Below are 72,089 nucleotides of genomic sequence, written 5' to 3'. Positions count from 1 at the left end.
GTGGCAGGGGAAAATGTAGTTAAGCAGCATAGAATGGTGGTTTGTAGGATGACGCTGGAAATAAAGGTAAGGAAGAGAGTGAGGGCAGAGCCAAGGATCAAATGGTGGAAGTTGAAAAAGACTGCAAGGTTGAGTTTAGGGAGGAGGTGAGACAGGCACTGGGTGGCAGTGAAGAGTTACCAGACAGCTGGCAAACTACAGCCGATGTAGTAAGGGTGACAGCAAGAAGGGTGCTTGGCATGACATCTGGAAAGAGGAAGGAGGAAAAGGAAACCTGGCGGTGGAATGAGGAAATACAGGATAGTATATAGAGGAAGAGGATGGCAGAGAAGAAGTGGCATAGTCAGAGAGATGCAGAAAGTAGATAAGAGTACAAGGAGATAAGGTGCACGGTGAAGAGAGGTGGTGAAGGCTAAAGAAAAGGCGTATGATGAGTTGTATGAGAGGTTGGACACTAAGGAAGGAGAAAAGGACCTGTGCCGATTGGCTAGACAGAGGAACCGAGCTGGGAAAGATGTGCAGCATGATAGGGTGATAAAGGATAAAGATGGAAACGTACTCACAAGAGAGGAGAGTGTGTTGAGCACATGAAAAGAGTACTTTGAGAGGCCGATGAATAAAGAGAACAAGAGAGAGAAGAGGTTGGAGGATGTGGAGATAGTGAATCAGGAATTGCAATGGATTAGCAAGGAGGAAGTAAGGACAGCTATGAAAAGAATGAAAAATGGAAAGGCCGTTGGTCCAGATGACATACCTATGGAAGCATGGAGGTGTTTAGGAGAGATGGCAGGGGAGTTTTTAACCAAATTGTTTAATGGAATCTTGGAAAGTGAGAGGATGCCTGAGGAGTGGAGAAGAAGTATACTAGTGCCGATATTTAAGAATAAGGGGGGTGTGCAGGACTGCAATAACTACAGGGGAATAAAATTGATGAGCCCCAGTAAGAAGTTATGGTAAAGAGTAGTGGAAGCTTGGTTAAGAAGTGAGGTGATGATTAGTGAGCAGCAGTATGGTTTCATGCCAAGAAAGAGCACCACAGATGCAATGTTTGCTCTGAGGATGTTGGTGGAGAAGTTTAGAGAAGGCCAGAAGGAGCTGCATTTGTATTGTATTGTATTGTATGAGGAAGTCGGGAGTGGCAGAGAAGTATGTAAGAGTTGTACAGGATATGAATAAGGGAAGTGTGACAGTGGTGAGGTCTGCAGTAGGAGTGACGGATGCATTCAAGTTGGAGGTGGGATTACATCAGTGTTCGTCTCTGAGCCCTTTATTATTTGCAATGGTGATGGACAAGTTGACAGACGAGATTAGACAGGAGTCCCCGTGGACTATGATGTTTGCTGATGACATTGTGATCTGTAGCGATAGTAGGGAGCAGGTTGAGGAGACACGAGAGAGGTGGAGAGGAGGAGAGGAATGAAGGTCAGTAGGAACAAGACAGAATACATGTGTGTAAATGAGAGGGAGGCCAGTGGAATGGTAAGGATGCAGGGAGTAGAGTTGGCGAAGGTGGATGAGTTTAAATACTTGGGATCAACAGTACAGAGTAATGGGGATTGTGGAAGAGAGGTGAAAAAGAGAGTGCAGGAAGGGTGGAATGGGTGGAGAAGAGTGTCAGGAGTTATTTGTGACAGATGGGTATCAGCAAAAGTAAAAAAGGGAAGGTCTACAGGACAGTAGAGAGACCAGCTATGTTATATGGGTTGGAGATGGTGGCACTGACCAGAAAGCAGGAGACAGAGCTGGAGGTAGCAGTGTTAAGATGCTAAGATTTTCACTGGGTGTGACGAGGATGGATAGGACTAGACATGAGTACATTAGAGGATCAGCTCAAGTTGGATGGTTGGGAGAGGCGACATTGCATTGGTTTGGACAGGTGCAGAGGAGAGATGCTGGGTATATTGGGAGAAAGATGCTAAGGATAGAGCTGCCAGGGAAGAGGAAGGCCTAAGCGAAGGTTTATGGATGTGGTGAGAGAGGACATGCAGATGATGGGTGTAACAGAGCAAGATGCAGAGGACAGAAAGATATGGAAGAAGATGATCCACTGTAGCAACCCCTAACAGGAGCAGCCGAAAAAGAAGAAGAAGAAGAAGAAGATGAATCAACATAAAACATTTGTGACAGCAACAGTAATGGTGGGGAGGGTGGGGGAACAGTAAACGGCTGCCAGGCTGTTTTCTGAAAAGCACATAAAACAATGGCTTTACACATAAATCAACATAAAACATCTTTTGCTGCTTCTGTGGGCATTCCTGGTGTGTGATCACCATTTCTGGCTACAGCAGTAGTGGTTGCACAGGGGCAGCATCAGCAGATGGAAAGCTGCAGCAGAGGTGACATTGTGATGCCGCTTGATTTGTACCTCGTCATTGTAAGTGAAGTGAACATTGCCATACGAACATCAGCTACACAAACGTGTTCAGCACCACGATCAGCTTCAGACTGATCAGCTGATGCCGGTATCTGTCTTTCATTTTTAATCTCGATTTCCAGATCACTTGCACCAAAATTGGAGCCCAAAAATTCAGAGCCCAGTTCAAAATAATATAATATATGCAAAACGTTGTCCACTGAGTTTGCGTATTCACTTAGCTCTCTCACCAGATGTTGATGCCTTTTTTGACATTGTCTGATCTTGGCTACTCACGCACATGCAGGGATCAGACATTACAAGTCAATAAGTTGAACATTCCTCCAGCAAAGAGAGTCTATCTTTAACGTAATGGCAAGTTTTTCAACATTTACAGCTGATTATCGCTCTTACCCCTCATGTCAACAAAAGTCGACATCTGCAATAAAATTTTAAAAAGCTAAGGGTGCACATTATATACTAATCAAAAGAATTAAAGGAACACTTTTTAATCAGAGTATAGCATAAAGTCAATGAAACTTATGGGATATTAATCTGGTCAGTTAAGTAGCAGAGGGGGTTGTTAATCAGTTTCAGCTGCTGCGGTGTTAATGAAATTAACAACAGATGCACTAGAGAGGCAACAATGAGATGACTCCCAAAACAGGAATGGCTTAACAGGTGGAGGCCACTGACATTTTTCCCTTCTCATCTTTTCTGACTGTTTCTTCACTAGTTTTGCATTTGGCTACAGTCAGTGTCACTACTGGTAGCATGAGGTGATACCTGGACCCTACAGAGGTTGCACAGGTAGTCCAACTTCTCCAGGGTGGCACATCAATACGTGTCATTGCCAGAAGGTTTGCTGCGTCTCCCTGCACAGTCTCAAGGGCATGGAGGAGATTCTAGGAGACAAGCAGTTACTCTAGGAGAGCTGGAGAGGGCCATAGAAGGTCCATAACCCATCAGCAGGACCAGTATCTGCTCCTTTGGGCAAGGAGGAACAGGATGAGCACTGCCAGAGCCCTACAAAATGACCTCCAGCAGGCCACTGGTGTGAATGTATCTGACCAAACAACCAGAAAGACTTCATGAGGGTGGCCCAAGGGCCCCATGTCCTCTAATGGGCCCTGAGCTCACTGCCCAGCAGCATGCAGCTCGATTGGCATTCGCCATAGAATACCAGAATTGGCAGATGCACCACTGGTGCCCTGTGCTTTTTACAGATGAGAGCAGGTTCACCCTGAGCACGTGACAGAAGTGAAAGGGTCTGGAGAAGCCATGGAGAACATTATGCTGCCTGTAACATCATTCAGCATGAGCAGTTTGGTGGTGGGTTAATGATTGTCTGGGGAGGCATATCCATGGAGGGTCACACAGACCGCTACAGGCTTGACAAAGGCACCTTGGCTGCCATTAGGTATCAGGATGAAATCCTTGGACCCATTGTCAGACCCTATGCTGGTACAGTGGCTCCTGGTGCACGACAATTCCTGGCCTCATGTGGTGAGAGTATGCAGGCAGTTCCTGGAGGATGAAGGAATTGATACCATTGACTGGCCACCACACTTTCCTGACCTAAATCCAATAGAACACCTCTGGGACATTATGTTTTGGTCCATCCAATGCCACCAGGTTGCACCTCAGACTGTCCAGGAGCTCAGTGATGCCCTGGTCCAGATCTGGGAGGAGATCCCCCACAACACCATCTGTTATCTCATTAGAAGCATGCACCGATGTTGTCAGGCATGTATACAAGAACACAGGGGCCATACAAAGTGCTGCGTACAATTTTGAGTTGCTGCAATTAAATTTTGGCAAAATGGACTAGCCTGCCACATAATTTTTTCACTCTGATTTTTGGGGCATCTTTGAATTCAGGGCTCTGTAGGTTGATCATTTTCATTTCCATCAAACGATGTGGCATCCTTTCGTTCCTAACACATTACCCAGTCTATATCAGTATAGATATCCAGGAGGATTTCTTTTTTCCCATTGAGATCTGATGTGTTTTCAAAGTGTTCCTTTAATTTTTTTGAGCAGTTTATATGAATTTCTTTTTTTACCAGAAACTTTTGGGCTAAATTAGCTTGCGCATCCTACAGTCAATCGAGGGACAAAATCCAGGAAAGTCCAAAATACTGCACATGGAATCTAAATTACCATTTTAGTCTTTCAACATGTGACTACCATAAGAACCACACAGTGACCAAATTTCTATAGAGATATCAGCTTTTACTAAACCAAAGATGTGTAAATGTATAATATTGAAAAATATTATAAAAAATGACAAAATATTATATCCTTTCCTAGTGGTATGGCAGTAATGCTGAGATGAAGAATGAAAAAACAACACTAAAGAAAGGATACATTTAGCTTCTTTAAATATCGCCTGACAATCACAATAATACAATTTAGAAGGAAAGCTTTTGGCAAAGCGTAAAGTTCTGCAATTCCTGCAGTTGGCTGTGGTCACTTCAAGAGCACAGGAGGCATGTTGCGTAGGTATGGGCAGGAGTGATTACTTCCATCCGCCTGTTGGTGACCTTTAATTCTGCAGTGCAATGCCAAGGCTTTTATACTTTTCTCCTGGTTCTTGCTTACAAAATAAGAACATGCACCTGCCAAACATGGGCTACTGCCTTTTGCTGGCATAAGTTAAATAGAAATAGCACCCAGTAACTGTGGACAATAAAGTAACCATCAGACCACAGGGTACACCTGATTTTTTAAAAGCCGGCCTGAGTTGTCTCCATTTGTCTCTTCCCATCTCTCTCATTCAGTTTGCTTACATGGCAGTCATGTTTTCTCTCTGCCAGTCTGCCTCAGCTGTGTTTATTCATGGTTGCAGTCACTCATTTTAAGCAAAATAAAAACTTACAGAATGCAGTGGAACACTGTGGCACACTGTAAACATACTTCGGCTGCACAATCCCAAAAGGTTTAATAAACACTGCCTTAGAATATACACACTGCTCTCACATCTTGTCCTCATGAAACTTTTCATTGCAATTAGATATACTTCAGAGAAAGATAAAAAAAAGACAGAGAAAACTTTCAGATAAGAAAAGAAGCTATTTGTGCAGAACCAGCTATCCTTGCCGTAGGGATTTTACCAAAGTGTCTCACACAGGTGGCACTCGCTCTGGAATGAAAACCAGGCAGTTCATCACTAAACGTAAGCAAACATCTTAAATGAATACTCTACCCAAAAATAGCACTTACATCATTAAATACAGTGGAACCTCAGCTCACGAACGTCTCAGTTCACGACCAAAAAGCTTGCCAAACATTTGCCTCGGTTCACAAAAGCACACTCGGTATATGAACAAGCCAGTTTCCCTTGCCTGCGTGAGCTGAGAGAGAGAGAGAGAGAGAGCAAGAGTGAGCGAGCACGTGCCTGCTGGGGAGGGGGAGGAGGAGATTGCTGCACTGTTTGCCTGCCTATCTGCAGCCAGTAAGTGCAAGCCAACCATCTCCCCAATTCCACGTGCCTGCTGGGGAGGGGGAGGAGGAGATTGCTGCACGTGTTTGCCTGCCTATCTGCAGGCTGTACGTGCAAGTGCACCATCCCCCACCACAGGCAGGCTGAGAGAGAAAGAGAGAGAGAAAGCGAGCCGCGTGGCTGCAAGAGCTCTCTGTTTATTGTTCTCCTTCCATTGGCTTCTAAGCAAGTGAAGTGTGGTGAGAAGAAAGTTTTGAAGAAGATTGAAATTGAAGTAAAGAAAGAAATTACAAGAGGTGGAAAAACTGTTTACCAGTTTACTCATTTACCAATCTGAGAACCCTCGTGCTTTCTAGCAGCACAATGTAAACAAAGCCAGACTGCCAGTAATGTGGGGGGCAGACACGAAGGGTTGGATCACAGGAACTTTGTTTTTGGAATAGCTGCATGAGGCTTTCACTCCCACCAGCTAAAAGCACCAGAAACCCAAGAAATCACAAGAGAGAAAACACCGGAAGGAAAACACTTCATGCCAGAACTCGACTCATGCAAGGTTAGTTTTCTTGGTGGTTTTTGTATTACGGATTTTTCAAAAGTTAATTTTTCAGTTCATAACGCGATTTGTTGCAATGCTACCTTTCTCTTTTTTCAGATGTTCACTTTTTTCCCTGTGCTTAAAACTCATGAAAGTGTTTACAAATTGAGTTTTTCATAGCGCGATTAGGTGCAATGTTACTTTTCTCTTTTTTCAAATGTTTCTTTTTTCCGCTGTGCTTAAAACTCATTTTAAAAACAGTGTTTACAGCAATCATGCTTTAAGTTTAATAGCGTGATCTCCTGCAATCTTACTTTTTTGGTTGCTTGTGAGTTGGTTTTTGCATGCACTTCGGATTTGTTCTAATGTTTCTTTTTTTTCTGCTGTGCTTAAAACTCATTTTAAAAAAAATGCTGCGCAAGCACGTGCTACAGAGAGATGAGAGAGCGCAGGCAGCTGACAGGGAAGGGATGGGGGGGGGGAATAGGGTGTGTGTGTGTGTGTGTGTGCGCGCATGCTACAGAGAGAGAGAGCGTGTGAGCCAGCCAGAGGGAGGGAGGGAGGGGCTTTGGTGGTGTGTGTGCTACAGAGAGAGAGAGAGAGAGAGAGAGGGAGGGAGGGAGAGAGCGCGAGCTAGCCAGCTTGTGTAGCTGAGCAGGGAGCCTGGGTGTTTTGTGTCAGTGTTATTAAATGTTTTTACATTAGTTTACTATTACACTGTGCATTCTATGGTGTAATTAACTACATTTGTGCTTAATCTTTACATATATTTACATATTTACATACAGTTTGAACGGTCTGGAACGGATTAATTGTATTTACATACAATCCTATGGGTGAAACTGCTTCGGTTCACGACCAACTCGGTTTACGACCAAAGTTCTGGAACGAATTATGGTTGTGAACCGAGGTTCCACTGTATTGCTTAGCACAAGTAGTTTGTTGTATTGCAAATGATATGAAAAACATCCATGGAAATGAATGGGAAAAAAAATCTCATTACTCGTGTTGTATAATCCACGTGTCACTTATCCAGTCGCATGTGCAAAACTGCTATTTTGCTAAAACATTGTTAAATATATTTAATTCTGGAATAACCGGATCACATTCTAAAGAGGAAGCTAAAGATTCATGTGATTGACTTTTTGTATTGAAGACCCACCTGTCCCCTTCATTCACTGGTCAAGAGACCTATCTTCAATTCAAAAACTGATCCCCATGAGGCTTCAGTTTCCTGTTTTTATTTTTGTCAGCCACCAATAAACACTGCATAGAGTAAGTAACATCTAAGAAATATCATTATGGGGCAGGATATTTATTTAAGTTTCCCCAATTTTAAATTTTACAAGTAGCCAATTTTGAACCTCCTACTGCTGTTCATAGCCATAATCCCAGATTCATATTAGGAGAGTGCCAACTACCAAGCTTATTCAATTGTGTGAGTTTAGTACAGCAACAACAACAACTGATTTCTTGTAAAGCCCAAAATCACACAAGGAATGTCACAATGGGCTTTAACAGGCCTTATTTTTTGACAGAAGACAAGAAAAAAACACCTAAAAAAAATTTGTAGGAGAAAAAAAAATGGAAGAAATCTTGCGAAGGTCAATTCAGTTTAGTATGGTTAATTAGTGTTCCATACAATACTTTTTCTAATAAATACGCAAAAATGTCTTTACACATACAACACATGTGCATTATCAATCTATCCATGAATTTTCCAAATTGATTAAATGTATTTTAATCATTAACTGAGCATTTAGGCACAAAGCAGGAACCAGATCTGGATGTCCATCAAATAGCACATTCACACACACACACACACATTTGTACAGGCCAATTTAGTGTCACCAATTAGATATATAGAGATAGATAGATAGATACTTTATTAATCCCAAGGGGAAATTCACATTAATCTAAACATCTGCAGTAGCTGCTTCTTCTGAAACTTTACATAACTGGGTGCTGAATGTGTTCTATTGCAAATCTGAACAAACACTTGTAAATGGATTGATTCTTACAAAATATGGTACATTTCCATTAATGTTCCAACTTTTCTATCCAGTTCAGGTTTAGAAGCAGCCTACTCTGCCAGCATTAATTGGAAGGTGGGAACCAACCTTTGATAGGGTGGGTGGCCATCACAGTCTAACACATGTTGAGCAGAGTGATTAACATGTCAAGTACTTAAAGGCACTTTTTTTGTGATCAAACAAAATTACTTGAAACTTCCTATCTTTGTAGTGTACTTCTCACTTATCTCCTGTAATTTTTATTGTTTTATTAATCATAGATATTTTCTTATTTTTCAATATTAGCTTTCTTCCAGATTTCCATGGACTTTAATTTAAGATTTAATGGACTTATCCATTAAGTTCATGAAATGTGATTCATCCATTTCTGTGGAAAATTTGGGATGAAGAGTCCTGTAAATACTTACTACTTAAATTAAAAAATGCCGTTTAATGTAGAAAAGTGAAAAGAGCTACACATGGACAAAAGGTGGACATCAATTATAACTAAACAATGTGCAGATGCTATTAAAATGTAAAAAAAAATATTAGCTTATATAATAAAGACCTGTGAATAGAAATTAAGGGGCAAGGAAACTCAGACTATATAATGCACTAGTGAGACCACAGCTGGAATACTTTGTGCAGTTCAGGACATCACAATACAAGAAAGATACAACAGCACTTGCAGCAGTGCAGAGGTGAACAACCACATGCATCATGGGACTTAAGGACAACTCAGAGAATTATACCTGTTTAGTGTCAAGCAGAGGAGACTGAGTGGGGACTTCATCCAGGTCTTCAAAATTCTCAAAGTCATTGATAAAGTAAACCCGGCAGAGCTCTTTCAACTTAACAGTAAATCGCATACTTGAGAACACCAATGGAAATTAAAGGGAAGTTGATTTAGGACTGAAATCGGGAAGAAGCTCTTTAAGTAAAGAGCTGAGGAAATCAGGAACAAACTACCCTGAAATGGAGATGAAGCAGAAACCTTAACAACCTTTCAGAAGTACCTGCATAGATAGATAGATAGAACTTTATTTGTCTCCTGGGGAAATTAGAAATTTTACAGAAGCTCTTAAAATAAAAAAATGCATAAATAGGCAGATAAGTATCTTAATTAAATAAACACACACACCATGGTCCAAATGCACACACGATTGACTATAAAGCAAGAAAATTAAAAACAAAGAAATTTGCTAACTTCTCAGCCCCAGTCCCAGTGAGGCATTGTATAGGTGTATTGATGTTGGTATAAAGGAGCCCTAGTCAAGTTTCTTCACACACTTCTGCTAAATAATTTGTTGTCTGAACGTCCTCAGTGTTAGTGTGTCACAAAGAGGATGTGCAGCTTTGTTCATAGTGGAACTCAGTTCTGTCTTCATTCTCTCCTCCACCGTTATCTCCTGGTGGTCCAGTACAGGGCCATCTTAATGTATAAGCACTGGCCGGGACCCCAGGAACATAAGGGCCCATAATGTTTCTGATCCCAGTGTATGTTCCTGTTTTGCTGTTAAAACAGGGGTCTGTTTTGATTTGGGAAAATGGTTCAAGGGGTTCTTTAGAGTAAGTGGGCAAAAATCAGAGAGAAGAGGTCCGATACTTCAATAAAATTTACTTATTCAATTATAACATTTAAATACATATAATGCAGTATAATGCAGTAGCGATAGATTATAGAAACAAATATATGCTTACAGTAATATATTTAAAGAAACAAACTTATGCTTACAGTAATAAGAACAAACTTATGCTTAAAGTAATAAAAACAAACTTATGCTTACAGTAATAAGAACAAACTTATGCTTACAGTATATCAAAAGAAACAAAGCTATCATCCTAGACCAGTAGACTGAGGGAGCCCGCATGTCAGTCTTGTTAGAGGATCAACTCGTGCCTGGTCCCAAATACCAAACAGGTGTGCACATTCCCCACGGTTGAGCTGCCAAAGAAACTGAGGGCGGAACCTTCCCTTATATACTAATTGAGTGTCCTTGCCCCAAAAGCGGCTTACGTGCAAGCAATGTATACAGAAGTGATCAGTTTCAGTACACACCCTTCCACGGGATACAGTATTGTTTTTTCTTCTACTTGGCCCTGACTGAAGCAAGTGCACGGTACTAGAAGACACAGCAATATGCTTACATGGGAAAAAAGCCTCTCGAAGTGAAAAACAACTCCTTACATAGCCTTGGCTGTATCTTTAGAACATTCCCGGCTGTTTTTCTCAAAACATTAGTCTTTGCAGCTGGCTTTGCGCTGGAGCGACCAACGCCCATCTGCACTCCTGATTCCCTTCCTCTGTTTATTTCACCTTTGCTTTTTACAGAGAAAAATTCTTCCATTACAGGGTCCCAGTGCACTACTTTGCCAGGGGCCTTAAATGGTGTTACGACAGCCCAGGGTGCAGAGGAAATATTATAACTGAGTCTACCTTCATAATCAGCAAGTTTCTTTGGTTGGCCTTTCTTGAAGTGATGTTGTGAGCCCAGAACACCTCACTGGCCATCACAGAGTTATAGAAGATGTGAAGGATGTCACTTCCCACATGAAAGGCACACAGCCTCCTAAGTGATTAGAGCCTTCTCTGCACCTGCCCTTCCTTCTCTAGTTCCTCTGCATTCCAAGATCAGTCTAACCTGTCATTAATATGGACCCCCAAGCATTTCTAGCAGTGGACCACCTCTACATCCACTTCCTGAATAGTGACCAGCCATAGAGGCTCTTTGGTGTGGCAAAAGTCAATCACCAGTTTCTTGGTTTATTTGATGTTAAGCTGCAGACAATTCCCAAAGTTCTCCCCCTTATTAGTACACCCCATAAATGCAGAATAATCTGAGAATTTCTGAAAGTGACATGACTCAGTGTTACATTTATAGTATGAGGTGTACAGAGTGATGTGAGATATTGGGACATCTTAGCTATCAGCTAAACAAATAGGCAACAAATTAACTGAATGGTCTTCTCCTGTCCGTAAAACTTCTTATGTTCTTATTAAGAAATCCCCTAACAACATTGTCCTAGTCAATTAAAAATCACTTAAATTAAACACTTAAGCTTTAAATAATAACTAGCAAAATACCCACGCTTCGCAGCGGCGAAGTACTGCATTAAAATTTTTATTAAGAAGAAAATTAAACCCTTTTAAACTGAGGGAAAATATGCCAATAATTATTTGTTAAGGATCTCTTTGTGTGCCACGTTGTCAGTTCGGCCCTCCGGTTGTAACATGACCAAGCTGTGCGCTGAGCTTACTCTTGAGCATGCAACTTACAGTTGGCCATGTGAACAGTAATCTTGTCTGAAATCTCATAGCTTGGATTGCTGCTGTCATAATCGGTTTGAGTTTCATGGTTTGTTTCAATTACGACAGTATTTGCAGGATTTGTTGTGTTGAAGTGACATTCGGCATTTGTCAAGCGTTGTAAGCACACAACCAGTTTCATCGATAAAATCACATCCAGCTTTTGAGAGTTTAAACATTCATAAACATCAAAGTGTCCACTACTGAAATCGTCACCTGTGAATCTAAGATGTTTAAGAGGCATTGGCGGTTGTCGAAAGGTGTAAAATATTTGGCTATTTCGGTGCACTTGAAAGCGACAACTGAACAATTCAGCGGCAGCCATCAACTCACATGCAGAACCATAGGTGAAGGGCTTAAGCATTTCACTCTTCTAGTGCTCCTGTGTAGTATAATTATCTCCTGTACCGTCATCAGTCCACACCTTGAACCTGTCCCAGTCATTCAATACATAAGACACAATGTTCCTCCGGATATCAAGAGTGAGCCTGATATGGCCGTGCAATATGTAACAAAGAGAATGGAAAAGGTAGGTGGTATCTCGGGCATGGAAACCACTCGGTAAGTGACAGTTCTTTGATCGATAGAATTTCTTGAAGATGGGCCCATAAGTAACAAAGACTGTTGAAAAGTTCAATATGGCGGCCGACAGTGGCATCATACCACCGAAATAAGTACGTACATTGGTTTCAGTTAGTGCAGGGAAGCCGCCAATCAAATTTCGAGAAGATGGGGCCATAAATAAGAAAGTTCAACATGGCGGACGTTGTTGACCGTTATGACCATTACGCGTAGAATTTCGAAATGAAACCTGCTTAACTTTTGTAAGTAAGGTGTAAGGAATGAGCCTTGCAAATTTCAGCCTTCTACCTATATGGGAAGTTGGAGAATCAGTGATGTTGGAAAATTCAATATGGCGGCTGACAGTGGCGTCATACAACCGAAATAAGTATGTACATCAGTTCTGGTTAGCGCAGGGAAGCCGTCTACCAAATTTCGTGAAGATGGGGCCGTAAATAAGAAAGTTCAACATGGCGGACGTTGTCGACCGTTATGACCGTTACGTGTAGAATTCCGAAATGAAACCTGATTAACTTTTGTAAGTAAGCTGTAAGGAATGGGCCTGCCAAATTTCAGCCTTCTACCTACACGGGAAGTTGGAGAATTAGTGACGTTTGTAAAATTCAATATGGCGGCCGACAATGGCGTCATACCACGAAATAAGTATCATACATCGGTTTTGGTTAGCGCAGGGAAGCCGCCTACCAAATTTCGTGAAGATGGGGCCATGAATAAGAAAGTTCAATATGGCGGACGTTGTCGACCGTTATGACCGTTACGTGTAGAATTTCGAAATGAAACCTGGTTAACTTTTGTAAGTAAGCTGTAAGGAATGAGCCTGCCAAATTTCAGCCTTCTACCTACACGGGAACTTGAAGAATTAGTGATAAGTGAGTCAGTGAGTGAGTGAGTCAGTCAGTGAGTCAGTGAGGGCTTTGCCTTTTATTAGTATAGATAATGATCAATTTACACCATACAACGTTAAAGAAAGCAAAAACATCTGGGCAAACAGCAGGACCAAATTAAACGTTTTCATTTTGTGCTATTTTTATACTATTATACAAGGATATAATAATAGTAATGTAATGATCTCACTAGTATGAGCCTTTTAATATTTTAGATATGGCTTCTGTTTAATAGATCTAAAAAAAAAACAAAATTCATTAAATACAAATGTTATGGAAAATAAAAATACAGTTTCAATCTAATGATGCAGTTTTTTAATTTATGTATGTATGTACAGTATGTATGTCTATATGTAAGTATGTATGTAGTTAGTTAGTTAGTTTTAACTTAATACAGCTTTAGGATTACATCAAACAAATAGTCTGGTACCACTGAATAATAAAGAGAGTTTCTGTTTTTAGTAAAAAAATTAATGTCATTTTGTATTTTTCTTTGATATGTTTTTACCTTGACAAGTGGCCAAAAGTACAATAAAAAAGTTTGTCATTTCCATGATGATGCCGGTCCTAATGTTATGATACTAGATGACCGGCATGGCGATCTACAAAGTAACCGAAAAAAGACGCAATGAAAAATGAAAAGAGAGTCGAATGCAGCACCACAAAAAGCCACTTGAAGACATAGCTGTAGCATGGATGGGACGCCAGACACTAGCGCATCGACACAAAATCGCATTAAGGTTTCGAAAAGTCGCTGCGAGGGGTGTTTTTAAAAACGCTCCTGTTACGTGATGATCTTAACCCATGAGTAAACGGGCGGAGCATCTGGAGGTCCACAGCTGCACTCTGCAGACACCAGTCGAATCAACTCTGCCTACTTGAAGCACATCTGCAGAGATGGGGGCCGATTTCTCGAACGCATTAACTTGGACTTTCTTGAAATGGGTGACGCCCGCGATTCTGCGTGAGGATCGGTGTGTGACGTCGCCGGTCCGGGACAGACAAGACATTCGCACAGATGAATCTGTACGGTTCTCATCGCTTCGGCTGCTCGACAAATGGAAATATGACGTTTTAATACAGTACTCGAAGTGGCGCAGTGGGTTCGCTTCCCGTGTCCTCCCTGCGCGGAGTTTGCATGTTCTCTCCGTGTCTGCGTGGATTTCCTCCGGGCACTCCGGTTTCCACCCACATTCCAAAAGCATGCAGGTTAGGTGCATTGGCGATTCTAAATTGTCATTAGTGTGCGCGCGCACTACAGTGGGCTGGAACCCTGCCCAGGGTTTGTTTCCTGCCTTGCGCCATATATCAGCTGGGATTGGCTCCAGCAGACCCCCGTGACCCTGTAGTTAGGATATAGCGGGTTGGATGATGAATGGATGAATACTCGACGTCTGCTAAAGACATTAAAGTATTCCTCAGCAGTGACAAGGCCACACCACAGAAGTTAATGAAAGGTAAAGAATTATTTAGAACGTATTTATAAAGTAAGGAGGAAACGGTACAGCGTTTTGTTAGTAAAACAGGACATTTACATTTCAACTCTGCTACAATTTAAAGCATACGGCAGTGCGCCCTTTTCTGTTCTTTCTGCAATACTATGAAATGCACTAAAGCAAAACCAAGCAAAGTGACACCTTTTATTGGTTAACTAAAAGGATTACAATATGCAAGCTTTTGAGGCAACTCAGACCCCTTCTTCAGGCAAGATGTAAACTATGATGAGATGCACTAGAAATGAGTCCTTCCTCAGTAGCCTCTCAGTTTCCACAGCTTGCGATGCCCTGATAAGCAAAGCACCATATTGCAGAATCCCATTTTACAGACAGACTGATACTTTAATTAATGAATGTAGTGTTAGTTCGATAAACTTTTTTTTTAATCCCAAGGAGGAATTCACATGCATATGTAGCAAAGTGTAATATGTCATTTTTTTTTTTTTTAGTTGTGAACTTTGCCAAAATCCATTAGTCTTGTAAATAGTTAGTAGTATACCAATCGTACAGTATGTTATAGTACCTGCATAGATTAATGTTAAACCTCACAACCTGCAGGCACCGCGTGTCTTGGCTCAGACGCCAGACACCCACTGGGTGCTGTTAGGAGTAGGTGGTGTTTTCAGCTCTCCCCAAGCTTTTCTGATTTTTATTGTATTTTATTTGTTGTGTATATTATTTGGGAATGTTCGAGTGTATATTAAGTCATGTGTATTATTCTCAAGCTCTTACATGTAGTTTTTGCATGTTTACTTTTGAAAATTAAGAAAAGGTTATTTATTCAGCGTGCATGTTAATGTAATTCGGCACTCTGTATAGAATGACCATATGTAGATTTAATTCTAGATCTTATTTTATTTATTTTGTATCAATAGTTTTGTTTACAATAATTTGTAATTGATTTGATTTATTATTTAATAGGCATGGGGAAGCTGTTTGTGTAATGCCCTGTTCTTTTTTTCCTTTTGTTTCTGGAAAGGTATGATACTTATTTTTTTTTTTTTTTTGTTAACAATATAGAAGATTATAAAGTGAGAATATTTTTATTGTGTAAGGCTATGCGAATTGAAAATAATTCTCTCTGGAAAATCTGAACAATATTTTGTAAATAGTTTTATACAAGGGATGTCCAGAAAGTTTCCGCACTTAAATAATTTCGTTGGAAACGGTGAAGGCGGGAGGAGGAGTAATTGGGTATTAAAAAGTTGGTATGATGCTGGGAAAATGTAGATAAGTGATGTAATTTCTTTTTGAAATTCTTAATAAGTAGAGTTAAAAAGAAAGTGCAGAAGCTTTTTGAATGTTCTTCGTATGTAATGTGTTAACTTAGCTATTAAAGAAGGAGAAGCACGGTGGATGCTGTTACGGAAAAATAAAAAAAAATTCTGTTTTGCCTCTACGTGCGTCTGACTTGACTGTCCTTGATACAACATAGAGGAAGCCAGATTCCAATCGGCTACACGTACAGCAGCATAAACATAAAAATCAAGGATACAAATTCAGGATAGATAATACAACAATTCGATCAATAAATAAATAAATAAACAAACATTTGAAAGTTTAATATGTGAATGTCCATTGTCCAGGGCAGGTGATGGAATGGTCTTTATGGATGATGCTGCAGTTGTGACCCACTGGGCTGGCTACTTTGAGCAGCTGTTTAAAGTTAATCCTCCGGATAGGATATTAGATATCTTTGGGTCGGCAGTTCTTGAAGCTGGTTGGCAGCAAGGCTGTCCTCCTGGCATTGCAAGCAATTTTTGCTCCTATTTGGGAGATGAGCATCATCCCATCTAACTGGAAAATGGAACGTGTCACCCCTATCTGGGAAGTGAATCTAGATTGCAGCAACTAAAGGCAGATAACACTGCTCTCTGTACCTGGTAAGCTCCTTGCTAGGGTCATTCTCAATAGGATTCCTGATTACTTGCTAACTACCAGTGACCAAAAAAGTTTGGTTTTATGCTAAAGAGGTCTACCATCAATCGCATCCTGGCACCAAGAGTTTCTTTGAGGCCTTTGTTGATTTTTGTAAAGCATTCAACTCGGATGATCAAGCTACTCTGTGAGACATCCTGATACTTCGCGGAATCCCCCACAGTTGTTATATATCCTGGCCAGCCTGTACACTGCAGTACAGGGTGGAGGCATAACCGCTACATTTTTCCCAGTTGATTCTGGGGTTCATCAAGGGTGTGTTCTTGCTCCTACTCTGTTTAGTGCTTGCATGGACTGGGTGTTGGGCAGGGTCATGGGGTGCAACGACTGTGTGGCATCTGTTGGTGAAGAAAGATTCACTGATCTTGACTTTGCTGACGATGCTATGATCTTTGCAGAGTCAATGGAGGCTCTGATCAGGGCTCTCAAGAGACTGAGTGAGGAGTTTGAGTGTCTGTGCTTACAAAAGTCCTGATAAAAACCAAGATCTAGGCCTTTAATGACCTCTTAGGCACAGTCATCAGCAGTGTGTCTGTTTGCGGAGAGAGTGTTGATCACATTGAGAGGTTTACTTACCTCAGCAGTGCCATTTATGTCTCTGGTGACTCTTCCTATGAAGTCAGTCGATGGATTGGGAGAGCATGGGGGATCATGAGGTCGCTGGAAAGGGGTGTGTGGCGCTCACAATATCTATGCAAAAGGACCAAGGTCCAAGTCTTTAGAGTCCTGGTTCTTCCTGTCTTGCTATATGGTTGTGAGACATGGATGCTATCCAGTAACCTGTGAGAAAGACTGGACTTCTTTGATAATATGTCTCTTCAAAGAATCCTTGAGTACCACTGGTACAGAGTCCTGAATTACCTGCATTGTGAGGGAGCGTCAGTTACGGCACTACAGTCATCAGTTGAGATTCCCCAAGGGTAATCCGGCTTTCAGTGGAATGCTCAAGGGGGAGCATTCTTCACCACATGTCTGTCAGTGTATTATCCGAAATGGGCCAAAAAAACAAAGGACAGGGGCTCATTTTATAAACTATTGAATTTACATACAATGTCAATCATTGCACACATTTTACTCAGGTTGGTTCATTGGTGCACGCAGCAGATAACTTAGGAAATAAAAGTCTGTTTTTGTTTTATTCTTGTGATTCCTATATCTTTAGGTTTAGCTGTTACCACTGAAATCTCTGTGTATATTACAACTGTCCAAACATTGAACGGAAGGTGATATTTATATTGATTTGCCAATAAAATATGTGAAATTCTGGGAGCAGTAGGTGTGTGCATGTGAGTTAAATTTCACATTCATTGGGATTTCTAAAGAGGAAGTCTGTGGAACTTGGCGTGCACACAGATTTATACATCTGAATTTTTTTTACTTATGCGCATTTCTACTTTTGTCCGTACACCATGTTTTAGTGTGATTTCTATGCACAGTGTTATAAATGAGGCCCCTGGTGTAGAACGAATTTACTTCGAGAGTAAATTTACTTTGCCATCAATAAACAGAGAAAACGATGGCAGAAACAACACACCACCAGAATCCTTGGGATGGAAAACCCCCAAATACACAAAAAAGTAACAAATATCAAGGATCCTGACAACTATTGCGATGGTTGCCACCTACTGGTAAAGCCAATAATGCAGGGTGGAAGGGCTCTCAGCCTGGACCTGCAGGCATGTAATAAAACAAAGGAAAATTGCAACGCTAATTGCCACACTTGCTTTGCTTACTCATTCCACATGTACTGCCACCATCCTGTAAAATTCATTTTGACCCTAAAACTACAAGCACGAAGAGGACTTGCTAAAGTGGAGACATCAGGTGACCAGTGGAGAGTAATGGTCAGCATTTACATGCAATCAGAGGGCAGATTGTTACACTGGAGTCACAACCAAGCCAAAACCCCGGATACAGCGGCTCAGTGAAGGAGGTGTTGAACCTTTGTAGGAGGGTCATTGTGTGTGAGATGCTATAAAATGACAGAGAGCCAACAGTCCAGTCCACATACACACCTATTCTGGGGTTGTAGGGGGCGCTGATTACAGTCTCTTTGTTGTTGTGGTACACAGAGTACTGGGAATTCACCCAGGACAAACACCAAGACTTGTCATTGTTCCCAAGGCCACACTCATTCCCTAGTCCTTTCCTGCTCAGTCCTTGATATGAGACCCCGACTGACACATAATCTCCAGTGCACTCCACCTCCCAGTAGCAGCGATTCCCAGTCAGAGCCTCTCTGCACAGAACTTGGCTGAGGTAGTCAAATCTGTCAGGGTGATCAGGATATTCAGTTTCTGTCGTCTCCCATGTCACCTTCTTGTTCTTTTCACATAGGCGCAGGTAACAATTGACTGTGTTGGGGTCCATTGTGAGGGGAATAAAGTCTGAAAGGCAACAAAAGAAAACAAGTGAGTAAATTTATGAATGTAGAATCTGTGGGCTTTGAAAGTGTAGCTGTATCTAATGAAGTTTCAAACAAGTTCCTGGTTATAGCATTCATTTAACTTTACCATTAACATCACCTTGCATCCAGGGAGGTGTTATACATGTATGGCTGCTGATGACATGGCACTCATCATGTCATGCATTACAATGGCATCATTATAAAACAGGGCAGGGTGTGAACATCAGCATCCAAGCTTTCAGATAAAATACAAAAATCTTTAGTAAAAATCGTATTTAGTTAGGGAAAGGACATGCGGTTATGTTAGCACCTCCGCTCTGCTATTTCGACATCTGACTCACAGCTTTGGTTTTGCTTTAATGCTGTGGTGTTACTGGCTCCCTGGCTATGACAGGTCAATTCTCACAGTGATTTTCATGGTGGTCCACCTCTAAACGACTCTGTTTACTTCCCAGTCTTTTTTATTCAAAGTCTTCAAACCTGCCATTTCCACCAGCAAAAATACACAACAGTTTTAAGAGCACAGCCATCAGGCCAGAATTGTCAGATTGTAATAAACCCCTGGTGGTGCATTATAGGAAAAGTCTTCGTCAGTCAGTCATCTAGAGAAGGTTGGGTTCTCTTCCATTTCATGCAGGATGTAGAGACAGAGGAGCTGGCTGACATTCATCTAATGATCTTTAATCAGCCACATCTATGTTTTCTTTACCTCTGGTTCAGTGGAGCCTCCTGCTGGCCTTGGCATTAAACTTAATCACCGGGGTCCTGCAAGATAAACTGTCCATCTCTAGGTATGTCAGAGGACTGGGACTGCATGAAGTGGGTTTTAGCCTCACCTGGGGAGGCAAAAAGGGAGGGTGGGGGGTTAAGGGGGGAAGAGAAAGAGAGCAGGCTTGATCTATATCTAATCTATCATCTCAATCTTTATAATTATAACTATCAACGTAATAATAAGCTGCATGGCAACAACTCTTGGGGGAATAGGAAATTAAGACCTAAACTATTTCACTTCCAGTTAAGACTATAATATGACACCAAAAACTCAGAATCAGTGTCTCCATGATGGGACAGTTAACTTCGTAAGCTGGAATGTTAAAGGCCTGAATCACGAATTAAAGAGAAAGAAAGTACTTTCTCACCTAACAGGTCTAAATGCTAAAATAATATTTTTACAGGAAACCCACTTACTAAGTAAGGATCAGTTCCGGCTGCAAAAAGACTGGACTGGCCAAATGTTCCATTCTAGTTTTACAAAGAAAACTAGAGGGGTGGGAATTCTCATACATAGAACAGTACCATTTGTAGCATCAGATGTAGTATTGGATCCTGAAGGGAGATATGTGATGGTCATGGGAGACTTATCTAACTGTAAAATGATTTTGATAAATGTTTATGCACCTAATGTTGATGATAAGGAATTTATACAAAATTTATTTGCATCCATTCCCAATCTGAACACTCATAAACTTATAATGGCTGGGGACTTTAATTGTGTTCTAAATCCACTTTTAGATAAGACTTCCTCCACAGGGGAGCGCAACTAACACCGCAAAGATAATTACAAAGTTTATAACTGATCACAACTTATCAGATCCCTGGAGGTTTTAAACCCAAATTCAAGAACATATTCTTTCTACTCACCAGTACATCATTGCTACTCAAGGATTGATTACTTCTTTATAGATAATAACTTCTTGCCTAAGATTAAATCTTGTAAATACGATGCTATTGTTATTTCAGACCATGCTCCGATGATCTTGGAGCTGAAATTACTAAGCCCCATACACTCACCCCAGATGGCGTCTCAATCCGCTTCTATTAGCTGACGAGAATTGTACTGAATTTATATCCAAACAAATTGAATTCTTTCTAGAGACAAATACATCCCCTGAGATCTCTGCAGGAATACTCTGGGAAACTCTTAAGGCCTTCTTAAGAGGACAGATTATCTCATATCTTTCCCACAGAAATAAATCCGAGCGAAGAAAGTAGCAGAGATAAAAGCGAAATTACTAAAATAGATGAAGAACATGCCAGACTACCAAGCGAGACTCTACATAAGAGGAGGCAGGCTCTACATTCAGAATTAAACCTCTTGACAACTAAAGAAACCGAACAACTAATTTACAAATCCAGACATCATTATTATGAACATGGAGAAAGCTAATAAGCTTTTAGCAACAAATTCACAAGCAAGAAGTGCACAACGCAATCTCGGTAATTACTAACACGAATGGAGATAAAATCATCGAACACAAAAATATAATGTACACTTTTAGAGACTACTATAAATCCCTATATACTACTGAGTTTAAAGAAGACAATATACAATCTAATGCATTTCTGGATAAATTACAGATACCACAAATTGACGCTATTAGTGTGGAGGAGCTCGATAAACCTCTGTCATTATCAGAATTACTGGATGCTATAAAGTCACTCCAAGGTGGAAAAGCAGCAGGCCCTGATGGCTACCCTGCAGAGTTTTACAAGAAATTCTCCGCTCAGCTAGCTCCCTCCTATTAGTAACATTTACAGAAGCCAGAGATAACCAATCTCTTCCACAAACCTTTCGCCAAGCACTAATCACTGTCTTTCCAAAACAAAATAAGGACTTATTACAATGTGCATCATACAGACCAATTTCACTTCTGAATAACGACGTTAAAATACTCTCTAAAATCATAGCTAGAAGGATGGAGAAAGTGCTCCCCTCAATAATATCACAAGACCAAACTGGATTTATTAGGGGCCGACACTTATCTTCAAATCTTGACGCCTGTTTAATGTAATATACTCACCAACTAAATCAAACACCCCAGAAATATTATTATCATTGGATGCAGAAAAAGCATTCGACATGATTGAATGGAAATACCTTTTTACTATTTTGGAGAAGTTTGGGTTTGGCCCGAACATTTGTGCATGGATTAAATTACTGTATACTAACCCAGAAGCTTCAGTTTGCATCAATAACATTTGCTCAGACTACTTTAAACTAGAGCGTGGCACAAGACAAGGATGCCCTTTGTCACCACTGCTGTTTGCAATTGCCATTGAACCACTGGCAATACATTGTCGAAATACTGATCAGATAAAGGGGATTAGCAGAGAAGGACTGGAACAGAAAATCTCATTATATGCAGATGACATGGTACTGTATATATCGGACCCAGAAAATTCTGTGCCTGCAGTCTTAGCAGCACTCACAGAATTTCAAAAGCTCTCTGGTCTCAGAATTAATCTGAATAAAAGTGTACTCTTTCCGGTGAATTCGCAAGCATATAATATTAGATTAGACACCCTTCCTTTTATCATTGCAGAACAGTTTAAATACCTCGGGGTAAACATCACAAGTAAACATAAAGCTCTTTATCAACAAAATTTCGTGTCTGTATGGAAAAAATTAAACAAGACTTGCATAGATGGTCAACCCTTCATCTCACACTAGCTGGAAGAATTAACACTGTTAAGATGAATATTCTTCCTAAGCTCCTTTTTATATTTCAAAACATACCAATATACATTAATAAATCGTTCTTTAAGCAATTAGATTCAACAATAACCTCATTTATTTGGAATTCTAAACATCCACGCATCAAAAGAGCGACCCTACAAAGACAAAAGGCAGAAGGCGGCATGGCTCTACCTAACTTCCAGTTTTATTACTGGGGCAAATATACAGTCGATAAGAACCTGGACACAAATAGAAGAACATACACAGGCATGGACCGCAATAGAAGTAAAATCCTGCAGTACTTCTTTGTATTCCTTGCTTTGTGCTCCAATAAACACACGTTATCGGCAATACACTAATAACCCAATTGTGCTCCACTCACTTAGAATCTGGAACCAATGTAGAAAGCATTTTAAGACGGAGAAGCTTCTTTCTGTGGCACCTGCAAAAGAACCACCTCTTTCAACCCTCACAAACATATGCAGTTTTAATATCTGGAAAAATTTGGAATTAACTTGCTTAGAGATCTTTATATAGACAACGTCTTTGCATCCTATGAACAATTACATTCCAAATTTAACATTCCAGCTACAAATTTCTTTCACTATCTTCAAATCAGGAACTTTGTTAAACAGAACCTTCCAGATTTTCCTCATCTTGCACCCTCATCCACGCTGGAAAAATTATTGCTCAATTTCAAGGAGTTAGACTCCATCTCTACAATATATAAAATCCTTTTACAATCCCTTCCTTTCAAAGATCCAAGAGGACACTGGGAAAATGACCTCTCAATTAATATATCAGAAAAGGAGTGGAAAGTAGCAATGCAGAGAATTCACTCAAGCTCCATATGCAAAGCATACAATTATACAACTCAAAATTATATATCGAGCACATCTGTCTCGACTAAAACTCTCAAAATGTTTCCAGGGCATGATCCAACCTGCGAGCGTTGCAACCAAGCCCCAGCCTCACTAGGTCACATGTTCTGGGCCTGCTCCAAATTAACATTATTCTGGACAAAAATTTTTAATTACCTCTCAGACAGTCTTGGACTCACAATCCCTCCTAACCCATTAACAGCTGTGTTTGGGGTTCTTCCAGAGGGTCTTAAAGTGGAGAAAGACAAACAAATTGTGATTGCATTCACTACACTGTTGTACGCAGACTTATTCTGATAAACTGGAAGAACCCAAACTCTCCTCTTTTAAGTCAGTGGGAAACTGATGTGTTATATTATTTAAAATTGGAAAAATCAAATACTCAGTTAGAGGATCTGTGCAGACTTTTTCAAAACATGGCAGGATCTAATCAGTAATATTTTGAAATGATTTTATAAAGCACAGAGAATTTGTTGATTTAGGTATTTTTAAAAGCCTTAAATTTTACACCGTTTGGCTTGCTCTCTCTCTCAAGGGTGGGGATCGATCTGTTCTTAGCATAATTCTTTTTTTTGTAAAACTTGATTGCTATGTATTGATTGTAATAAAATTAATAAATAAATAAATAAAAAAAAAAAAAAAAAAAAAGATAAACTGTCCAAAGCCTTCAGCACTCAGAAGATGAAGACCAGAGGCTTCTAGCTTGATTTTTTCTTTTTTGTCACAAGTTGTATATCTACAGTTTTTGAGATCCAGTTACTACTGTTTTTTTTTTTCATTGCTATCTCTTGATCTCTACAGTACAGATTCAAAAACAGGAAAAAGTAAAAGAAAAAACACATCATAATCAGTTCACACAACACAGTCAGTCACACAACACTCACATGGCGCTTTCTGCTAGTTTTACTTTCAGCATAGTTTGCATCTTAAAAAGTGGATTGGTTTGTGTTCTGAGGACACATTCAGTCAAAGCACAAACTCACATTGTAAAAACGTTGCTCTGCTCTGAGGTTCGGGAGGCTGTAGTGAGAAAACTGGAGCTTCATGATCTGAAAATAAGAAGAAAAGAGAAGAATGGAAACTGTGAAGATGGTATTGTGTAATCTTAAATTATTAAACATGTATTACAAGTACTGTATAATTACACTAAAATGACACACATATTAAGCACAAATCATGATGTTGTAACACAATACCAACAGAAAACTCCATGGCATATTATTTTTTTTTCCTTTTTAACACTAAATTCCAATGACCCTGCCTGCCTCATTCTGAAATGGATCACAACACTGGAAAAAGAATGACGGTCCAACATCATTGGCGAGAACTCATCCACTCAAAGTTACACAAACTGCCACCAAATGACAATAAGAAGAGAAAGAAAGTGGACAGGACTTTAAAAAAGTGAATAACATCTACAATGACCTCAAAAACCAAATAAAACAACACACCAAAGTGTTGATTATTTAGGAGGTTGAGTGTCCCAAAGGCTCAGCCTACTACCTTCTGTTACTTTAACATAGAACTTCAAGGACCAATGGATGGCATTAACAAAATCACTGAGTTAAGGGGGGCTACATCAACTACTGCTTTAGATGTGATGAGGAGGATTTTAAGAGCAGCTCTAAACTTGTCTGGAAACCAGTGAAGTGATTCATCAGCTCCAGTTACACTCCCATATTGATTTTACGTATGATATAAAATGTTACATAGATATGCTTATGCTATAACATGTTGCACAGAGATTTTTATTAAATAAAATGTACATGTTTCTATACTGACTATATGTCTTAGTTTTCATTCTGGTCCTTTCTGCCATATCTTGCATTAGCCAGTCCATAAAGCTTTGTGAAAATGAGATCTGTTTAAAATATGGCAGCTTTTCGAGATCCACCAAATTGAGACACCATCTTCATTTTGCAGAATTTCTAAGGAAGAGAAGAAACATTTTAGAAAATAGAAGAGGAAGACAACTGTGTGTCAAAGACAGTACCTGAGTTCCCAGTAATTTCAGCCAAATTAAATTTCAAGCCTGTTAATTTAAGAGGATTCAGCTTTGGTTTACTGGGTTACCACCAAATAACGGAGCTTTGTCTTCTTCTTTTTGTAATTTAGAGGCATATTTTGCATTAACTCATTGTTTTATCTCAATAAAGCAATGCACGTAACTGAAGAAAACTTTTTTTTGGAAAGAAGCATGTAAATACAGGTGGATGCCATAAATCTACAAAAAGAAGCCGATGTTTCATTTCAAAATCACATCTCTAATGGTAAGACATAAGGAGAAAAAACAACTGATGAGTGCAACACACCCTGAGGGACACCACGTCAAACTGAGTACAAGACAGGCGATTGCAGCCTTCAGATGATGACTGATCATTAAAACAATAGGATAAATAAGAAGTCAATCACTTAAGGACAGCGTCCGAAAAGCCGAGTCAGTCAAAAGCATTACGTTTACGACTAAAGCCTTAATAAGAGTGCCATTGGAGGAAATGAGAACATTATTCGTTAAATGACCTGAAGCCACCTCTGTTCTGTCATCGAGTAGAAAGCCTGAGTGACGTGTTTGGTAAACATTTTGTTTTCTCTGAAAACTTTATACATAAATAGTAAATCTGAACTTGTTCAATATTCCAAAGTACATTTTAATCTTAATTCTTTTAAAAAGGTCCAACAATAGCTAGTTAGTAGGAATCAGGGACAATGAAATTAATAAAGATTTATTAATTATTTCTAATATTGGCTGCGCAAAAACTGCAAGTGACTTTTTCTACAAACTACTTAGAATTGTGCCTGAATTTAATATAGTAGGTGTCATCTTAGAAATTAAATATAAAATCTCCTATTTTCATTTATTTAGCTGACAAATGCAAGAGGTGAGCTAATTTGATGCAATGCAGTGAAAGATTGAGGCTAACTGCTTTTCTTATCAAAATTATCGTTATCTGTCATTGATGGTATTCCTATACTAATTTTACATAGAGTTATGTTGGTTATAATCTTTGTATTTTTAGGTTAGCTGTTGTTCTACGTAAAGCTCAGGAGTGTTCATATTTTCATCTATTAATCTATAGTAGTTATCGGACTCCTACGGAAGCCGAGAGAGGATGTGCAATATCGCTATTTTTTTTAATTATTTCCTCGAGATAACGGACTAATTTTATCAAGATCGCGAGAAAATGAACTTTGTTTTCTTGAGATAACGGATTAATTTTATCAAGATCTCAATAAAACAAAAGATCTTGTTTTCTCGAAATTATGAAATAATTGTATATAACGTTTAATGTATAGCTTATTGTAGCCGTGTCCTGTTTCAAATGGCAGAAGAGCAGAACTGTATTCATCAGTGCATCACATTTTTGTTCAATCAAGGGCTGACACAGGCTGAAATATGTTTATGCCTTAGAAAATAATAACGTTAGTGTCCGTCTTTGAAGAAGATGGTTAGCACGGTTTCAGCTGTATTGGCGTCGCAATGTAAGCAAGCCTGATGCCAGGAGCAAAGGTTAAGTTTCGTTTTCTGGAGATTGTGATAAAATTATTCTGTTATCTCAAGAAAACAAATTTCCATTTTCTTGACAACTCAATAAAATTATTCCATTATCTTGAAAACCAAAGTTCATTTTCTCGAGATTTTGATAAAATTAGTCTGTTATCTCGAGGAAACAATTTAAAAAAATATTGAAATTGCATGTCCTCTTTCGGCTTCCATAGACTTTCTCTTATCCAGAGCTTTCTTCTACTGGTCGATACTTTCAGTCCATGCAATCCAGTGAACTTGCAACTTTATTAAAATGTATCTAATTTGCTTTATTTCAATTAAGACAGCTTTTTCAATTTTTTTTATCCATCCATCCATCCATTTTCTAACCCGCTGAATCCGAATACAGGGTCACGGGGGCTGCGAGCCAATCCCAGCCAACACAGGGCACAAGGCAGGAACCAATCCTGGGCAGGGTGCCAACCCACCGCAGGACACACACAAACACACCAAGCACACACTAGGGCCAATTTAGAATCGCCAATCCACCTAACCTGCATGTCTTTATTTCAGACAAAAAAATCCCATACAATATCCAACAGTTCAACATAAATACACTTAGATAAGCTATACTACGAAAAAGTAATTGTGCTCAAGAAAAAAAAAATCCATTAAGATTAAAAAAAAGTCAGGAAACACATACATAGCCCCTTTACTTTACTCACTGGGTAATTAAAATGTAAACTTTATTTTTTTCTTTTTTAACCTAGTCTGCAAGAGCTATGACAAACAGTATCCAGTTTTAAAAGGCCTGGGAAACAGGATGTGTGGATTTAGGCACCCCAAGTTTATTTATTTTCTTATTCTTATTTACTTATAAAATTATTCTGAAAGAATGATTTGATTTTCATTCTATTACAAATGTCTTCACCCTAAAAGGTTAATAAAGACCCCCATTGGCTAATTAATATTGTGGCTTATGTCTTCTTCCATTTTGACATTGATGTTAATGACATTGATTCCTTTGTGATTAGTAAACTTGTGAAATGCTCAGATGACACTAAACTTGGAAGAATAAATGGAAGACCCTAAGTAGGAGATAAAAATAATTCAGAAAGACCTAGACAAACTTTAAAACTGGATGAAAACTTGGAAAATGGAGTTTAATGTAGAAATGTGAATAATGCTCACGTGAACAAAAGGAATGTGAGTTATAAATACATAACGGAAGACCGTGAGCTACAGGAAGAGACCTCTGAAAAGGATTCAAAGGTTTATGCTGGCAGAATATTTTCATCATCTAAGACATGTGTAGAAGCAATTAAAAAGGCAAATAAAAGGTGTCACACATGTGTAATTGGGAAACAGTTTTTTGGGCCCAAGTAATTGTGTGTCCCTTCCAGACCAGGGGTTAGTGGTGTACTCTAATTATTTCTCCTCTTTTACCTGCACAACAACTGAAGAACCAGACCGATAATCACTTCCAGCTAAAGAATATCCCATGATGTCACTTCCGGTTCCACCCCTCATGGTCCCACCTCCATATGATGTCACTGCGATCCCAGAAGGCCACTTTCTTGTTACATCACTTCCTGTTGTTTCATTATCTATATGCCAACTATTTCTGTAATAGTCAATTTTATTCTGGACTCAAGTCTATAAAGACCTATTCAGTACGTCAGTGTACACAACCAAATGGGGACGGTCCCAAACCTTTGACTTTGTTTTTGTGTGTTTGTTACAAAGTTTATGTTCTATCATAAAAAACTGTTGAATATAAATCAAGAGATGTTATACTCAGACTATGTAATGCACTAGTGAGATCAACCAAGTGCATCCCAGGACTTGAGGGTGTGTCGTAGTGTGACAGAATCTGAGAACTGAATCTGTTTGGTCTTGAACAGAGGAGACTGTGTAGGGACCTAATCCAGATCTTCAAAATTCTCAAAAGTAAAAAGCTAGATCCTGCAGGATTCTCCCAACCTAAGGGTGAATCTTGTACTTGAGGACATCAGTGGAAATTAAGGGGAAGTGCATTTAGAACTGAAGTTAGGATGCACAACTTTACGTAAAGAGTTGTGGGAATATGGAAAAAAAAAAACTACCAAGCTATTTAATTGGAAAACGAACCATGAGAACCTTTACAAAGGATTAGGATATCGAGACAACTTTGCTATTAGATACACAAACAAGTAACAAATGGACTGGATGGTCTTCTATTATTGGTCATATCTCTTATGTTACTATTAACCACCACTGTGGTTCCTCATATATATTAAAACAAATGAAAATGTCAATGAGAGTCCGGGCCAGCTCATTTGCGGTATCATTAATAAATCTCTTTCAAATTACAAAACATTCTAAAAAAAAATCCCCAGTAGGACAGAATATCAATTCCTGTTATGGATGAATCTGAAATACTCCAAACAAGCAAGAGGAGTCTTTACAGAAACAGTGTAGTATAGAATACCACCAATGACTTTTCCTCACATAATGTCATCTGAAATATTGTTATCAAATTGTCGGGAGTGATTTTAGATTTAAAATACAGATGTAAAATATATGCAAAGCTAAAATGATCCAGCTCTCATAGTAAATGTGACATAATGAGGTAGCTCCCTGATGAGGACACACATCAGATACATTCTAGACAGACGTGTGCATGTGTGTCCAATGTACACTTTCTTACAATATTTAACTAAATGATAACATCCCTGCACACATTTAAGAGGAGTGTATTTTATGAATAGAAGGGCACCATACCCTTTGTGAAGTTTTCAACGAAAGATCCATTTCTATTTCTACCCCCTGACATCACAAAATTGTAAATTCCTTGAAATTTGTTAATAAAGTCTAAAAATCCTATTTGAATATTAACCTGCATCTCTTTAGTAACAGAAATTAATAGAAGATGAGGAAAATGTTTTCTAACGTATATATATAGAAAGCATAACGTGGGACATTGTATCATTGTATGTATTAGAGATTATCTATATTGAAGTTTCTGAAGGACTAGTAACCACCGTAAGCTGAATAGATAGATAGATAGATAGATAGATACTTTATTAATCTGAGCAGGTTACAGAAGGTTGGACTGGTTATTATATACAGCTGGAGCTGGTAAGACCATCCAAGTTAATTACTTTTCATTTTATTTGCCTTTGTTTTCAAAGATGGACCTGGCCTGCTTTGACTTGTGCTATGAAGCACAGTTGTGTTACTCTTAGACCAAATTCTCTCAGATATGTTGTGATGGTGTTGTCTTTTTAGTGCTGTGTGTGTATGGGAGATACTTTAACCTTTAAAGCAGACAGTCACAGACGAGGACCTGGCATTCCACATCCAAGTGGATTTTCAGGCGTCCACAAGCCCCCTGTTCTGTCCACAACACTGACACAATCAGACCATCCACCTTCGTTCTGACAAGGCGGCAGGCACTGAGGAACTCTCAGGATTAAGGCCTGCAATTTCTCATGTGCCTTTAACACGATCCAGCCAGCCAGACTGGGGAGTAAGTTATTGGAAATTCAGGCCACAGTTCATGCGGCTACAGGGCTCTGTGTCTGACACCGTTCTGTGTAGCACTGGTGCTCCACAAGGGACAGTTCTGTCACCATTCCTCTTCACCCTGTACACTACAGATTTTAGTTACAACACAGAGGGCTGCCATCTGCAGAAATTCTCTGATGACTCTGCAATAGTTTAGACATGGAGTCGAGACGGAATACAGGAAGGTAGTGGACAGGGTTGTTGACTGGTGTGAGCTGAATCAACTGCAGATCAACACCAGTAAAACTAAAGAACTGGTAGTTGATTTAAGAAGATCGCGATCTCCAGCCACTCCTCTGACTATTAGGATTGTGGAGATGGAGATCGTTGAGGAGTACAAATATCTAGAGGTGCATATGAGCAATAAGCTAGACTGGTCCAGGAACTCGCTGACCTGCAAGAAGTGCCAAAGTAGGCTGTATTTCCTACGCAAGCTCAGATCTTTTAGGGTCAGCAACACTATGCTGCAGATGTTCTATAAGAGCGTGGTGGCCAGTGCTGTTTTCTTCGCTGTGGCATGGGGGAGCAGCATGAAAGTGGCAGACATCAGGAGACTAAACAAACTAATTCAGAAGGTTGCCTTTATGGTAGGAGAGAAACTGGACAGCTTGGAAACTGTGGCAGATCAGAGAATGTTGTCTAGGCTTCGATCTATTATTAAAAATGATAATCACCCACTTCATAGTGTTGTGGTTGGACAGAGGAGCGCTTTCAGCAGTAGACTGACTAGCATCAAGTGCTCTACTGAACGTCACAGGAAATCCTTCCTCCCCACAGCCATCAGACTCTATAACTCCTTTTCTGGTCACTCACCCATACTTTAAGCTATTACCCTTTTTTCTTTATTGGATATCCAGGATTATTTTTTTAAGTACTTGAAAGGTGCAACATACTATCTGTTCTTGTGCAATAAATTGTCTGCTCTTCACATAAGAATAACCTTATTTGTTCTGAAAATGTGCAATATTAACTTAAGGTACAACACTCTGTACTTTAGTTTGATACTTACATTTATTATACTTTATTATATTTACATGATTACTTTTATATGTGCTCTTAGTGTAACATGTCCCTTGTCTGTTGTTAAGTTGTAACATAAGTAATTTCCTTTGGGATTAATAAAGTTTTCTGATTCTGATTTTGATTATGAAGAAGTGCAGGGCTACGTTACACCAATACATGCTGAACTTGAGAGAAAGTACTGAATGTAGTTATTCTCATGGCTCTGGTTACATGGCCACATCTTGCTCTAAAGTGCCATCAAACAAAAAAGCCCACCCTATGCTAAGATTGGTGGGGTAGGCAATAGTAGTCAGACACCTGGAGGAGATTGCTTAGTGATGTCTGTGAAGACTGTAAATTCATTAATTCTGTCTGCAGTGATTTTGTTATTTGTTGCTTTTTTGTTATAATAAGAACTCCTCTACATTTACAAATAGGGCATTTTAAAGAGTTCATCTTTTTATTTAGTGTTTTCCTCCATTTGTAATTGTTGGATTTTACTGGGCTGGAAAAACCTAAACCACAGGCTAGATGGTTTACTAAAGAAAGAATGAGGGGAAATGTTTACTTTAAGAGCTATTTACTACAAGTCAAAGTGCCTCACATTCAGCGTTTGACTGTTGAGACATCACCTCCTCTGTATGAAGATTTTAGTGATGGGTTTAACAAGAAATGATCTTTACATCTCCTACATCACAGAACTATGATTGTGCAATTGACCTTCTTAATTGTTGCCCCTTTATCTAAAGGAAACATTTACACTTTACCAAGGCCAGAATCTCAAGCAATGGAAGACAGTATTGAAGAAAATCTTCAAAATTTGAGACATTTTCTGCCAATTGGTGCTAAAGAAAGATGGCTGTCTCTGCCCTTATATGGTTTACTGGGAACTCAGTGAGATTACAATAAAGAATAATCTGTCATTACACGAGAGCATGGGAGTCAGTTTAAGGGCTTAACTGAGGGTAAGCTACAGAGTCAGAACTTGCTGAATTGTACTAATGCCTTTTCACCCTCTTCCATAGAGCCCCAGAAAGAAAGAACAACTAAAGCCCTGCCTACTTTCAACATCAGACCACGCCCTTCTGCCGATGTCCCACCTCTTTTTGTTAAACTGCTATTAAGCTCAAGAACTCCACTCACCCAGGCACATTTGGGCTCAGTCTTGAATGATTATTCTTTTTCAGTTATTTATGTTGCTGACACTATGCAGGGGGGGATTCCTCAAAACTTTGTAATTGTTTTTGGTCTCTTCACATTGTCCAAATAATTTCTTCTCTACTTAACTAAGTATCAGTTTCAGTAATTTTTACAAAACTTGATTTAATAGAGTTCATATAATTTAATGTACATTAGAAGGAGCAGCGAGTGAAAAACTGCCTTTAAAGCCACCAAGGCACATTATGAATTCTGAAGAATGCTTTTTAGGTTAACAGATGCCCTTGGTGTTGTTCTGTCATTCATTAGCTTGTTAGTGCTGCTATACTATTTGTGGGGGATTTTGAATTAGAAATCTGCTTTACCATTGACTGTGTTCTCTTTTTTAAATTGTGCAATTAAATTGTCACATTTTAAGCCACCACTTATTGAATTAGCATCGGTCAACTCTTTCAGTTATAGTTCATTGAAATGTTTAACTAGGCTGTGGGACACCTGAAGACTAATTTGGGAGAACGTTTTGATGATGGGAACCTCTGCTAAATGGTTTGCTGATTATAATATCGTAAATGAGCTGTGCAATTGTAGGCCAGTCAGAAGGTGTGACTCTCCTCAACAGAGATGTGGTTGAGAGCTGCATCCCATAAAATGACTCCAAAATACATTAAATGGGTCCTTGCATTATTTTCAAATGCATCCTTTTATTTACAAAGTAACTCTCTCTTCTCATTTCAAAATTTTTCTACATTAAAACCAGTAGACGACAGTCCTTATATGAAGAGCTCCCCACCTCAACCAATGTCATTAATAGTTTTGTGTCCAGGTTTTGATAACTGTATGCCTTTGGTTATTAACTTCTAGCAATTATCATTTTGATGTAATTTAGAGTTTAGTGCTTTGGTTTTAACCACAGAGTCTCTGGATTTTAATATCAAACCTAGTTTTACTTTCCTGATTAAATGTGCATTTCCTGGTCTAGTTACCCATACTTTTGTAGCGTGACACATTTCACTCCCTGCAGATGATTATGAATGTAAGTTGCAGCAAAACTAAGTCGGGGATAATAAACAATTTGAAAATTTCAGACTGAAAAGCTGGAGCCTACACATTAGTTTAAATATTTAGCTAACCAGTTTGGTTGCCATGTTTAGGTGTAAAATAATAAGATCCTTTTGTTTAGATTGGAAACCATCTTAAATAAAATCAACCCTGGCTCCTCCAGGTAAATGTGCCAATGTACTCATATGATTAGTAGAGTCAAATGACCTAAACAAGTGGAGTCAGTCCAATATTTAGTGTGTCCTGAAGTTGTCAGAGTACTAACGTGAACCTTATATTTGTAAATCAATAATAACATGTTTTACCATAAAAAGCTCTTTGTAACATATGAGGGGGGACCCAAAAATAGCAATTATTTTTTTCTGGAGTTGCGACATTTGCCACTAGGTGTGTATATTGACTGCTGTCACAGGTGGCTGGGTGTGGTCGGCAATCAACCGCCTACTTAAGGAGCCGCGGCCCTGCAATCAAGGCTGGAGTCGGGTGAGGCGGAAGACGACGTCATGGCAGATGAGGCGAGGAGAGGCCCGAGTGATTTGTGTGTGTGGACAGGGGCTATTGACTTTGGGGAGGCTGGGGGTTTGGTGGCGGTGCACTTGACTTTTGTAAATATATTTTGAATAAACGTGTGGTGATGGATAAAACAGTGTCCGCCTGTGTGTGTCCGGGCTGTCATATTTCACACTTCCTTATGCATCATTTGGCCGAGAAGCATCCTTGGGGGGTCGGGGAGATGGAAGCCTGTAATGTCAGTGAAATTTTTTTTCTTGAGCCACTGTTACTGTCTTTGTTGATTTTGTGATGGCAGACTTGAAAGATTAATGTGTTTGCATCAAGTTCTTTCCTTTTGGGGAAAACATTAGCAGAAGCTGTCAAAATGCTTCAAGAGAGTTTCAAAGAGGAAGCTTTGAGCCAGGCAAGTGTTTTTACCTTAAAGTCATCAAGCGATGGTGTGATGCAGTGCACAGAAAGCAACCCAAATTGCAGGGATCTGGCAAATGGCTTCTGCATCACAACAATAGTGTTTTTCAGTTGGAGGCAGCTTTTCACGAAAAACGGTTTCCGTGTTCCCAAAAAAAAAGGACCTTTCCACCCTGTGTTTTTCTTATTTCCAAGAATGACGAGGGACCTTTAAAGGAAAATGTTCTCAGGATTTAGAGGAGGAAAAGAAGCAAACAATGGAGGCACTGTAGGCTATCACTTTGCAGGAGTTTCAGAAATATTTTGAACAATTGGAAAAAGCGGTGGGACAAGGGTATTGTCTCAGGGAGAGTATTTTGAGGGTGATTACATTTTCAAAATGTTCAGACAAATACCAAACATATTAACCACCTGAAGGTCAAAAAATTGCAAGTGGAATTCATCCCAAATAATTTGATACATGTAACACATTTGTCCATAGTAAAAGTCTTTGAGGCAGATAAGCCTTGGAGAACACCATTCCTGTTGGAAATACTACCATGTCACACAAGGACCTCACTCCAGCTGAGGTGCTGACCTTTCAAAACTTAAACCTTATATTCAATGAGTTGATCGCTGGTTCAATCTGAAATGCCACCTACCAGCTGGTAATGGAGGCAGTCAAGACAGTTTATTCTGCAGGAACCAGTTGAGATTTCAGCATCCCATAAATAACTGAGGGCAATCTCAGGTTGGTTTCATGTACTTCTTCAATGGGTTTAATGAGGACCTGGCACAGTTTAAAATTAATCTTTTCATTATGTTTTTTATTGATCCTCATTCAAAGTAAATTAAATAACAATTTTAAATGATAAAGTAGTTTTTTATGAAATTATATACAAATTCTATCAGAAGTATAACACTTTTGTTAAATTTTCAAAAGCACTGATTTACATTGCAATTGAGGCTTTATTAGTCCCAGTGAAACAATCCACAAACTGGAGAATACAGAAAAACTAACAGATAAATGTAAAAGAGCATGCCTTCTTCATGTGTCTCTCCTCTCAATGTCCTCTTATTGTCCCTCTGGTTCCTCTAAAGGACTTTACCAATTAACACAACATGAACAGATGCCATACCTGAAGGAACTGATGTCATGATGTTGTGCTGGCTGATCTTCTCCATACTCTTTTGCAGAGATGACAGCTCCTTCCTTAGGTCCTCAGAAGAGAAATTGGCAGTGACAGTGAAGCTGGGTGAGTCTCCATCATCAGGAAAGACACAAAGAGACATGAAATTCTGCATCAGGTGGGAAGAGGGGATGAGATTTCAAAGAGGAGAAATTAAAATAAACATTTGTTACAAAAAGAAATGTCTTTTTTATTTATGGGATCTTTGTTATTCATGTTGAACTGGGTTTAGATGGGAAGACCACTGAAGAGTTGTTTTTATATAGTGGAATGCATTATATTATCAATCACAGCTTTTAAAATGCATTTTGACACAGACCTCTATGAGTGATGGGTTATAAGACAATAGACTACAAATAAAAAGAGTGAGGGCTCATTGTGCAGGTGGATGCAGAACTGAAATAAGAACAAAACACTCAAGTCACTGTGGTCATAATTGGGGGCTCTAGCAGGAAAAACTGCTATTTTTTCATATTTCTTATGTAATTTTAATTAACAATGACTAACACAAAGGAAGAAAAACATTTCATTTAAGCAATGGATGGTCTGCAGCTATAAAGTATAACTGAAGAGAAAGACTTGGTAGTTCTCGTGGACTCATCATCATTCTCAACCAGACAGACTTTGCTACTGGAAATGTGAGCTATATAGGATGAAGGGTGTGTGGGTCAGAATTGAAGAAATTATGTGATTGCACATTAGGGACGTTTTAGAGGTTTGATAGTCCAAAAATGACAAAACAGCAGAGATGCTAAAAGAGACACTAAAGTGGGCTCTGAGGTTTGAGTTTTGAGGAAATCCTGAAGGCATTGAATGTTTTACTTTAAGCCAACAGAGATTAAGACATGACAAGGAAGACGGGCTTTAAAGATAAGAAGGGAGTTACAAAGGTGTGTGTCACCTTCTAAACTGAAGAGAGAACTGTAGATGTATGAAAAAAGTCACCTGTAGTGCAGGTGAAAGTGGCACCTTGTATTGGGTGAGTGCAGGAAGATGCTCTCTGCTGGGCTGAATGGCCTATTCCTGTAATGTTCCAATAACTTCTCAGATTATTTTAATTTCCCTCTAAATGTTCTCATGTCCCATACACCCCAGTCTAATCAGACTCCCTGTGAAGTGTCACTGTCACCTGCAGGAAATGGACATGGTTCTTGGTCTCTGAAATCTCCTTCAACTCAATGTCTCTACTCTTCAGCTCTTTGATCTCCTTCTCCAGCTGTTCCATGACTCCTTTGGCCTTCTCCACTTCTCTCTTCTCTTGTTCTCTCATCCTCTCTGTCAATTTCATGCGAGTTTCTTTAATACAGCGAATCAGGTCAGTGAAGCTCTTCTCATTTTCCTGTACTTCCCTTTTGACAGAGATCTGATCAGATGGAGAAAGACACTGAATTGAGATGCTTAGTTAGAAGTAACAGTCAGTTATTGGTATTTACAATAAGGGCCAAAACCTGAAAGATAAGATACTAAACACTTATTTCTAGCGTTTGCTCATCCAATTTTGATTTGAATTAATTACATTGACTTCTTGTTTGTTTCACTTCTGCTCACCTCTTTTCAGTCCCTGCATTTTTAATCTCAGTATTACAAATATTTATTTCTCTTATTTATTTGATTAATATTATATCATAACTGATAACTTTTCCATTTAAACTATCAAAGATATGAGGGTGGCAAGGTGAAAGTCCATTTTTGGTTCATAGTACTCATGTCTGGGTAACTACGAAGTTCACAGTGGACTTAAATGAAAAACAGGCTCACAAAGGAAAGGGTGTGTGGCATTGACAGTTAAAAGGAATGTCATGATGGGCCTTACACAACCAGGAACAGAACCTATCAACAAAGAAGAAGCACAGAAAATTCCCAACAGATATTGAACCATCTATCCATCTTCTAAACCTACTTATCCAGAGAACAGTATGGAGAAGATGGTGCAAATATTAGCAAGCACTGAGTGCAAGTCAGGAACAACTCCTTAAATTCATCATCACCTTAATTTCTTTTGGAGTTTAAATTGATGTGGCTGTTCACAAAATCCTGAACTGGGACAGAAAAGCAATATTGTTGATATTTCTCTATAATAATAAAAAAATCTTGGGACAAGACAAGACTTTTTAGCCTGGGACAAGAGAGATACTTTCATGTCCCGCAAGATGAGACTGTGCCAAGAGATTTAACCATTCCTGGGGCTGGAAATAAAAGATAAAGAGTAGATGACAAAGTAGAACATTGTAAAGAATTGAAAAACGGTGCAATGCACATGCAGAGCAGGTTAGAGCTAATGAAAGTACTAAAATTTGAAAGTCTCAAAAAATGATAGTAAAGATCTCAGTAGCGCAAACAAATGGAAATTATTGCTCGGTGAAATAATGGAACAGCAAAAAGAGATTGAAAATATGTTAGCATTTAAAGTTTAAGTCAGAGTCTTGTAGATCATCTAATTCATTTTGCCTTCAGGGAAAAATAGTGTTTCTTCCCAATGAAGAGGTGTATCTGCGAGAATTAAAAGATTTGTTTCTTGGTGAAAGTGAAATCCACATACATGAGAGGCTGAGACGTGAAGTGGCTGGCACGTAGCGCAGGCCCAGGGGGTTGGGGGGAAGTTTGGCAAGCAAAGCAAGCAGGGGACTTCTAGTCTATAAATATGGAAAGGCCTACATAGCCATCTCTAAGGCTATAGGACTCAGTCGAAGTACAATGAAAACAAAACTCCAAAAATGGAAAATTGGACTGTGTGGTCCCTCACAGAGCCATTGCTTGACAATGAACCATTTACTTCTGTGAAGGGTTTTTTACATATGAAGTTGGGTTTTTACACTTTGAAAAGATTCTCAATAAGGGGATGAAGTAGAAATCTTTAAGGTATTGTAAGTGACTTAGTGGGATACAACCCATCAAGAAAACCTGAACTTAGGCTGTGTGACTGTATGCAGTTAAAGTGTTTTGAAGATCAGAAACCCAGTGGAATTTCACAAATGTGTTACCACCTATTCATGGTATGGAGCCTGTTACAGATCTAAATAAATAAAGGATCTTTACAGAATCTTCATATGGATGGGTCTTCTGGAAACAAAAAATGGTTCCTCTGTGGTGGTGCTCTGAAGAACCGCTTTGGCCCTATGTTGTTCATTGTTATTCTGTTAGCATGGCCACTCAAGATTGAAATTGTTCACAGTAAATGGCATTCTGGACATTTGTAGGCCATCAATTTCTACTGATGACATCAAATTAACACTCGCACTTTCAATACTCGACAATGAAGCTCTGTTATCTTTTTTAAAATATTGTAATTTTACAAATTTTCTAAATCTATTTTAGAATCACAGAGGCTATAAGGTAAATGTGTCAGGAGCGAGGCAGTGACATCCCTGGGTGAGCTGGCACTCCATTGCTGGGCCAACACACACACAAATAATCATAAAAGTGTACTGCTGCTACATAAATGTGTTTTTTTCTCTTCTAATTCATATCTGTACATTTGTAGAGATTTAAATTAATACACTTACACTTTCTAGGTGTCTTTTAATTTGTTGATGTGCAGTTTGAACATGTTTTGCACTAATCCTGCAGGCATCTGACTGTCATTTTGTGTTATCCAGTTGAAAAAAATCATTGGTGTCAATTGGTGTTATGAGAGGACATTTTGTTGTGTTGTGTGACATGTGTTGTGTTGAGCTGTTCTGGCAGTATGATGCCGATCTTGCCAGTTATGATTGCAATCCTAAACAGTCTGTGTCTGAGCGGATGTTGTACACATTTCTCCATGGCACTTGGAGCCTCCATGTGTTGAGCCTCCTCTGAAGAAAATCAAAAAGAGGGCTTGCTAGGGCCCAATAACTGACAGGCATCCTATGTCGTATTTATTTCCTTAATGTACACAGTGGTGTATTTTCGTAGAGAAAATATGCTGCATGTCACATTTTTTAACAAAGCACTGCGTTAATGATGTCAACCTGCGCCATTCAAAAGACGTGATCTTACTTGAGAGCTGTGGATTAACTGTGTTATGAGCTTGATTCTGTTTCTGTGCGATATTATAAACTGCAGAATGTATAGTGCTGAATTTTTACAGGCTTAAACATCCTTACTCTGCCTCAAGCTCCTTTATTTTTGACAGTTAGATAGTCCCATGTATTAAGTGCTTTCCTGACCTACAGTGGGGAGCCACTTCAACCACTGCTAATCTGGAGCATGTGCCTGGATGATGCCATGGCAGCCATTTTTGTTCCAGTCATCTCACCACACATTAGCCACTGCTATTGGAATATCAGTTACATCAATATTTAGGAAAGTAACACAAAGAAGGAGGATGATTGTTTATGCAGGACGAAGACAAAAGTAATTATGGAACGTTAGCTTGTAGTTTACGATGAGCAAAAGACGAGAGAGGAAATGGCTGTGGCAGGCCTATGGTCTTTCATGCCAAGCTGTATAATGGATTGACTCAGCTGGTGACATCTTTCTTGTTAATATTTCAGTTTTCACAAGACTAAATTTTTTTTTCTTCGCTCAATTTACCTTGCTGGCTCATTGCATATGAGGAATTTTCTTTGTGTTAATAATGTAAGCATGGTATTTTTAGTGGACTGGGCCAGTGAGGGGTTTTATTTAGGATTTATTTACAGTTTAGTGCTGTAGGTCATTCATTAACATTGAGGAGAAGCCTCCTCGGTTGGGCCCAAATTCCTACCTTCATTTGTATTTTTTAATAGGTGTTGATTTAGAGGTCTGCCTTCTTTTACTTATTTGTGATACAGCTGTGACTTTTTCTACCAAATTGTAACCTTTTATTGTATTTACCAGTTTATTATGTCAGAGCAAGGTAGCAGCTAATGTCTACTGTCAATTCTTTATCAAGCGTACTGCATTGTGGAGAGCCTCTCCCACCTTCTCACGGTCCCTTTGTCCCACTTCCCTCTGGCAGAAGATACTGTAGAATCTGAACCAGTTTTGGAAGGTTCTGCAACAGCTTCTACCCTTTGGGAGTCCAGACTCAGAACTCAGCTCTGCCCCCTTGCACTCAGATCTTCCCCTAGTTGTTTATCTATATATGGTATGATCTATTTCAATGTATTACTATCTATTTGTTTACCTATTATTTATTATTTTATAGTTTAGTAGGGTATAGTTCTTTATTTGACTTATTCTTGTACTGTTTTTATGTTGTACTGCAGTCCTGAAGATCATTATTTTGTGTCACTGTATGCTGCAATACGCAAGATGGATAAAGCCATTTGACTCGACAGGACTTGAATTACTGCCATTGAATTTGAATGTCACTTCCTCACTGTTACTAACTAGATGTTTATATATAGTGGGACAATTTTAGAGTCACAGCAAATTCAACAAACCTAAATGTGGAATTGTGAATGCCTGTAGAGAACGGGTCCAGAGGGGGTCCCCACACAATAAACTAGTGTAACAAATACCTTAAAGATGAAAAAAATAAAACCATTAAGGAATTGTGTTCCAACCAAGGCAGGGCACAACATCAGTACTGCCTTTAAAAGTGTGATGGAAAGTTCAGAGGACATTAGGCTTCTGCTATATCAAAGTCTAATGAATAAAACATGAAACAGTACATACAATGAAATGCCTTAACAGACACTTGAAAGCACCTTTCTTCATTCCGTTTTCTCAGGTCCCTACAAGTCACTGCCAGAGAAGCTCTGCTGGCTCTTCTAGCTTACTTTTCTTTCTCCTTTGTTTAAAATGAAGTTTTGTCTCTGGTCAACTCACCTTCATCTGCTCTACCACTCTCCTCAGCTCCTCCAACTCCTTCACTTTCTTCTCAAGTCTCTTGTAGATGTCACTCACTATTGTCCCTAGCTGTTTCTGTTTGGAAACACAAGAGAACACACATGCCATTATAAGAATGAATTTCTGTCTTTCTGATTTCTTGTTTTCTTTCTGAATGTCTTGATTGGGTGTACAATTTTTACAATGCATGTAAGTTCGGGTATGCAATAAATGACAAATTCCTTTTTTTATTGATTTAATTAAAATCACACAACATTCCATACAAATAGATCAATTTTTACAAAAATAGGATTGAAAACAAATCAACTCCCACCACTAAGAAAGAGAGCATAGCCAGCAGAATAAAACATAAAGCTAGTAAAAAATAAGTAAATAGATGATTTAAAAAGTGAATGACAATAAATGGAGAAGAAAAAGAAAAGGGGAGAGAATCTGCTTCTTCAGTGCTTTAAATGCTTATTCTAAAATATTATTGATTAGATCCTGCCAGGTTTTGAAAAAGTTCTGCAGAGATCCTCTAAGTGAGAATTAGATTTTTTCGAGTTTCAAATAGTATATAACATCAGCTACCCACTGACTTAAAAGAGGAGAATTAGGATTCCTCCAGTGGAGCAAGATAAGTCTATGTGCCAATAGTAAAGACAATGACAGTTTGTTTGTCCTTCTCCACTTTAAGCCCAAATGAATAACACCAAACACAGCTGTTAGTGGATTAGGAGGGATTGTGACACCAAGGCTGTCTGATAGGCATTTAAAAACTGGAAACATTTTGGACAATTTAAATGAGACAGATGTGCTAATTCTGAGTTGAATAATTTTATGCTTTGCGCATTTGGGGCTCGAGTGGATTCTCTGCATTGCTACCTTCCACTCCTTTTCTGAGATGTTGAGTGAGAGATCATTTTCCCACTGTCCTCTTGGATCTTTGAAAGAGAGGGACTGTAAAATGGTTTTATATATTGTTGAAATGCTGCGTAAGTCCTTGAGGCTGAGCAATATTTTTCCAGCATAGAGGGAGGTGGGAGGTGAGGAAAATTGCACAGGTTCTGTTTAACAAAGTTTCTAATTTGAAGGTAGTTAAAGAAATGTGTTTCTGGAAAGTTACACTTGGAATGTAATTGTTCATAGGATGCAAAGACGTTATCTATGTACAGATCTCTAAATTCCTAATGAAATGGCAAATAAAGTGAATTATCATTTTAACATCCCATGAGTTAAGATGGGAGATGTTAAGCAAAAGGAGATTAAGAGTATATACGATTGAAGTGTTTAAAATTATGAAGGGAATTAGTCCAGTGAATCAAGACTGCTATTTTAAAATGAGTTCATCATGAACACGGGGAGACATTTGGAAACTTGTGAAGGGGAAATTTCACACAAACATTAGGAGGTTTTTCATTTTAATTAAACATCCTCAATTTCTGCTTTCTTTTGAAATTCCTTGATACTTTCAAGTAATGACATCATATAACATTTTCTTATCTCTCATGGGTCAGAAAGCACATGTTGGATTTCAATTGACAAAGATGTTGCTTTGAATTCTATGTTTACAAAGTTGTAAGCCATTCATTGTAAAGCAATTTATAAAAGCTTTAAAAAATGACAGGACAAGAAACTTAATGTGCATTATAGATAACTGAATAGAAGAGATTATTAAAGAGATCATGCACACATATTGGGTACAGGTGAATGAGTCAAACTGTGGAAGGGATTTCCAGACGTTCTAGAGAAGGATAGCCTCCTGATGCAGCAAGCAGCCGATAGCAAGTGTTTAGTCAACAGCAGGAGCGGAAACAAAGCCAACACGAGTGAGCAGCCTGCAGAAACAAAAGCCGAATTAAGCCAACCATAGTAATACCAGCGACACGAAATGTTTAGCTTTCAGTTTAGTTTCCCTGCGAACAAAATAGATAGTTTGACATGTGAAAAATGCACAAATTATGTAGAGGAGCATTAAAGGACTGCATGAGGAACCTGACAGACAAACCAAAATTCGGATGAACTCAATTCATATAGATAATTTAGATATTTCTACTTTAGCTCCAGTCACAGTGCATGACCAAAATCAGTAGCACCAAACTGCCCAAAAGTTAGTTGGATTAAAGTTGGACAGGGCACTAAGCAGTCACAGTTTAGGCTCCTTATCAGTGGTGATTCCATAGAATGTTACAATCCCAAACTACTTTATGTTTACCCAGGGTTGGGAGTTAATGTGGTATAAAATGTCATGGTTATCTATTCACATTTCTCAGTAATGAAGTAGTGGAACGCTTCACCGTTTACATTTGTATAATCAGACTACGGCTATCAACTTAACTAGAATTCCATTACTTGTGTGACACAAGTTTCTAAACAGATACCACCAGTCACAAAAGAAACATTATTATCATCTAAGTAAGCAGGGCGCCAGTAAATATCTTAATTGATACTGAAGGTAAGAGAGTAAATGACAAAATGTAATTGTTTTATTAGATCACCATATTTCTTTTTGATAACAGTAATTAATCATTTAATGACTCCATCTGTGAAAGTGTTTGAGAGGTTAAGTCTGTTTTTCTTTTAATTACTATGATTTGTTTTATATTAACAATTATTTTTACAAACTAGAGGCCTCTGTTGGCTGGGTCATATGTGTGAAACGGCACAGATTTAATAAGTTCTGTTATTGGCAAGGATTGACTTCTAATTAAGTAATTGCCTTGGAACCAAATGTCCTTCCGGGGCCAATGCACTTCATAAAGTGGCCCGAGTCAAACCACATTTCTGACACCTCCATCCTTTATTAGATGTGAAATGATAAACTTAATTTGTGTATAATATTTGTTGTGGTAAGGCTGAAGCCAACACAGCACTCATAAGATACAAAATATCATGATAACACTGAACAAAGTGGTAAATAAGTAATATATATATATTATTTAAAAAAAATGAAAAATATTAGCTTTAAAATAGTAAATCACACAAAATACTGGAACAGACTGAAGCATTTGTTAATGATGTTGGGCCAAGTACCCACAGATATCATTTAGACACAAAGTAGAGCCAGCTGTGTGACTGAGGGTGAACTCTTTAAAGCATGAGTCTCCAACCTTTGTTCCCCTGAGAGCTACTTTTACAAACATCCAATGTCTGTCTGTCTGTCTGTCTGTCTGTCTGTCTGTCTGTCTGTCCACTTTAAATAAGAGAACTACTTAATGGATTTAGATGGGGTTTTTTTCTATAATTTGATTGAACATTCTGATTGATTTTGCGACTTCTCTAATATTGCTATGTATTACAGATAGATACTTTATTAATTCCAAGGGGAAATTTAAATTATTTCACTTGCGGTACTGATTTCTCGAATCTGAGAAACACGCAGCAGGCCGAGGGGTGGGGTGGGGTGGGGAGGTGGTGGTCTCTCTTAACTCACTTGCCAGCTTCAGGGCGTGTTCCTTAACTCCGCTTAGCTAGCAAATGAGAGAACAATTGAATTCAACTTTGTTTGATATTTAAAATCTGCAGTGGGCTGGTGCCCTGCCCAGGGTTTGTTTTCTGCCTTGCACCCTGTGTTGGCTGGGATAGGCTCCAGCAGACCCCCGTGACCCTGTAGTTAGGATATAGCGGATTGGATGATGGATGGATGGATGATATTTAAAATAAAGTGTTACTTAGGTCTTGATGAATTTGAGTCCGGATCTTCTCTTATGTGAATGCCACATTGAAAAGATAGATTGCAATTCAGATTGTGGATCATGATATGATTTTTTGGAAAGATTGCCCACCCCTAATTTGACTAATCAAATTTTTAAGTTTATGTAGGATTCATTAACCCTTTGGCAAGCTACTTGGAAATGGGTTGTGAGGTACGGGTAGATTGCGAGCGACATGTTGGAGACCCCTGCTTTAGAAAAATCTCGTCTGGTCCACAGCTTTCTAAGCTGTGCAATCCAGAGGATGGGCACTACATGATGTGGGCTATTAAAACAGACTGTAAGGATATGAGTTGACAACAAAGTGTAACCTGTGCAAGGAGCACTTTGAGTGGCTGAGAGGAGTTGAATAAGGAGCTGAAGTACTGTGTGCAACATAGTGGACAAAGAGGCAGGAGTTGGGAGGTTCACATGTGGGGAAAAGCATCATAAACATGTAGGTAAAAGTCAACATGTGCGGCAAGGGGTCAAGACAAGGTGATGTAAAACTTGTCCCAGTACCCAGCAGCATAGGTGTCAATCCTTGGGCCACAAACTGTGATGAAGCTGTGTTACACACGTGTGATTAGGAAGGAGCTGAGTAAACTAATTGGAGGTAATTACCTCCCAGGCCAGGGAGTGGCAAGGTACACTAAACCTACTTCTGTTATATCTGCAGGCCAAATACGGGAAAACCTGCCTGATTTAACATCACTTCCGGTTCCATTGCCCAGACTGACATCTTCTTCTGGTTCTGGCACCCAGACTGACGTCACTTCTGGTTCATTGCCTCCATCTTTTCAAACCACATCAGTTCAGTTCAGGACTCAAAACCATGCACATGAGTGCTCCTATAAAACCTTTTTTGCAGCCAGGAACAATATATGGGTGGCTGCCCCAAACCTTTTTGTGTGGGTCAAGGCTGGCTGGAGAGACAAAGATGCACAGCGTCCCAAACTAATGTGCGTAGTTCCGCAGTTTTTAGTGAACTGTAACTTTTTCTAAAATTGAACTTATTAAAATAAATGTTATGTGTGTGTATATATGGTAGTAAGCAATAAACATGAGTAATATGGCATATATTTCATTCATTTATGACTAACTAGACCTGTTTAGGTTTCTTTACGTTTTCTAGCCTATGCACTTTGCAAATAGGTGGATCTATAAATCATAAATCGTGAATTGATAGGGACAACTATAATTGTTAATATTGAACATTAAGAAATACTTATACACACAGTTCTTTATTTATGTACTACTTTTGAAAACAGAAATGTTTTCATTTTAAGTTTAAAATTGCACATCATGCAGACGGATACAAATCCCTTAACTCTTCTCCGTTGTTCTGCTCCCATTAAATGGAACATCCCACTCACCTGTTTTTCTTCCCTTTCTGTTTCCAGCTCAACTATTTTATGACCGTTATGTTCAGTCACCACACACTTTGCACAGATACACATGTCATCTGTTCTGCAATATATTTCCAGACTTTTCTGATGTTGTGCACAGAGTTTCTCCTTTAGATTCCTATCTGGATCATTCAGCTGGTGGTCCTTCCAGGCAGCTCCTTCACAGTGAGGCTGCAGGTGAGTCTGACAGAAGGAGGCCATGCAGGTCAAACAAGACTTCACTGCTTTGAACTTCTTCCCAGTACAGACGTCACACTCCACGTCATTGGCACCAGCATAATTCTGAGACAGAGGATGAGTAAATCTACTATTCTTCAATTTCTTGATAACTTCATAGAGCAGAGTGTTTCTGCGCAGCTCAGGCCTTGTGGTGAAAGTTCTCTCTGCACTGAGGACAGCTGCACACTTGGCTCTGATCCCAGTAGTTGGTTAAGCACTTTAGACAGAAACTGTGACCACAGGGGATCGAGACGGGGTCACTCAGGGTGTCCATACACACTGAACAGGTAAACTCATCCTGTAATCCAAGCAGCTGTGCTTCTTCCATCATCCGTCTGAGGACAGGCAGGCAGAGAGAATCGATCTGACAAACAAGAAGGTGACTTGGGCAGAAATGAAAGTGAAACTTTGTGCTCAGTGAGAAGGAGGAGGAGATTTAAAGAGAAACTTCACTGTAAACGGAGATGATATCTGAGGAGACACTCCAGTTAATGTGAGACAAGAGCCCAGAAAGTGAGGATCACAGTTTGATGGTAAGACACTGTTTTGGAAAATAATTAGTAAATCATTTATTAAATTGCAATACTTCACCTGTATTTACTGAAAGGGTACCATAAAGGAGTAGAAGATGCCTGCTTTTATACTGATTCTCCCATTAAAATCTCATAAGGTTTTGTGTTTTTGTTTTTGTTTCTGTTTTGTTGGGGGGGTCCTCCTTATTAACAATAACACCAGCCGTAAAACAGATGGTCATTTTAATCCAGTTTCTGCTTGTGTCTTAGCTAATTTGCTTTTAATGGTCAAAGTGAACTCTGCAGGTGATAAACACAATGCACAAGTCTTCTTTCGTTTTGTCTGTTTATTATGTTCAAATCAGATCCTTCAGTGAAAAATGTACCACTATAGCTGTATCTGCTTTTACTGTTGTTGTGGCCTCCACACAATTTAAAGGCATAGCCATCACAACAAGTAAATAATCACAATATAAATTAAAGTCGGTTTGAATATACACTAAGGGAAGAGGCATTTAGTCAGTCTCACAATATGCAAAGTATGGGCACAATACCTGTGCTGCTATGAAAGAAACTTGGTAACCCTCTTTTTTAACACCTCTGTCAATTTTGTTATATCTTATTAGAGGGAATGGGGAACCAAAGGGTATCGGGCATGGAAAATCCTGAAACTGGTCCTATTAATGTAATAAGTGATAAGAGCCAAACTCTCCTGCAGATAACATGAATATGTCAAAAGATGGGAAGCAAAAACGAAAGAAAAGAGAAGGCAGATGTGTCTGGAGGTTAGTACTTAAAGAGTCGTGTTCTATGAAGGTCCCTGCAGAAATTAAGAATATTCCAATCCATTATTCTAAAGCCCAAATATCTTTGTCTTTATGTTCATTTGTACCCTTTGAAGATGAGTAGGGTCAGTGCATGCAGGTCAGGGAGCTGGGAGTTAATGACTTTTTTTAATCATTTAATCACCATATACAATTTCTGGTATTAGGAATTTGTCAGTTTTTGCATACCCCAACTTACTCTCCAGAGTGATTGCAGGTTAAGGGCCTTGCTCAATAGCCCAACGGAGTAGCATTACTTCTGTCACTGCTAGGATTCAAACTGACAAAGCTCAAGTTACCAGCCCAGATCCTTTAGCCAGAGTGCCACCACTCTGCCATGCAGCACCAGTGTCCTCCGGAGAACATCTCTCAGTTAGCACAGTAAGCAGATGATAAGGAAGAAATCCAAAGTCTGGACTAATAGATTATATTTAGAAATAACATCATAATGAGTTAAACCAGTTAGGCTCCCCATTTCAATAATTACAGAATATTGTTCAGGTATGTTCACCTTTTTCTTCTTATTTTAGTCCCAGATTTGAAATTGAAGGTCTACAGGACAGTAGTGAGACTAGCTATGTTATATGGGTTTGAGACAGTGGCACTGACCAGAAAGCAGGAGACAGAGCTGGCGGTAACAGAGTTAAAGATGCTAAGATTTGCACTGGGCGTGATGAGAATGGATAGGATTAGAAATTAGTACATTAGAGGGTCAGCTCAAGTAGGACGGTTGGGAGACAAAGTCAGAGAGGCGAGATTGCGTTGGTTTGGACATGTGCAGAGGAGAGATGCTGAGTATACAGTATTGGGAGAATAATGCTAAGTATAGGGCTGACAGGGAAGAGGAAAAGAGGAAGGCCTAAGAGAAGGTTTATGGATGTGGTGAGAGGGGACATGCAGGTGATGGGTGTAACAGAACAAGATGCAGAGGACAGAGAGATATGGAAGAAGATGATTCACTGTGGCAAACCCTAATGGGAGTAGTTGAAAGAGGAAGAAGAAGTTAAAGCAAACATTAACTAATGTTTGCTAGCAATAACACTTAATCACATCTGTGCAAGTGCTTTATTTTTATGTTTTTATCTCTTTTAGGGAGGATGTCAACTTATGTTGACACAAGGGGATCAGGCTGATAATCAGCAATAAAAGTCAACAAAACTTGGCAGTATGGTAGACATTGGTTTGATGTCAAATCCCTGCATGTGCACGAGAAGCAGAGAGTAAAACATGTCTAGAATGACATGTCAATCTGGAAATTGAAACCAAAAGACAGTCCCCAGCTGATAGTAGTGCTAGACATGCTGGAGTAGTTGATGCCCCTAAGGCAACATTCTCCCTGGGAGGACTACATAGACATACAGTAGGTCTGCAGGAGCAAGCTGGCATCAAACAACCTGGCATGCTAGTGGACACCAAGGAATACCAGTCACTCGAGTACTTCAAGCTGTGTTTTTCCAGAAAGTGCTTTTCATCTTATGAATGATGCAACAAATAGGTATGTAATAAGTATGTCAATTTACATACTGTAGAGGCTCATGGAACATAAAGAGTGAAATTTCTCGTAAATGTGTATTTTATGTTGATCCATGTGTGAAACCATTGTTGATGAGTTTAAATGGTGGTGAAAGAACTGAGTAAAACATCAAGACAGACTCAGGCTGACCTCCATATGAAAGGAAAACAGCGTCTATCACATAAGTGTAAACAGTGGTTGTCATGTGCCATTCTTTATTATACAGTGAAGACTCTTTGCTTTTAATTTCAGACACACACAATAAAATAAATGACAATGGCATAAACACAATTATTGGGACCCTCACCTAATGTTGTGTATGGTGGTATCTGCCATCCAGCTCTTTCTGTAGCTCTGATGAGACTTCTACTCCTCTCACTGGCCTCTTCTTCTTCTTCTCCCAACTGTGACTTCCAGGTCTTTCATGGATGTTGACTTGGATTTAGTTCAGGGCTCATAGCAGACAACTTCAGAACAGTAGGCTTTACCTTGACCATGCATGGCTGTGACTTTCTTCCTTTCCTCCTCTTCTCTTGTCCCCGTTCAGTTTAAGGCACACAATGGCACAACACAGCTGAGTGAGGACTTTGCCAAGTGATTGAAGACCTCAATGACACTCATTAGAGGAATCAGTCAGCTTGAGATGTCATAACAGTCCAGTGAGGTCTTTTAACTGCTAAGGACTCCCAGTAATTTTCTCCCTACCATTTTAATCTGTTTTAGTGTTTAAAATACGTGAAGTCAAGGACCCAAAGCAAAGCGTCTGCTCTGTGGAATAAAGAATGGTGGATGCTGAATACTTTTCTACATTTTAACTTATTTCACGTAATATTGTGGTTCATTTTTAAACCAATACTTTTGTCTGTGTCTGTATATAAAGTTATGTGAAAAAGTAAGTACACCCCTTGAAATGTCTTTTTTCCCTTTTTTACATACACAAAGCCTTCAGACTTCTTCATTTTTTCACATTTTTTATGCTGCAGCCTTATGGTAAAATCATCTAAATTTGTTTTAACCTTCATCAAACAACACTCAATGCTCAAGAGTGACAAAAACGATTTTAGAAAATTTTGGAAATGTATTAAAATATAAAAACTGAAATATCCCTTTGATACAAGGATTCAGACCCTGTGCTGTGGCACCTGAAATTTGTGCATCCCATTCTATCAGTCATCACTGAGATGTTTCTAAACCATGTTTGAAATCCACCTGTGTTCAATTCAATTGATTGGACTTGATTACAAAAGGCATAAACCTGTCCAGAGAAGGTCCACAGTGGAGATAAAAACAGGCCATGATGTGGATGGAATTCCCGTCAGAGCTTAAAAACAGGATTGTGTCAGCACAGATCTTGGGAAAGATATTTAAAAAGTCTGACCTGTCCATAATTCTTGAATAGAATACTTTAAAAACACCCACAACTCTTCAAGGAGCAATCAATGGAGAAGGACCTTCATAAGAGAGGTGACTAAGAACTTGATGGTCACTGTGGCCGAGCTCCATAGAACTTGTGTGGAAATGGGAGAAGCTTCCAGCAGGACACTTTGCTAATCTGGACTTTTATAGCACTGTGGTCAGACAACACATGAAAGTCCACTTAAAGTTGGCTAAAAGTCACCTAAATGACTCTCAGAGTGTGAAAAACAAGATTCTCTGGTCTGATTAAGCCAACATTGAACTGTTTGGCCTCAATTCTAACCATCACATCTGGAGGAAACCAGGCACCGCTAATCACCTGCACAATACCTTTCTAACAGCAAATCATGGTGGTGACAACATCATCCTTAGAGTTCTTTTACAGAGACAGTGACTGCAAGCCTAGTCAACTCTGAGAGAAAGCTAAACCGGGCAAAGAACAGAGACATTCTTAATAAAGATGTAAACCAAAGGTTTACCTTCCAATCGGAGAATGAACTAAAACACAAAGCAAAGCAACCCAGAACTGGCTTATGGACAACTCTGTAAATGTTCTTGAATGGCCTAGCAGTCAGTAACATCAACTGGGATGTTTATTCCACTCCGCAATGCAAAATTCTTTCAGGAATATGATGGCTCAGGTATATCTTGGGTGCACAGCATGTTTCAAATCTCAATGAGATTCAGTTCCAGGCTTTGACATGGCCATTCTACAACCCTCCATTTCTTTCTTATCAGTCATTCCTTGGTGGATGTCCTGGTATGTTTAGGGTCATTGTCACGTTGAGCTTCATCTTCAAGCACCCCTGCAGTACAGGGGTGGGCAGAGTCGGTCCTGCAGGGCTGCAGTGGCTGCAGGTTTTTTGTTCCAACCCAGTTTCTTAATGAGAAGTCAATTATTAATGATAAAGCGCTTATTGCTCAAGTAACATTTTGATGCTTCATTTTAGTGGTCTTGCTTGTTAAGGTTCTCCACCCTTAATTGCTTATTTCAATCTTAAACAGCTGCATTCACTGTGTTTAATGGCTCCTTATTAACAATGACATACAAGTGACAAACGAGCTAGCAGTTCTCCATCTAACTTGTTTCCATTTATACTTGTGTGGATTCATCAGGCACTATCTGGTTTAATAAAACACTTAAGAGAAAAATGTGACAGACTGAAAATTATCCATTTTAGGCTTTAAATCATTTGGATGATAGCCTTGGAAAGGACAAAATCTATAATATAAGAACCTAACATTGCAGACTAACTAGCCATTTAATTAAATAAGGTCTGAGGCAAGGGCTGGTTTGCTGGGTTGGAACAAAAAACTGCACCAACTGGGGCCCTCCAGTATAATGAAGAATTTGTAATGGATTGAACCTGGATATATTCTAATGGATTCTATGATGGTGAGCTGCCCAAGCCCTGATTCAGCAAAACAGACCCCAATCAGAGCATATTCACCACCATCCTATACAGTTGGCATCAGGTTCTTTTGGTCAAATTTTGTATTTGGTTTTCAATAAACATGTCTTCTGGCAATGTGACCAAACATCTCCATATTTGCCTCATCTGTCCAGAGAACATTGTCCCAAAAGTCCAGGGGCCCCATGTATAACACCTTTCATAGAACTCACACTGGACCATAGTGCATGGACAAAACTAGAATTGTGTTTATGCACAAAACTGCATAAAACTAGGCGTAAGCAAATTTCTACACACTTTCCCTTTTTAAATCAAAATCAATGTGAATTTTAACATGCATGTACGCATCTACAGCTCCACTGCAACTACTCCCAGAATTTTGCTTATTTGAATATGCAAATCAATATAAATTGCTCTTTCCATTCAGTGTTTTGTTAAAGGACAATGGCAAAAGCATGTGTAAAAAAGAAGAATTTCAGCAAATGCAAAATGGAGGTCCTGCTCATACTTAAGCAGTGTAGTGGAGGCACTCAAAAGTTCAAGCTGAGAAAGTCACACAGTGCCGAAATCACAAAGTAGTGGTCAGACATTAAAGTCGATGTGAAAATGTGAGTTGAAGCCTAACATCTGAGTGTTCTGGAGCTCACACTGTTTGAGCAGTGATCTTTTGCAGTTATTGGTGGGTGAGGAGGAATCCGATATCATCGCTGGCGAAGGTGAGTTAATGTTTTTGTTTGCTTACCTTTACCCATAATCATGTAAATAATTTGCATTAATTATAATAATTTGCATTCTTCCAGTTGAATGACCTGAAAAGTGGAGTGACATGTTTTTTAATCATCTGTAGTGGTTAGATAGCACATGATGATACCCCTGAAAGCAAGCATTTGCAGTTGTCCAAAAGTGACAGGACCAGTGGATGGACCATACATGGAGTGAATCTGCATGAATCAGAGACTGTTACATTGTGGTCAGTGAAGGACAGCTGCTGATCAATCACCACCTCAAGATGACATACTGACTTGACGGGTGTTAGTCATAATGGAAATGGGCTGTTGACTAGATGGAATGGATGATATAGCAAGTAGCTCTGTATTGTCCAGGTTGAGATGGAGATAATGTTCCATAAACGAGGTTGAGATATCAGTGAGACATGCTAAGATTCTAGCTGATATTGTGTGGTCATCTGGAGGGAACAACAGGTACAGCTGTGTGTCATTGGTGTATCACTGATACAAGAATCTGTGGGACTGAATAATAGGGCGGTCTGAGGTGGTGTATAGAGAGAACACAGGAGGACCACACACTACTCTTTGGGGCATCCCTGTGCTTGCCTAGTGTACCAATGGTATGGTAGGATCTCTGGTTCGATGAGAATCTCAACCATGAAGAAGTTGCAGAGGAACTTATTTTTTTAGTCTATTTAATGTTGCTGAATTTTTCATTAAAAAATCTTACATGTTTATTGTAAAATGATAACACATTATAAACTCAACTACCCATTGAATAAAAAAAGATTAAAAATAAGCAACACTTTAATGATGTCATGCATTATCACCATTTCTGTCAGTGACAGGACTTGTAGAGCAGATCTGACGTTGCTGCACTCTTTGGAACACTTATTTAAATTAATCTGATATGTGTAATCTTACACAATGTTGAAACATTAAAAGCTATACTCTCTTTTAAAAAAAATCAACAATTAATAACATTTCATATTTCAATTTTTATGTCATCCATCCCTATTGATCTTTTTTTTTTCAGCAAGAGGCAAAATGAAAAGTTATATTAATAAAAAGAAGAGCTAAAAAATGTCATGTTCTGTATTGTTAAAATTGTTAGTTATGAAAATCACCAATTCTATGTCAGCATACCTCAAACACTAAAGTAACGTGGAGACGTTCATAGTTTGTAATGTCGCACTTCAATAAGTCCATTAAAATCTTGAACTGAATCAGTGACACGGCTGTCATGGTGGAGTCCCACACCCACTGGGAACGAGTCTGACTTACTTGTGACAATGTGAACAAAGCTCTAATGCTGGTGATACAGGGGTTGAATAGAGCACAACAGCAGGCCCAGTACATCCGATTCCTGAAGTAGCCCCTAGAGGACTCTCTTATAGAATGAGGTTGTATGCCTTTTCCAAGTCCACAAATCACACATAAGCTTGTTAGGCATACTCCCATGAACCTCCAGAAGCTATGAGGGGCCAAACAGGCCATAAATCATATATTTCTGTGTGTAATCTATTGGTTTATGTGTGAACACTATTGGTTTATGAATATTTACTATCGGTTTGCGTGCATACATAATTGGTTTGCCTGCATACAATACTGGTTTCATTCATATGAACTATATTGGTTCGTGTCCGTATATTATATGTTTGCACGTGCATATCACTGGTTTGCATATGAACTACATTGATTTGCGTGTATATATCACTGGTTCCAGTACGTTTGTTATTGGTTTGTGAGTGAACTGCATTGGTTTACGCTTGCATGTTATCGGTTTGCATATGAATCATATTGGCTTGCGTCGTGTGACTGTCTAACAATGGATTTGCGTATGCACTATATTGGTTTCATGTGGGTAACCTGTCGATTTTGCGCTTGAACTCTATTGGTTGTATGCGTGCACTATGTCGGTTTCGCGTATGAAACATATTGGTTATGCGTGCGCACCCTATCGCAACTCTGTGTATGAACTACAGTATATCGGTTCTGCATGTGAAGTATATTGGTTGTTCACGTGATCTTCAGAGGAAATGGGCGGGGCAAGAAACAGGAACTCAAGGGCCGGTAGAGTCATGGAGTGTAGAGAGAAGTGTCTAGGAGACGCATCTGCGTTTAAACGGCACTATATATTTTTCCGCACCATACGTTTGCGAAAGGACTTGGTGGTAATTATTACTATTTAACAGAATCTACCATTGAGTCTGTAATGAACATAAGCCTGAAGTTAGGTACGTATTGGGCCATCTTCTTATTTGGTCCCATCTACATGCTTGTTTGCAACCCGCAGCTGTACTTGTCCACACAGTACTGTATTTGCAAAACAGTTACTTATTCTAAAGGCAAAATATTCAACATTTACAATTGACGTCTTTATGCAACATAACATTTAGTTACTACTAGTTAGATTTATTATGCCCGGCGACCCCGCACCGCACAGACAGGTGAAGTGACTTGTTCAGGGTCACACATCAGTGTCAGTCTCAGGACTTCAACCCACGAACAAAGGGTTGAAAGTGCAAAGCCCTAACCGCAATGCTTGCACATCAATAACATGTATATTAATTGACTAAACGTGTCCATTCTTTGAAAAGCTAAACATTTAACATTTAGGACCTGCATGGGTTAGTTACATCATATTGGGCCACCTTACCTTTCACAGTTTTGTGAAAGGACAGATGTGTTTTTTAAGATGTAGCGGAATTTTGCTCTGCCCAGTGCGAGTATCAGGGTGAAACTGACAATGTATTCCCACTTCAATATCAGATAAATGGAATTTACTTTGATATTTAATGGGCACTGTAAAGTGTTAAATGATGTTGGGCCACCCTAATTTTCATAGTTTTGTGACATTGACGTAAATAAACTTGTCCAGGACAGATTCATTTATTAAATTAGAATTTAACAATTTTAACCCGTGCAGGACCAAAACGTGGAATATATATTTTTTAAAATAATGGATCAGTCTGTAATGATGCTGATTAATGTACACACTGTAGAATATTTTGCCTTGTTGTTATAATAGAATAAGAAGCCACTTCGCAAAAGCTGTGTGAATAAGTAGCTGACTGCAAGCTTATACTGGGAGCAGCTGGGAGTGAATAAAACGCCAGCCGAATGCGTACCTAACTTCAGCCCTGTGATCATTTCAGAATTAAGGGAAAATACTGGTAAAAAGAATTACCACCAAGCCCTTTAGCAAACATACAGTGACGTGCAAAAGTCAGTTTAAAAGGCATCCTAATTTTCTGCGTGACAAAAAATTTGTCCATGTATTTATCCATTTGGTATTTTTAATGTGAACTCTTGTGCTGTAACAAAACGTTATCAAACTCCAAATAACTAAAGAAAAACTCCAAAGTGATTGTTTGCCTAAGTATTCAAGCCCAACATATTCATACTTTGTCAAGAACCTTTTTGCTGCAGTAGCAGCCTTCATTCTTTTGAGGTATGTACTGTAAATATGTCCCAGTTCTGCACAGTGCTCAGGTGTGATTCTTCCCTATTCTTCTTTGCATGATTTCTAGGTACCCTCTATGTTGGTGGGATGGTATCTCTGAACAGCAGTTTTCAAACAATGCCCCAGATTCTCAACAGGGTCAAGATGAGGGCTTTGACTTGGCCATTACGAAACATTCACCTGTCTGTTTTTGAGCCATCCCAGTGTCACTTTGGTCTAATGCTTAGGGTCATTGTCATCTTGAAAGATGAATCTTCTTTAAATTCATAGCAGACTGGAACGAGTTCTCCTGCAATATTGTGTGGTATTTGGGCCCATCTATTGTCCCTTCAGCTCTGACAAGATTCTCAGTCCCAGCACATGAAAACATCCCCACAGCAACATGCTGCCACCACCACATTCCACTGTAGGTCTGGTGTTTCTTGTGGTATGGGCAGTGTTTGTTTTACACCACACATTCTGTACCTCTTTGAAGTCTGAGAAAAAAGTTCTATTTTGGTTTCATTTGACCATAAACCCTTCTCCCCACATTTAACTGGAAAAACGCCACATGTGCTTTTATGTGGACCATCTTAAGGAATGGCTTCTTTCTTGCCACCCTCCTGTAGAGGACTGTTTAATGGAGAGCTCTTGAAATTGTGGACCCCTGCAACTTCATTCCAGTTTCAGCCACAAAGCATTGCAAACATCTAAGAGTGACGGCTGGATTTCTAGTCTCCTCTCTCTCCAGTTGATGTCTAACTCTGATATTCAGTCTTGAGGGACGGCCTGCTCTAGTAAGAGTCTGGGTGCTGTGATGAACCTTTCACTTTCTGATGATGGATCCAGCAGTGCGCAATGGGACATTCAAACTGTTGATATTTTTATAGTTGTTTCCTGCTACCTTGTGCATTTCAATAACTTTGTTTCTCACATCAGCAGAATTTTCATTTTTTCAGTGACTGTCCACCAAAGACTACGGCCCCTACAAAGGGGGCTTTTTATATCCAAAGAGAAAGTAGCACCTCATTATGTTCAATATGACTGTCAAATGTCTGCCACCTTTGTAATTAATTTGTCATTGGTGTAAACCTGGAGCTTCCAAAGCAGAGGTTTAAACACTTATGTAAACACTAACTTTGGAGATTTTCTTCTTCAATTAAATGTCTACATAAAATAGTTTATTTTGACTTTGGAAGTGTTTTGTTACAGCATAAGAAAAAATATGTAATGAATAAATATGTACAAATATTTTGTTTTGCATAAAATTATGACAACTTTCAAGGGGATTGAATACTTTTGCAAGCCACAGTATGTTTGTGAAAGGGTTTGGTGGTAATTATTTTTAAGTTAGGTGCACATTCAGCTGCCTTTTTATTCACTTCTAGCTAAATTAAGTATAAGCTTGCAGTCAGCTACTTCTTCACAAACCAGCTTCTTCTTCTATTTTAACAGCAAGGCAAAATATTCTACAGTGTACATTAATCCGCAAACTGATCCATTATTTGAAAAAATACAGTAAATATTCCAGATTTTCAACCAAAACTTGAACTGGCTGAAAATGTTAAACTCAACTTTAACAATGGAATCTGTCCTGGACAAGTTTATATTATGCCATTTAATATACACGTTGTAGATGTGCAAGCATTGTGGCGTAGTGTTTAAGACTGCACTTTTAAACTGAGTTTGTGGGTTCAAGTCCTGATAATGACACTATGTGACCAGAAACAAGTCACTTCACCTGTCTGTGCAGCGTCGGGGGCACTGGGCGAATGTAACCAGTAGTATCTAAATGTTGTATGTTGCATAAAGGCGTTTGTAAATGTAGAATATTTTGCCTTCAGAATGAATAACTGTTTTCAAAAGTTGTGTGAAGAAGTACTGTGGCCGGGTGCGAGCAAACATGATCCTGGAATCAAATGAGAAGACGGCCCAATACGTACCTAACTTCAGCTTTGTGTTCATTACAGACTCAAGGGTAGATTCTGTTAAATAGTAATAATTACCACCAAGTCCTTTCGCAAACGAATTATACGGAAAAAAATATATAGTGTCGTTTAAACGCAGATGCGTCTTCTAGCCACTGGTCTTTACACTCCATGACTCTACCAGCCCTTGAGTTTCTGTTTCTTGCTCCGCCCATTTCCTCTGAAGATCACGTGAACAACCAATATAGTTCACACGCAGAACCGATATAGTTCATACACAGAGTTGCGATAGGGTGCGCATGTATAACCAATATGTTTCATACGCGAAACCGACATAGTGCACGCATACAACCAATAGAGTTCAAGCGCAAAATCGACAGGTTACCCACATGAAACCAATATAGTGCATACGCAAATCCATTGTTAGACAGTCACACGACGCAAGCCAATATGATTCATACGCAAACCGATAACATGCAAGCGTAAACCAATGCAGTTCACTCACAAACCAATAACAAACGTACTGGAACCAGTGATATATACACGCAAATCAATATTGTTCATATGCAAACCAGTGATATGCACGTACAAACGGATAATATAAGGACACGAACCAATATAGTTCATATGAATGAAACCAGTATTGTATGCAGGCAAACCAATTATGTATGCACGCAAACCGATAGTAAATATTCATAAAACAATAGTGTTCACACATAAACCAATAGATTGCACACATAAATATATGATTTATGGCCTGTTTGGCCCCTCATAAGAAGCCAAGTGAGGGTAAAAAGCTGTCTCAGTGTTTTGTGACCAGGAGGAAATCTGCATTGCTCCTCTCGAGTCTGAGGCTCTACCAACAGCCTGACTCTTCTCTCCAGGACCCAGGCATGGACTGAGTCCTGTGTTTCACTTATGTGAAAGGACATTTTCACTAATTTAAGGTGTTAATTTGTTCATATTATAATAATAAAAATGATAACTGTCAGTACAAAACAAACACATCCATAAGATAAGTGTCAAAAGTAAGTCAAAAATGGTAGTGTAAGAGGATCTAAATATCAACAGAAATTAAACATTCAGGATTTAAAGAGAAATGTGTAAAAGAGGGCCCCATGACAGTATAGTAGGGTTAGCAAGGGGCCGATGGGCTTTATAATAGCAGTCTTTAAGAAATATCGATTATGGTGTAGAAAGGAAAATTAAAATATAAATATACTAGGGGGCTTTGCCCCCTGCTTGCTTTGTTCGCCAACCCCCTAAGCCTGTGCTACGCAGTAGCTTCTTTGTTGTTCTGCCATATGGGGATGCGGATGTACAATTTAAACAGATTTTTATTTTCATGGGAATTGTTACATATGCATCAACGCAACATATAACTGCCCATGATTGAATTTAGTTTCTTTCTCTTTATTCAATAAAACAACTTTTTCAAATGTTTGGCTCTGAGATTTGTTTATTGTCTTTGTAAAAGCTATTCTAAATGGAAACTGTTAACATTTTAGTATGAATGGCATATCAAGATCTCCTTTGTTGTCTAATGTTATCCACGGAAGATGTACACCATTACCTTTCTTGGATACATCCTTCTTTCTACAGTAATTCGTATGTTGTAAGACCAGTGTTATTAACAGTTGTAGATATTCTTTGGGATATTGTAAGTTGTTGTTTTCATCTTCCGCATGATCACCACAAATTGTTTCAGCATAGTCTATCGATACGCATTTAACCAATTTGCCGTGTAACCAATCAACATTTTTGGCGTAAATTCTTTTGATTTCCTCGTTTCTCAGTGCTAGGATTGTGCGTGTACTCATTTTTTATGTTAATAACCCTTCGTGATGAAATTCTTCAATAAGATTTGGACATAATATGTCTTCTTTAATTGGAAACTTAAAGTTAGGAAAACATTAAAATGTGTAAGCGCTGAAAGCACAGGAAGTGTGTCTGACAAAAGCATACACATGAATAAGAGTTGAGAGGACCATGGTCTTGTTTGAAAATTTTTGGGAGGAGGGAGTGACTTGACAAAATCTCAAAGCAAAAGTCTTGTCTTGCGGGACTTCAAAAAAATCTCTCTTCCAAAAAGTCTTGTCTCCAAAATGTCTCATTGCTTGGAAGGACACCATAAACCCAATCTAAATGATGTCACATGTCTAGGAATAAATATAAAATAACTGATTTTACTTTTGACACATAAGAGAGAAAAAGGCAAGCAGGCACAAATATACAAAAGGATATCTGTTGAACCAGCTTTAAATAGTAATAATTAACATAAAATACTGTATGATTACTGTTACATTGACACATGTAAATATATTCTCGACCAGTGTATGAAAGGTACTATGTACTTCAGAATGTGTTCCTTCATTTTTCACTTTTCAGTTCTTGTTCACATTGAGACTACAAGCTGGAGTCCAAGTAAAGTCAAACGTCAATGCAGATAATTAGAAAGCTTCCATTTGAGATAATGTGAATCACACAAAGCTTCTTTTTTTGCCACCATTTAATGGATAAGAAACCCCCAAATAACAGAATCAGCCCCTTCTCTGATTTTTTCCCCCTCACCATAGAAGGTCAAATCCATCCCTTCTGATCATTCAGCAATGGGTCACTTGGGTTTGCCTTTGAGTTTTGGTTATTGCCTGCACGCTTTTTATGTTTCTGTCAATCACACAAAGCTTCATATTATGTCACCATTTAATGAATAAGAAACTCCTCATCTGAACTCCTCACCATGGAAGGACAAATTTGTCTATTTTGAACATGTAGGTTATGTCTTTTGCCAGCATAGTTTTTATGTTTCATTTCATTGACCTTCTTAAAGGTGTGAGTATACAGTGCAGTGAAAAAGTATTTGTCCCCTTCCAGATTTGCTCTATTTTTGTGACTTCATAAACTTCCTTGTTTCTGATCTCCAAAAAAGTAGTAGAAAACAAAGACAACACACCATTTTTAAATGTTCATTTAACTTATTGAAGGGAAGAAGTTCAACAACACCTAGATCACCCATTTGAAAAAGTAATTGCCTCCTAAATTTAATACCTGGTAGTGCCACCTTCAGTAGTAACAAGTGTAATCAAACAGGTCCAGCAGCAGGAGACCAGACATTGGCATCTTTGTGGAGAAATTTAATTCTGCCACACTGGAGGTTTCCAAGTACAGTATGAACTGTCCATTCAAGGCCAGACTACAACATCTCCACCGTGTTTTTTCAGCTATTCAGAGATGGACATTTCACACTTTGTAATTCAAATCATTGTCCTGCTGCATCACCCAGCTTCAGATCATAAGCTGATGAACAGCCATTCTCCTTCAGTATCTTCTGGCAGAGAGCTGAATTCCAATTGCCCTCAATTATGGCAGGTCAACTAGGCCTGGAAATAGCAAAGTGTCCCCACACCATCACTCTACCACCACTATGATTGACTGTGAGTGTGATGATCTTATTGTGGAAAGTTGTGATAGCTTTACTCCAAATGGAACAGGATCCATGTCTTCCATAAAGTTCCACTTTTGACTTATCAGTCAAAAGGACATTATCCCAAAGTTTTGGGGGTAGTCAAGGTGATTTTGGCAAATGTTAGATGAGCATTCATGTTCCTCTTGTTCAGCAATGTTTTTTGTCTTGCACCTCTGAGATTAAAGTGAGGGTGAGCTGGCTGTCATATCACACTACAAGTCCAAAAGACCAAAACTGAAATGTTCTTATCCCTTCACAGTGCTAAGCATGCCTGCCTCTATTGTCCTGAAGGATTTGGCATTTTTCTGCAATTCCAGAACTCTTTGTTGATGCTGCTGCTGTACTTCCTTGACGCCAAATGATATCACTGCCAATGTCAGCTCTTTACCCGCACTGGCAATTTGAGCAGCTTTTCTATCACCATCATATATAAGGGGTGTCCAGTTCCATTCCTGGAGGTCCATAGTGACTGCAGGTTTTCATTCTAACTGTCTTTTTAATTTTTCCATCTTTTAGATTGACTCCTCAATTATTTATTTTTTTCCAGGCACACAATAATGAAATACAACAGATGGCCAGCTAACCTGTGCCCACCATACAATATCTGAACATAAAGATAGGTGAAGGATCAGTAATATTGTGCTGCTCAGGTCCACAAAACATTTTGACTGTGGTCTTAGAAAAAGGAAAATCAACAGTGTGGGAAACGAGACCACCAACAAGCAATGACTGCTAATTAGAAAACTGATTGGAATATTAGGTCCAGAATTAGCTGTTGGATCACTAACTTCACATTTCTGTTTGGGTGCCGTTTGTGTAAATATAAGCAATTCAGAGGACTGAGTCTTAAAAAACAAGGTGACTAAAATAAAGTGAAAAGAAATAATTGAACAGCAAACATTGGTGACAATGATTAGAATGAGACCTGCAGGCAGGGTAGCCCCCCAGGACCAGAGTTGGACAAACCTGATGTACACACATGTAAAGTGACTGACAGGCCACCTCACCAAACAGCTGATGGCATCCTATAAGGCATTACCTGTGAAAAGACCCCCAACATTGACCACTGTAACTCCTCTCTTCATGTAGAACTAAAGGATCTGGAGAGCAAACTCTGTGAAAGGATCTGTTTGGACACAAAGTCACAGAGATAAAGACATGTAGAACCCCATATTGACTGAAGCCTTTAAAGGCACTCAGCACAGTGTGTTCTGCTCATTCTTGTTGGGCTCTCCAGCTGAACACCTCACTTCTGACTTCTCTAAATAAGAGGACCTGAAGACTGTCTGTGGTGAAGAGCAACACCCGTCTACAAAAAGTCTTTAAACACCAGTGAGCCCAGTGTACCAAAAGATGTACCACTGGGTATGGTGGGCATTGAGTGGCATTTAAGTGTGGTTCAGCAGGTCACCTTGTATTTTAGCTGCTCATCAGTTTGTGTTAGTTTTGAACCCTCCTGTCTTAGTAATAACTGCACAGTGAATGGAACTGATGTCACCAAACACCTTATTTACAGTCCCCAATCTGTTCTTTTCATGTGCAGGTCCTGAAGCTCCAATTGTCCTCCTGCAGTCTTCTGAGCCTCTGATTGGTGAGGAGTTTTTACAGGTGAGTTTGTGTTCTTATTCATTTGATGATCCTGACAAGTATCTGTGACACTTCATGTCCTCTCCTGGTGTGACCGCATGTGTGCCACTGTCTCAGACAAGTGCTGGCCCACTTTCATTTATCCCACTTGTTATTTTCTTCTTTCTCTATCCTCTTGATTTTTACACTCTTTTCTTTCGCTATGTCTCTCACTCTCTTATATCTATTTCACATTCCTCTATTCCCAAAGCACCACATTTTGCTGTTAATCAGAGAATGAAAGATGAGAATGGGAGTTCTAGAGTGACCAGTGGTGCTATGAGAGATTATGAAAAAAAATAAAGGAAGAAAATAACAAAGAAAGAGAAATACTTAAACAAGGAAGAAGTATAACATTGGCAACATTTTTGAGAAAATTGTGAATATCCTGCACATTCAAACCAGTCCTGAGTAACATCAAAAGATGGCTGTGAAAGGGAAACTGCTGGGCATTGACCTGAAAGGTTATAGATATAGACCAAAACCAGACCAGAAGCAACCTCAAAACAACACTGCAGAGACTTAAAATGAATAAAAGAAAAATGTAACCATAGCACTGTCACCATGAGAAGGAAAGAGTCAGAGAGAATCAGACAGATATAGAGGTGGCACGTGAGGAAAGGAAAGATTCTAAAGTAAAGTCAGAGTTTCGATAGTTTGTCAGTGACACACTGGTTAGCGTTGCATTACTGGAATCACTGAGGAGATGTCATCAAAGTCACCTGTCAGGTGGATCTCCATGAAGATTAATAGAAGCAAATGAGGTGAACTGGAGGGGAGCCAAGTTGAGATTTTCAGTGAGGCATCCAGAAAGAACTGAAACTGAAAAACACGTCACAAGATGTCATTGAGGATAAGATCAGCAGAGGGAACCAGGAGACGATTCTGACGAAGTCTGTCATAGTGACGGGCTGATACTGCTGAAGTAATGGCAGCGCTGAGTCTTAGATTGCTGCCTCTGACCTGATTTGAGCTGTGCAGTCTCTACAGACAGATTCAGACTGAGAGATACAGCAAAATATTGAAGAATTGATTAATTAGCATGTGATATGAACATAATCAGCACTGATGTGTTGTACAGTATTTGATGATCATGGTAACTTCTTGAGACATACAAGTGCCCAGTTGACATGAGCATAAACATAAAAAGATTCAGCTCCTTCTATTCCTATCTGTCACTTATCATGTCATTAAGCATAATGGGCTACGAATGCTGCCTGGCTGAGGACCATTTTATACTTTTTACGCTTTCAATAAATCAGCGCTATTCTGAATAGCATTGACCCTCAGTTTAGAAGCTCAGAATAAAATGATACAATATTGTGCAACTTTAATGATTAAAGTCCTTTTCTTTTTTATCATAGGCTTTTCACTCTAAAACATCACAACACTTAAAGGTTCTTTGTTCCCTTGTGTTGTCATAATGTCCTGTTAGTACAGAGTCCCTAGACCTTCAACCTTTCTGAAACTACTTTGATAAAAAAATCCAACAGGTGGTCTGTAGCTTGAAGGACCTGAAGGGTGTCATGAATTGCTATTAACTCTTTAAACTCCGCCTCGTTTTTACCTGTTTTCTGCTATTTTGATTTAATTGGCTATAACTTCATCATACTTCACTCATTATTTATGTTCTACCCCACAAACTAAAGGGCAGGCCATTTTCTTTCAGTATTTTTACACCAGGAAAATGAGTTATGTTTTACACATCTGTTAAAGCAAAATAACTTACAAACTTCAGTAACATTTTTATCAAAAAATCCATCTAGAATGTTATTCTTGTTTCCATAGGACTTGGAAAAAGCTAACAAACATTATAAAAGTGCCGGTGAATGTGTCAAGAAAAAAAATGAATATTTGAAAATTAGAATAATATGGACAAGAACAGGTCATTCAGCCCAACAAAGGTCACCAGTCCTATCTACTAAATTCTTCTTTTTCTTCTGTTAGCTACTCCCATTAGGGGTTGTTACAGTGGATCATCTGTTGCCATATCTTCTGCCCCCAACAGCGCCCTCTGATTATACATAGAGACCCCAACAAGGCTGCACTTCCAGGCTCCAACCCACAGTCTCCCTTGTAGGTGTCCTGACTGGGCTACCATATGAGGACCACTGCCCCCTACCTTATGGGGATGGAACTACTCCCAATCCTCGGTTTCTATTAGCTATATCATTCCAGCCGGGTACAAATTTATTTCTCCATCCCACCAGCCAATTTTCTTGATGTTCCACACACTGATCCTCCTAATAAATCATCCACTATCCCAACAGGGATTCCCATTCTCGTCCTACATACTCTAGCCCCCTCAACTAAGGCCTGTAGGGCTTGGCATCTGGCCCCACGATGGTTGAAGAGCTATGCAGAGGTGGTCATTCATAGTCCAATGTCATAAGCCGGTCTCTGCTAAAAGTATAATGACAAATAGTGGGAGCTTTCGGAAGCCCCTGTTAAAAAAAAAAATCCTTTTCTGACTCAGTATTATGTAACGTGGGACAGTGTCTCCATTGGTGTCCCCACCTACGGCATGTTAAGCATCATAGTCAGAGGGGAAATTGTATATTCTCCACTCCTCCTTGCATGGTTTTTCTTGTATCAGTATCAAACAATCACACGAGTCAGGTTGTTATGCCTGAGTGGCTGCTTACCCTTTATTGTATGAGACTACCATTTTTGACTGACTGCCCATTTTCTTTTGTGGCCTTTGGATGGTTTGGGACTCTCTAGCGAATAAAGAGGGGCCCTTCACTGTCTATGTGGCCTTTACAGGATACTGAATGGCAGTCCTATTCCTGCTCTCTGTAAGAATTTCTCCACCGCTTGAAGCGGAGCCCTTGCTGTCTCCATTGTTTCCTTCAGGGTGTTTCCTAAATGATTTAATACAGATTGTAGTGTCCTTACCAGCTGAAGGAGTTCTTCTAATTGCTGGAGATAAAAATGACCTTTGTCTTGGCTTGGTAAACTCTAGGTGGGACTTCGGTCCTTCTTGGTTGACCTTCGTGTGCCACTCAGCATGCATTGGTCTTGCTAATGATCAGTCGGGTTTTCCGTGTCATCTAGGGAGGTTGAGTTTGGAAGTCATTCTACAGGGACAGTCTGTTCCGTCAGTCTGGTCAAACAATTTGTTGACGTTGCTCAGGCATTGCATCCAGAACCCTTTATTTAAAGGAGAAGGGAAGTCACTTACCCCGGCTTAGATTGTTGACTCTTGACTCTTTCACGGGCTCCTTTTAAGCCAGTCCCGTGAAAGCTTCCAGCATCATGCTGTATTTTTAAGGAATCACTTCCAGGGCCTTAATCAAGTAAGAAGGTCACTTCCGGACTCCAACTCACAGTGTCCTAACTAGGCTACCAAACAAGGGTCACTGTCGTCTAAGTGTATGGTGGATGGAACAACTCCTGATCCTCAGTTTGTGTTAGTCTGTCCTCTATATCATACTGCCCGATACAAATTTATTTCTGCCTTCCACCAGCCAATTCACTTGAAATTCCGCACTGGCCTCACGTCGTCTTCTTCTTCTCTCAGCTGCTCCCATTAGAGGTTGCCACAGCGGGTCATCTTTTTCCATATGTTTCTGTCCTCTCCGTTTTGCTCTGTCACACACATCACCTGCATGTCTTCTCTCTCCACATCCATAAACCTCCTCTTAAGCCTTCCTCTTTTCCTCTTTCTGGCATCTCTATTCTTAACATCCTTTTCCCAATGTACTCAGCATCTCTCCTCTGCATATCTCCTCTGACTTTGTCTCCCAACCGTCCAACTTTAGCTGACCCTCTAATGTACTAATTTCTAATCCTATTCTTCCTCATCACACCAAGTGTGAATCTTAGCATCTTTAAATCTGCTACCTTCAGCTCAGTCTCCTGCTTTCTTATCAGTGCCACTATCTCCAACCAGTATAACATAGCTGCTCTCACTACCGTCCTGTAGATCTTTCCTTTCACTCTTGCTGATACCCGTCTGTCTTGACACTCTTCTCCACCCATTCTACCATGCCTGTACTCTCTTTTTCGTCTCTCTTCCACAATCCCCATTATTCTGTACTGTTGATCCCAAGTATTTAGACTCCTCCACCTTCACCAACTCTACTCCCCTCATCCTCACCATTCCACACATGTATTTTGTTTTGTTCCTACAGACCTTCATTCCTCTCCTCTCTAGAGCATATCCCCACCTCTCCAGGGTCTGCTCAACCTGCTCCCTACTATCGTTACAGATCACAATGTCATCAGCAAACATCATAGTCCATGGGGACTCCTGTCTAATTTCGTCTGTCAACCTGTCAATCACCATTACAAATAAGAAAAGGCTCAGAGCCGTTCCCTGATGTAATCCCACCTCCACCATGAATGCCTCCGTCACTCCAACTGCAGACCTTACCACTGTCACACTTCCCTAACACATATCCTGTACAACTCTTGTGTATTTCTCTGCCAGTCCTGACCCCTTCATACAATACCACATCTCTTCTTGAGGCACCCTGTCATATGCTTTCTCCAGGTCCACAAAGACATAATGAAACTTCTTCTGGCCTTCTCTATACTTCAACATTCTCAGAGCAAACATCGCCTCTGTGGTGCTCTTTCTTGGCATGAAACCATACTGCTGCTCACTAATAAAGTATCTATCTATCTATCTATCTATCTATCTATCTATCTATCTATCTATCTATCTATCTATCTATCTATCTATCTATCTATCTATCTATCTATCTATCTATCTATCTATCTATCTATCTATCTATCTATCTATCTATCTATCTATCTATCTATCTATCTATCTATCTATCTATCTATCTATCTATCTATCTATCTATCTATATCTAACCATCACCTCCCTTCTTAACCGAGCTTCCACTACTCTTTACAATAACTTCATGCTGTTGCTCATCAATTTTATCCCCCTGTAGTTAACTAATCTAGTAAACTAATATTTAAGCAGGCAGTACAATAAAATATAATATTCTTACAAAGATACAGTAGTGATAATAAACATTTAGATCTTCATCTCATTGGGTTTTTATTGGAAATCCAGAACCTCCAACTTGTTACTTAACTTTTATCGTATCCAGGATGGTATCAGTCAGTATCATTATGTTTTATATCCTAAAAATATGCGCAACTGAAGATCAGCATTTAGATGAATAATGCCTTTTTATCGTCATGTTCACAGGTTCTTATTGGTGGTAGGGCTGTTGCACTTTCAGACCTAGGGGCCCGTTTACTGATTGACTTAAATTTGCCTGCTAGTGAAGTAAGTGAATTAACTTGTTTTACGCATAAACCAACTCAAATCTGGAAATCTGTGCACTTAAATTTGAGATGAATCTTTGCAGATATATTTTCCTTCCTGTTTCAGACATAACTATTTCTTCTTCTTTTAGCTGCTCCCATTTAGAGGCAACTACAGGGGATCATCTATCTCCATCTATCCCTGTCTTTTACATTATTTCCTGAAACCCTGATTGCCTTCATGTCCTTCCTCAGCACATTCATAAACTTCCTCTTTGGTCTTACTCTTTTCCTCTTGCCTGATGGTTCCATCCTTAGCATTCTTTTCCTGATTTACCCCTCATCTCTTCTCTGTACATACCCAAGCCATCTCAATCTGGCCTCCCTCACTCTGTCACCAAACTGTTGTCCCTGTGTTGTCCCTCTAATATACTCATTCTTAATCACATCTACCCTAAAATCATAATATCTTCAACTCTGCCTCCCATCTTTTTGTCAGTGCCACTGTCTCCAAGCCACACAATATGGCTGGTCTGGCTACTATTTTATAGACTTCCCCTTTCAGTCTTGCAGGTATTCTTCTATCACAAATCACTCCTGCCACTCTTCTCCACCCAGTCCACCCTGTCTGCACTCTCTTTTTCACTGCTACACCTTAGTGTTAGGGCATTCACACACAACTATTTACAGATATCAAATGCACAAGATACATGTCACTGTTATAAAGCAGTCTCCCCTTTTTCTTTTCTAGCTTACATTAATAATGCAGAAGCCACATGTTGGGCAAAGCCAGAGAGATAATGGAAACCAATGAAATCTCAACACTGTCTACTTATTGTCATATCATCAAGTTTTCAGGTCCCTGACACAAACTATACTGGTCCACATGAAAACAGGCCACCTCTTTGTCCTTTAGCTTCCATCAGTCAGTGTCAGTCAGTCATTTCTTTCATCTTATGTACTTTTTCATTTTTTCTATCTGATTACTGGGAGCATGCAGGACAAATGTGTAAAGGAGCATGGTGACATTGCTTTTATTTTCTTGGCTCCATTTGTGTGGACACAGAGCTTCGTTCCTGTGGTCAGTTCAGCACAGAAATGAGACCTGAGGATCTGGCATTGCCTGCTGTCTTCACTGCTGTGTCTTTAAAATACCCACATCTCACTGGAATGAAGTCAACTGAAGAGAGCTCCAGGTCTTCTTGATGAACGTCTTCCTTAGACTGCATCCCATAGACAGAACCAAGCTTTTTCAGCTGCCAGTGAGCTTCTTATTCATGTGTGCACCAATCAATATCACATTTATAAACCCCAGTTCAGACATTAAAGTCTGGGTATAAAGAGGAATATGTTACCCTAGAAAAACAATAAACAGAATAAAAATACAAATTACGATTTTACAATCTGAACAACTCTGTCTGTAGAACAGTGGCAAAGCAGCAAATACTTATTGAGAAAGATCCCTCTAAAGGTCAGTGGGTGTACAAAGAGAGTCATTTTCACCCTCATTCAATGATACTTTTGACAAAGCTTCCACTTTCACTCCTATTATTTGCTCACAATTCCAACAAGTTTTTGTGTGAACAGCTGTCAATTTTTATCTTAAATGTACTTGGCCTTAATTTCCACAGCTGTTTCCAAGTGTGTAAGCTCTAAAGACATGACAAAGCCAAACAAATGACTTTCACTGGTGCAAGTGGCACCAGGGTTGAATAATATAAAGGAAGACCCACTTATGACAAATGACACAAAGATGGCCCAAGTCAAGTTATAAGCAAAAAATGAGCCAAAGATAGAGGAAAAATACACTGAAAAACTGGTTTGACTAAGCAGACAAGAAAGAGAGACCAATAAGGTCTTTCAAGAACTCAGAAGTCCTTCTAGCCAACTTATGGCAACACCATTTCCAACACCAAAACCTAGGACTGCCCTTCAAAGGTTAAAATCAGGGAAGACAGGTAGGTGGCCAGCAGTTTCTTCCCAGCCCATTAAATGGCAGAACACAGTTGTTGAACTTGAAGAGTGGCACTGCATTGCCCATACAACCTGGCACTTTAAGAAGTAAATACAAGTCAGTGGTGCAAGGACATCTAGGGCTGCTGGGGGACTAAAGCCAAAGCAGGCCGCCATTGGGTCTGGAAATGACCCAGAAGACTTTTAAAGTCTTCTCCAACCAAAGCTACAATGAGACTGATATCAAAGTGATAGCCGAGGGAATAAGACACTGGCAGGAGCTTAAGGGTCTAGTACGACAAAACTAAGAGAGCTGTAATTGAGGAGTGGGTGAGAAGGTGTGTCTCACTGTAGAGGATGGCACACTGAGGGTGTAGGTTTTTGGATTTGTCAACACAGGGCAGGCAGAAAGTGAGAATATGCCAATGGTACATTGTAGTTAAGTATTTACAATTACCTTTAGGCTCTTTCTGAAGTTGAACTCTACATTCTTCAGTGTCTTGGTTATATCTTGCATGTCCTTGAAAAAAATAATGTCAGAGGCTGAGCAGTATAAAGAAGAGTTGAGGACTTTTAGATAGTAAAGATCTAATGCTGATTATTTCAAACTAGAAGAGCTATTGTGGTGTGACAAAATGAAGGATTAGAGAACATTCTTATAAAATCAATAAGATGAAGCCAGTAACATGCATGCCTTATGATGCCCTCTAATGGCCACAGGCAAATTCTTTAAGTTCTTATAAGCTGCAGTAACAACAGTGTTGACAATTCTGGGAGATATACAGACAGACAGAAGGACAGACACAAAGACACTGAAGACCTGTCCTGACTTCACTTAACAAAGAAAACCCCTTAAGAAAGCGGACATTTTGGACAAGTTTAATGAATCTCTTATGATGACTGTGAACAAGTTGGAAATGTCAACTTGTCAGGTCACGTAGAAGTTTAACATACTAAACATTACATGGAAATCTCTACCTTTCTTCTTCCACATAACCACAGCCATCAGTGCAATCACCAGTACCCCCACCACTGCCACTCCTATTAACACCCAGTGTGTTCTATTGCCTTTCTCAATTTTAATCAGACCTGTTAAGCAAACACAGTGAACATAGTGTTAGTGTAAAGATGAAACACTCAAACTGCCATAAACATTAATTTTTTTATAGTCAGTGACTTACAATGTTTGGGATCTCATGTGCCATTAGCCATTTTCCTGGTACTGAATGCTTTCATTGGAATGTGACACAACTGACCAGAGTATGAAGGCCAACATCATGATGCCCGAGAACGCATCCACAGAGCTGTACTTTAGGCTGTCTCCTTATATGTCTTATTTACC

At 39.3% G+C, this 72,089-nt stretch overlaps 1 pseudogene; it reads right to left on the bottom strand.

The window, feature by feature from the left end:
* Positions 1 to 17,374: 17,374 nt before the first annotated feature.
* LOC120518744 lies at positions 17,375 to 47,079 on the bottom strand (annotated as a pseudogene).
* Between the last annotated feature and the right edge of the window lie 25,010 nt (positions 47,080 to 72,089).

The sequence above is a fragment of the Polypterus senegalus genome, chromosome 18, assembly GCF_016835505.1.
Source record: "Polypterus senegalus isolate Bchr_013 chromosome 18, ASM1683550v1, whole genome shotgun sequence".
Taxonomy (NCBI): domain Eukaryota; kingdom Metazoa; phylum Chordata; class Cladistia; order Polypteriformes; family Polypteridae; genus Polypterus; species Polypterus senegalus.
This window is presented reverse-complemented; position numbering and strand designations above follow the sequence as displayed.